Source organism: Lagopus leucura, unplaced genomic scaffold (assembly GCF_019238085.1).
Source record: "Lagopus leucura isolate 7727_CA_CO unplaced genomic scaffold, USGS_WTPT01 Super-Scaffold_100004, whole genome shotgun sequence".
NCBI lineage: Eukaryota > Metazoa > Chordata > Aves > Galliformes > Phasianidae > Lagopus > Lagopus leucura.
In genome coordinates this window covers 44,627,289-44,683,618 of record NW_024962264.1, presented here as the reverse complement: position 1 = coordinate 44,683,618, position 56,330 = coordinate 44,627,289, and the positions used below count along the sequence as shown (strand labels likewise).

The 56,330-nt window shown below is 42.0% G+C and overlaps 1 protein-coding gene across 1 annotated transcript; it reads right to left on the bottom strand.

Annotated features, from left to right (window-relative positions):
• Nucleotides 1-7,617: 7,617 nt before the first annotated feature.
• KDR (kinase insert domain receptor) lies at nucleotides 7,618-34,869 on the bottom strand. The gene is made up of 30 exons (XM_042871369.1): nucleotides 34,755-34,869; nucleotides 33,613-33,712; nucleotides 32,995-33,191; nucleotides 32,447-32,571; nucleotides 31,962-32,130; nucleotides 30,814-30,953; nucleotides 30,475-30,643; nucleotides 28,939-29,050; nucleotides 28,681-28,844; nucleotides 27,732-27,888; nucleotides 26,414-26,534; nucleotides 25,763-25,871; nucleotides 24,689-25,033; nucleotides 23,586-23,732; nucleotides 23,296-23,427; nucleotides 21,936-22,042; nucleotides 21,403-21,538; nucleotides 21,036-21,140; nucleotides 20,154-20,267; nucleotides 19,093-19,181; nucleotides 17,396-17,552; nucleotides 15,897-15,997; nucleotides 14,443-14,565; nucleotides 14,201-14,312; nucleotides 13,715-13,814; nucleotides 13,495-13,600; nucleotides 12,378-12,529; nucleotides 9,947-10,043; nucleotides 9,749-9,837; nucleotides 7,618-8,959 (listed from the first exon to the last, which is right to left on the bottom strand). The coding sequence occupies exons 1-30, from the start codon at nucleotides 34,804-34,806 to the stop codon at nucleotides 8,740-8,742; spliced, it is 4,047 nt and encodes a 1,348-aa protein (XP_042727303.1). The 5' UTR covers nucleotides 34,807-34,869; the 3' UTR covers nucleotides 7,618-8,739.
• Between the last annotated feature and the right edge of the window lie 21,461 nt (nucleotides 34,870-56,330).

Genomic DNA, 56,330 nt, shown 5'->3' with positions numbered 1-56,330 from the left:
TTTTTTTTTTTTTTTTTTTTTTTTTTTTTTTTTTTTTTTTTGCTATCTTTAAAAGAGAGTAAACATGTCAGCTTGTTTGCCAAGATTGTGTGGAAACGCAGGATATATATATTTAGCACTAGTCACTCCGTTCAGAATGAGTAGGAAACCCATCAGTTCCTGAGGCTGTAGAAGATTTCCTCTGCACAACCTGTCATCAGCCTGCCAGAGCTGAGGATATTCTGTACTTGAAATATCAGGAATGCATTGCTTATTTGCAGCCAAAGGACTGAAAATCTGGGCTTAGAGTCTCTTTTCCAAAGGTTGCACAACCTGTGCACAAGCTGCATAGTCTGTGCCGCTGGTCCTTACTGCACTGAAGAAGCTCTGGGAGCAAACTGCAGGCTGCACTCAATGGAAAAGGCTCAGTGGTTCAGTGTATGAACCAGTGCCTGCTCATTCTCTTTTTGGAGACACAGTATTTTCCAAAGGTTCAAAATCACTTATAGCACTTACAGAATTCCCTTCATTAACCAAAACCGTGCTCATTGCAGAGCATTTTAGCCAAGTGTCACTGCTTTAGTGTATGTTTGAAAGACTCCATTAGAATTTTTCATGTGCAGCTTGAGAGATGTAACTCATGCAGAGAATTACTGTGTAAAGCCAACATTTTGCTTAACTTATCAAGCCCACAGAATACCAGAAACCATCCTGGCAAATTTAGCAGTCAACAGTGGAAGTCCAAGGAAGAGTAAAAGAGCCGGATAAGCACACAGAGGAACTTCTCCCAAACATCCTGTCCCAGTTATCCAAGATTTGTAGCTCAGAGGTTTCTTGATTTTGAATTTATGTTTTTACATTTAGTTCAAGGGAATTGAGTGTACCCTCAGTAAATTTGCAAATGACAGCAAGTTGGGGGGAAGCGTCAATCTACCTGAAGGTAGATTGCAGATCCCTCTGTAGAAAACTCTACAAAAGGATATGGATATGTTGGATTGATGACTTGAAGCCAGTTGTATTAAATTCAAGAAGATCAAGTGTCAAGTCCCACATTTTGGTCAAAGCAATCCCTTGAGGTGCTACAGGCTTGGGGCAGAGTGGCTGGAAAACTACATGGAAGAAAAGAATTTGGGGGTATTAGTCAATAAGCAGCTGAATGTGAGCCAGCAGTGTGTCCAGGTGGCCAAGAAGGCCAATGGCATATGATTTGTCTCAGAAACAGTGTAGTCAACAGGACCAGGGAGGTACTTGTCTTCATCACTGTCTAACTGATGTGTCAGGTTCTTCATCCTGAACAACTCAGCTTCCAGTGATTCTTCCTGTGTTTCCATTGCTCCCATCCTGTCCCCGGTGATTTCTGCCTTTCTGCCTTTCCCAATGTTGTTGCTCTTGCAATATTCCTTCTTCAGAGCCCCATCTCTGCTTTTGCTCCTTCTAAAACACTGATCCCAACTTGGTTTTCTTGCTAGAAAAGTATACCTTTGCCTGTTTAAGTCTGTCTAGCTTCCTGGGATGGGAGATTCTTCCAAATTCTCTGCTGAAGTTTCATAGCTACTAATGAAGATGACATTTATGAATTATTGGTTCATCCAAGTTCATTTTGTTTTTTTTTTTTCAACAGGCAAAAAGTTATGATACTTAAGCTCTGATCATTCTCAAGCCCAGACCTCTAAAAAGCCCTTACAGAAAGAGGAGAAAACACCATGTAATAAAAAAAACACAAGCATTCCATGAAGTCAGATGGTAAATCTTTCCCAAGAGCTAGTGTAGCCAACAGTTCTGCACCTCAGGTCAGTGAATTTGTTTAATGGATGACAAATGTGTTTATGACATATGATATATGAAAGCTTTGCAGTGATCAGGAATATGAATGAATATATCAATTAATCAACAGCAGTCAGAGAGTGGGAAGTATGTTTAAACATACAGCAACAATTTTCTGTAATCTATTTGTAAAACTGTCACTCACATTCAAATATTCAAGATTAAGGGCATGTTTTCCAACCCTTTCCGAGGCATCTCCTCATCATGCAAAGCCCAGTTCTGGCAGAATTATAAAGATTCCTCCTTAAACTTACTTTAAAGCTGATCCCATAACAGACTCAACAAACTGTGTAGTCATTAGGGGACTCTACATTATACAATATTGATTTCTCTAATATCCATATAATTATTTTGAGAAGTAAATTGCTAATAAAACTTAATAATCTTCCTGAAAAATTAGCAACATTAGCCTGAGACCAAGCTTGAAAGCCCTAAAGCTATTGTTTTGATAGCATTCCCAAACCATATGCTAATAATTGTACCTCTTTATCTGTGCTCTCCCTGCTGTTTTAGTACTTAACTAAACTGTAATGTTAAATAGTTATTTTCAGCTGAAGAAGTTTATCAGAAAACATAAAGATGTCTTTGCAATTGTAATCTAAATCTGCATGTAAGTGCACCCAAAAAGTTCCACTTGTGAAGTTATCTCCTCAGGGCTCCATTTATGGGTACTGCCCTGAGTTTAAAGAGAGTTCTTATATCCTCAAGTCTTAACTCCCTAAGTCACTGATAAGATAGGCCATACTTTCACTCCATTCTATTAGCTTGCACCAGTAAGTGTAGCCTCTGCTTGTGCAGTGTTGGAGAAATACAGCCTCTGCTTCTGCACCTTATCCCTCCCTGGAGCCAGACAGAAGCTGCACAAACAGCCTGGGAATGGGTCTGGATGTGCAGGAGATGAGTCCAGCCCAGCCCCTGGAAGTCTTTCATCAGCCCAAAATAGCAAAGTGGAGACAGTACCAGCAAGAAGGGTCTTGATGTTGACTGATGCTGGGAAGGCTGTGGTGTATCCATCATGCAAATTGCTGGGTTGCTCCATTCTTGCTGGCCAGCCCACAGCCTTCTTCCTTCTCTAGGGAGCTGAACATTTCATGGATATGCACTGGGCATCCTGCCAAACCTGGCACTCCTCACCATGAGGCCTTCCTTATAGGTGCTGGAAATACAAAGAGTCTTTACTATTTTTGTAAATATTGAGGCTATTAGGGTGATGATGCAGGGGAATAGATGTTCATCGAATCCTAATGCCATGGAGAAAATGATAAGAGAATAGTTGGCCAGCATACTGGACAACAGCTGACACCACCAAGTTCAAGCAAAATTTGAACATAGAGGACAGAATAATAAGCAATAGGCTGCTTGCAATTTTGCAAGGAAATCACTGTGAAAAAGAGGCCTTGTTTCTGCATGAAATACAAATGAAAAAGCAATTTTCAGATGACATCTATAAGTGTTGCTGGTTTTCCAGTCCAGTGATGCAACCATAGTGAGTAAAATCCCTTTGCTCTTCCTTGGTTCCTGGTGCTAAAGTAAAATTCTCCAGGATAGGGACAGATGTATACTCAAAAGGAATATATGCAATTAACATAACTTCTTTCAGCCTTTTGCTTCTCTCCTGTCTCCTGCCCTATGCCAGCGCAACACTGCTGAGTATGGGCAGGGTCAGACCCAAGGCCACTGCTGCCCATCAGCCCCATTGGCTGCAGCGTGCAGACGGCAGGGATCAGTGCGCAACGAGCAAATGATGGAAAACAAACAGCAATCTTCAGCCTGAAATAAATCTAGTAAGAGTTGCTGAGAATGGTATTATAAAACTCCAAAAAATGGTACATCACATACAGTCTTTGTTGCCATGGTGCATGGCACGGATACAGCCAAAGGTTAGTGCAGTACACCCAGAGGTGCAAGAAGCTCCAGTCATCAAATGCTACTTGCACACCTGTGGTTATTACCAAAAGTGAACACACTGCAGCTGAAGGTGGGACTGTGGCACACATAGAGGTATACAAGGCAGCCAGCTTTCTGCTTATGAGCTTGGTCTGCTGAGCTCCCATTGGAACTGATGCTTAAATTGGCAGGATTTAAACTATTTTAGGTATTTCTATAAAGTGTTGAGTCAGAATTCTAACTGCATTGGGAAAGCAGAACAAGAGAAATAAAACTAATAGTAGCTTCATTTCCACTCACTTTTGTGAAACCATTGCTAGAGCTTGGAAGCCACTTAGCATGATTACACAAGATAGAACAGCATGGAGCCCAGAGAAGCAGCCCTGTGGGATGCTGAACATCTCCAGTTCTCCCTGTGAAAGAGAATTAAGCCTCATGAGCTTCAGTTCACATATTCAACCCCTCAAAAAATCCTTTTTTGATGAAGACTCAGGAAATGACATGACACTGACATTTTTACTGGCACCAGAGCCTGTGTCTGGAGCTGGGCCTAGAAATTATATTAATTTGCATTCCCCCCCCCCCCTTCTTAAATCTACAAAGCATCCATCATTCACCATAACATGTCATTCTAACAAGCTGCAAGGCAGAGATAGTTCGCCTTTGAACCAACTGGTAGCAGTCAGCGAATAACATCTAGGTAACCAGAACACCCTTCATCATGAACCTGATACCTTTAACAGCTAATTAAATCTGTGTAGGGATTAGGCTTTACATTGTATAGTTTTATGGTAACAAAACTCCGGCTTCCTAAGATTACTCTGAGCAGCTCCTTATCTCTGATGCTGAGATGCTTATCAGCAACATATGTTAAGAGCTCCTGCTATGTTTCCCAATGACCTTCGGGGACTTAATCAGCCCAAGTGTCAGGGGTTCAGGAGCTGAAGACATATATTATGACACAAACTGTAGCGTTCAGCCAGGCAGAATAAAAATTCAGGGCTAGAGTCCAAAGAAAAGGTCTCTGTTGCTTAACTTCTGTCCCTAATAAATTTGTCAATTAGTAAGAACAAATGTTAACTTTGTTTTCCTTGCCCTTGCTGTTGCTTTGTTAGGACCCACGCTGCGCAGTAATGCAGGGTGTGTACTCAAGTATCAGTGATGAGGGGAAACCTCAGATGATTCATTATTTGGGAATGTTTCACACAAAAATAGCAAATTCCAGCTTTATATCTGGAGGCTACCCATGATATCCAAGCATGTTTTCCAGACATAGAACCACCAGAGAGAGATCCAAGTAGGGGGAAATTTCCGTCCCTAGTTCCAGTGGCTCTAGGACTGTAGCCTTTTTTACTTACATGCTGCTTTTAGAATCAGTGAGCAGTTGGTCCCAAAAGTCCAGCATGGTATGTGGGGATAATCACATCAGAAGAAGGATCAGCTTAAGACTTGCATGTCTTTATGTGCGTGCAAAATACAATTGCTATGGGTACAAAAAGTTTAAGCAGTGCCAAGATATGTTCATGAAAAGAGTAAGATCCTTTCTACACTACGTGTTGCATGAAGAAGGACCTAGCTATTGTGCTTCAGTGCCCTTGCATTCTCCAGATATGCATGTTTCTGCTGATGAGACCTAACACAGAGCCATCTCCAAGCTCCAAAACTTCCATTTCAGGTGTTACTCTGCTTGATTTCTCACATTCAAATGCAGCAGCAATTCCACTTTGTTCTAGTAGTTCTTCTGAAAAGGAGGAGTCAACCCCATCAAAGCTTTTCCTCACTCCTACTTAGCTGCTTATACCACTATGTTTATCCCTAATCTCACAAATGTCTCTTTAGTTTGCAACTTACAGGGTTCAAATCCATGGAATCTCCCATGCACTTCATGAGTAAGGATAATACTGAACCATGCTGCATAGCTGCAGAATGGAGACAAAGCCAAGAATATGTTTGTGAAGCATTTGCAGATTTGCACTGCGTCTGCTGCTTCACAGAAAATAGCCATTTTGGAATGTGAAACATCCACCAGGAGATATAGCCTGACTGGAGTTTAGCTGAACATGCTGCATTCAGAATACAACAAAAAGTCCAGGTGTTTTCAAGGATGTAAAAGCCATGGTCTATGAAAAGAATTGTGGAACAGGGTGCCAAATACACAAATGTATTTATAGAAGCTCTGCTTGCTCTTGAAGCTATATATATAATTTTTTTTTTATTTTTTTTTTTAAATTTAAGCTAATTTCCTCTTCTAAACCAGGTGTGTGCCTGTTCCCAGATTTCCCAGGCACTGTAAATGAAAGCTCATTAAGCAGAATGGCTCTATTGCAACTTCATCAGTCTGCATTACGGTGGATACATTTTACAGGTACTGCAAACACAGAGGGAAGCATGTGATTATGTACATGTGGCACATATCATGAGTTGCACCATCTTGGAGAGAAACCAAAACTAAAAAATTTAAACATCTAAGCTGAACATTTTAAACTTCGGGGGGGCTTCAGATCTAGAGCAGATGAATATTGATGACTGTCTCCATTTTTGTTCCTGTGCCAGGAATTTCCTTCATGTAGTTATATCAGCGCATAATAACAGACAGAAGAAACAATGTTGAAGAATACTGGGGGGAGAGAGAGAGGATGTTGAGGAATGCAACATTTCCTATCAAGTGTAGTCTACTGGCCAGAATATTGCCTGGCAATGAAAACAAATGTCAAATACGTACACGAAAACTTACATCCTTCCTGGGAGCCGTCACTGCAAAACTGAGAAGCATCTCACTTATTTTACTGTCTGATCTCCCAGCTTTTGTTTTCTCAGCTGTAAAATGCTTTAGCTTCAAGGAGAGTAATGGAGAAACACCTGAATCTGGATGCCCACAACTATGTAGTTGGGGAATTCATCTAGTACAAAGAAGATATTTGCCCTGGATTCAGCTCTGGTAGAGTTTACTGGTGATATCTCCCACTTGCTGGGCAAGTGATCTCATTATGTAGTTTACAAAGATCGTATTCCAAACTGCAATAAAGAGATGGAGAGTTCAAGTCTGATGCTGTGGGTTAATTTCTCTTGCACATTTGTTAACATAAACTGTTATGATTCTTGGAGAACTAGTACTTTAACAGTGGTCAAACTGATAATGCAGGTGTGCACAGAACAGAAGAGAAAGTCAGAAAGTAGAAAACAGAGTGAAAAGATGGCAGGTTTAAGTATGGAATCAAAATAAAATGATGCATGTTTACATAAGAGCAAGGGCCAACATTTCAGCTGTAATGTAAGTGAGATGGAAGAAAGACAAGTGGGGAAAAAAAATAAGGCTTTAAGGAAAACTGCTACTCCTCAGGCAAAAGCTACAATACAATTAGATTAACCACTCCCTAACTGAGCTCTATAAACTCAGAGAAGATTCAGGCTGTGTAAGCAGTCTTCTATGAGCCGTTCTTTAAATGCAATTACTTCCAACCATTAAAAATTACTGAAGTTTCTTTAGTATAGATACCCTCAGAAATGCTCATGGACCTGTACAATGGTAGAAATATGTAGATTTGTTAAGTGGCACTTACAATAACTAGCACTTGATAAGTTTCCCTGTCAGTAGATAGGATATAAGTAAATACAGGAAAGATTTACCTTATCCCTCCCCTCTAAGTTTCCAGTCTCTTATAATAAAATGAAAAGTTTTATCTATTAAAAATGTTGTGACCCTCATAAGGCTACAGAACACTGATATAAAATGTGAATAGTACAATATCCATTATATAATATATATATTTATATTTTAATATATTACATTTATTTCTACATAAGGAGGCTATAAATACTGTATATGCCTTATATTCATGGTTCCCAGCATCTGACTTAATAGTAAGAACAAACAAACAAAACAACCCAACAGTATAAAAATACAAAAAAGAACTCAGTAGAAATAGCTTTACATTTTAAAAGTCTGCATTGTGTCTATCAGTAGAGCTCTGGGACTACAAGAGCACAGTAAGAAGTTGTCCAACATCTACAATCTCACCATTTGGAGAAGATTGGAGCTGCCATGAAACCAGTCACAAATTCCCAAGACTACATAAATCACAATCTCTGCTGGTGTAAACAAACTTTTAGTTTGTCAATGACAGATGTGACTTACACCTGGGGAAGAGGGATGAGAAGAGAAGGCAGAGTGCCTTTTGGATAACCCATCAAGACCACAGGGCTGTCTATGGTCCCAATGTAAATTAACCCTCCCTCTCTACCTCTGCCCCAGGGACAGTTTAGAGGGGAATTTTCTGCAGCACTCCTGACTAGCTCACAGGTGATCAGGTGCCTGGCAAGGGCTGAGGGTGCTGGGGAGGGTGTGGGCAGAGACATCACCGTGGTAGATGTGCCCCATGCACCCGTGTTCCATCATCACACTGCTCCTCCTCATTAATCTCAACAGGTACATCTTCACCAAGGAAATGGAGATCACGAGGTTTAGTACAGCAACATCTTTCTCCACAAAGGATAGAGATCACCTCCCCCACCTATATTTAGCCCAGCCTATGTTTAGCCTTAGGCTATTGGTGAGTGTCACAGCCTTGAGCTGGAGGTTCCCTTTTTTGTTTGCGGAGGTGCAGGCACGGGATAACTCTGAGAAACAAGAAGCCAGCGCTGTGCTGTTTCCTTCCTGGAGTCCAGCCGGGAAAAACAAGAGAGCAGGGCTGTGTCTTTATTTCGTACAATTACAAACAGTTGAGCTGAACACCATGCCACTGTCCGTGTTGGGCTCAGCCTGTCACCAAGGTCCTAAAAGCCATCACGCTGCTTCTGCCATAGAGTTGGCACTGCACTCACACACCACAACCACAGCTTCGTGTCCTCAGCCACAAGTGTCTCTGGAGGATAGCACCCCACAGCTTGGCACTGCCTTTGGGCTGCAAGATGCTTCTGTATCCTCTTCCTGAAAAAATAAATGTCTTTCCCTAGGCCCACAGCCGCAGTCTCTGTACACACCAAATGTGAATACCACCAGCCAAGGCAAGGAAGGCACATCCCAGGGGATCTGGAGCCACCGGTTTTGGCTTAGAGTGGTGGGGACGCCATAGGTGCAGGGCTGTCATATGCCAGGCCATGCGCACGAGGCAACACGGGGGAGGCCTCCTGGGCACACAAAAGTTCAGTGTCCTCACTGGAACAGACCATGGTGTCCATGTCGTCTGAGTGGTACCCCGACTGGTAGCCACTTGTCTGGTTGGATGCCTCGGACATGACGGACTCATTGCTCTTGCTGGGGGCTAGTGTGCTGCAAAAATACCAGATAGGTCAAGTCAGAGAGAAACAGATTTGTCTTCCGGAGGACAAGTGGGTGACTCCTGTGGGCAACTGCTTCACATCACAGCAACAATAAAAGCAAAACAGTCAATTCAACAAAACTGGCTTTAAGCCCTTTTAAATGTGTGTTTGATTATAAGGAGAGATCTTTTTATATGTCCTAACTAACCCTAATGAATGGAAAATATTTAATTTTATGATAGTAGGGAGTTGGATTGCAACTGTAGATGAGACAAAACTTTGATATGTTTTGTACAATACAGCCACAGTGCACTTGTAACTGCTATACACCTTTGTTTATACAAAATAATTCCTCTGAGAAGCTCTCAGAAAGCATAAGTCAGATGAATGCCACTGTATTTCCTGTGAACTGCACAATCGAATCCCTGTACAATGCTCTGAAAATACACCCAGGTACATCCTGCAAACTTGAGAGCTGGTTTCAGAAGAAAGAAAGAAAGAATAACAAAAATAAGAGCTCTTTGTCATCCCAGTTGTGTGTACTGGCTCAGTTCCTTCAAGGGGTGGTTGATGCTTTTGCAGCTGGTAAATACAAGTCCCTTCTATGTTGTGCTATCTTCCCTCTCTTGGTACCAAATGCAGATGACCAGACATAGAATAAACAACTTTTATTTGTGTGGTTTTAAAAAAAAACAGTAAGAAAAATTTTGTATTTTAATAAAATCTACAAACCTATCAGTGCTCTGAATTACCGCAAGAAAAATTTCTTATTCAATCCTATTTGCAACCTGAACCTTACCTGAAGGGTATTTTGACTTGTTTATCTTGCTCTTCCAGTGTCTTCAGCTCTTCAGATGCAAGAACCATCCCACTGTCTGTCTGGTTTTCCTGTAAAAATGGTGAAAATGCATTAAATGGAAAGGGGTTTAAAAAAATTTAAAAAATAAACACACTTCTCAATAAAAGGAAAAGACATGCAAAGAGCAGACAGTCTCACCTCCTGAACAACTTTTACAGTGGTTACCAATGGGATATCTTCAAAAGTTTTCACACTCACAGGTCGGCTTTTTCTTTTGCTACCTTGTCGGTACTGACTGAAAAGAAAACAAAAACAATCACTTTGTGTCCACTATCCACAACTTGGCTGAAAACAGCACAGTGATATCAGAATCCTTTTATCTCTCTACAGAGAAATTAATCCTTTTGTCAAAACATGTTTTGCAAACCTCAAAATATCCATTTATTGAAAAGGACAAACTGCCTAACAAGTGACAAGTTTCTGACCTTCTGCTCCTGACAACCTTGATCTCTGAACAAATTCTAAGAAACAGATTTGAGAAAACAGCTCCTTTCCTCAGTTACGCTGGAGGGCTTCACTTCCTGCAAGCTTTGCTCAGAAGTATAATAAACAGAGGAGCCTGGAACAAAGACATGTGTCTCTTTCTTTGGGTTGAACTACTGGGACCCCTGCCTGGACTCAGGACAACAACAGCAGACTCAGCAGACTGACGCCCTTAAACCATGGGGATCGGCTAAGGCAGGGCTGCATCTCTCCTGAAGGCTCTTCTCCAAAAGAAGCCCTCTGGTCAGGATGACGTCCATAAAAAATACGGACCAAAAAATAACAAACAGAAAAACTGGAGTTTCATGGAGGTACTAATAAAGCAAACACAACAGCCTTCTCTCTAAGTGAACCTGGAATAAAATGAATGCTGTCTCAGTTAAATAGCTCCAATTTATGTTCCTAACAGCTTATGGAGAAAAACACACTCTGGGCACTATGGATTTAGAATAGAAATCTGCATATACCTTGCAAAGGTGGAAGCAATACTCATCCCATTTCCCAGCTTTGACTTTAGTTATGCCAACTCCTGCTAGTCTCCTATCGATTTTAATTTGCTTCAAGTATTCTTCAATATTCTCTGTTCTCCCTATGCTTGCCTCTCCTACTCCAGCTTTGATTCAAAGTTTGCTCCTCAAAGCTACTATTTTTTGGAGAGTGAAAGAGACATTATTGAACAGATCAATCTTCTCTTCTATGTGAACAGTAACAGCCACGTCTACAAAATTCTTTTTCAGATAACAGAAGAACAAAGACTCAATACAAGTCTTATGTTCCTCATTTTGCTTCTCCTAGCACAGTTTCCACAAGTGCTTTCTCATTAATTGTGTCACACTGTAGAAAAAGAGATGATAAGTCTCTTCAAAAGTTTGATGGAGAGATTTTACATCTGTTCATAACAAGAAGTAGGCACCAGGAACAGCCATGTAAGAAGTGTCAGAAGTGGAAAATAAGTGTAACATTTTCAGTGTTAAATCACAATTCAGGTATTTTAAAAGTTTGTATTTTGGAGTGCAACACTATTTAAACATAGGACTTAGGGTTCAGCTCTAGGACCCTCAGTTCAGCTGAAGTATGAAATGCATTGTGACTACCTAGTTTTTTCCAGGACCACACAGAAATGTGATTCTGCAGTACCCCAGATTACTGGGAACCCTGTCTGTCTTTGATGAGGGTAACACAGTGAGGAAGAGGGGCTCAGACAGCACCTTGAGGAAACCACATGAAACCTGCCAGCAGAGTCCTTCTCTCCACTGATGGTTGGATCCATGTCCTGCCCTCTTTCTTCCTACACTGCAGCAAGTGCCCCAGGACATTCAGAATCTAAGCTGCTCCATTTGCTCTTAAGCAGCATTTGATGAGAAAATGACATTCTCCCTTACATACTATGGAATGAAACCTCCACAAAGGCCCCATTCCCAAAGCTCTCACAAGATCCAGCATAAGCCCCCACTTAAGTGCTTTTATAATTACTATAAATTCATTACTGGGGGACTAACCCCTGCTATGACATCCAACAACTATCTCTACAGGTCTACTGTGGATGCTCCTGCAGCACAACAGACGTAAGCAGTGACAATTATCCCAGTGACAATACTGTTTGCCTCACGTTCCCCTTAGCTATCAGTTCATGAGCTATTTACCAACATTCCAATTCAGGAGGATTCAGGCCAGGCAGGATTCCAGCCAAGGTTGAAAAAGATCATCCAGTCCAACAAGTCTTAATAGTAGATCTATTACTGTTCATATTTGAGGGTGCTGCAATACCAGAGCTTGAGCACACCTGATTTGGGTCAGTACAACTTTGTTCTATTTCTTAAAAACTAACAATGCTCTTCGATACTCTTGCTTTTTTTTTTTTTTTTTTTTTTTTGAATGAGAATGAAATCTAAAGATCTATCATTAGCATTTGGGGGAAGTAAGAAACAGGTTTGGCCTACTGAAACTCTACAGATTCATTTATATCCCTATGGAGGAGGTTAAATATGGACCAGAGCAGCTGAAGTCTCTTCCTTTCATTTTCCCTGCCCCCAGCATGAACAAAAACTGCCCCGAGGCCCAGTAGGATGTCGATCATATAAAATACCTAATTCCTGCAGTGTTGTCATAGTGGAATTTAGGATCACAGACTTCCTCTTCCTCCTTACAGGAAGCAGGTGAAGTTGGGAGAGAGAGGCCCGAATCCTCTTCCATATTCAGCGATACTGACAAAGGAAGGACAACGTAGTCTTTACCATCCTGTAGAATGCAGCGAAAAAAATACAAAAATGAAAAGTGCTACAGAGAAACACAGTTTCACATACATACATGGAGAATGCATCAGACCAGGAGAGATATGTTGGCTGTTTTATTGAATTGTGAGAATTATATTGCCTCTGTAGGAGCAGATACACTAAAAAAAAAAAAAAAGAAAATGTAAAGATCTACTGCCAAGTTGTTTCTTATTAAAAAAATGAGAAGTTTATATGATGTACTACAAAACATGTGTAAATAGAATTTTTTCTTGATATCTTTGAAATAAAAAACATAATTTTTAGTAATTTTTGAATCCCAATAACATGAAGTGCATGAATCTGAAAAAAAAACCAACCTTAAATTGAAGATGAGATTGGACTGTAGCATATAAGGACTAAATTACGCATAAGAAGTAAATAAAAAAGGAATGAAATACAGATTGCAAAAACAGTAACTTTTCTATATATGTACATATTCAGCATCTCAATTGATATGAATAAGTAGGCTAACATTTTTTAAATTCTCTTCTATTTGCTTAAATTTCCGCTCTTAACTGTGAAGAGAAAATGAGACTATGCATTCTTTGGTACTGTATATCCATTTATAGTCCCGTAAGAAGTCCTTTAATAGATTACAACTCTTTCCTAATTTTTTTTTTCATTCATTTCTTTTGAATTATTACATGACACATACACAACAGCAAAGTAGCAATACCAGTGGCAACATGAGAAACCCATGCTGGCCAGGCAATGTGCATTTCAGTCATCTTGACAAATTTCAGTGATCTTTTCCCTCTACCCAATCATTCTTCTCTGCCAGTTGTTCCAGCTGCTGGCTAGGAGAAGTGGAAGAATGGGTTCTCCCACAGCTCTAGTACTCATCGGTGGCATTTTATGGTAGCTAGTGAGACAGATGGAGTTTGGTTGGTAGTTTTAGTAATTTTAGTAAGTTCAGAAAATTTCACATACCTGACGGACGTTGGCTTGCAGTAAATTCCCCAAGTGCTCCACCAGCTCTGAAAAAGTTGGTCTCTGCTTAGGATCTCCGTGCCAGCAATCCAACATAGTTTGGTACCTAGAAGGACAAGCCCAGTGAAATACCAGCATAAAGAAAACAGAACCTACTACTTTCTTAAACACCAGCTATTACTGTGGGATAACTCTGGCAGCTGAAATTATGGTTTCTTACATTTCAGGTGTTGTATAGTCTGGTGCTCTCATTCTTGTTCCTTCCTTCAGTCTTCTGCAAAATTCCTCATCAATTTTCACTCCAGGGTATGGTGATGCACCTAAAATGAGAGCAATGGTAATTTTAATGCATTAGATTCTTAATTTCTGGAATTAATTTTCTAATATATAATTCATTGTGGCCTGAGTTAATAAGGTAGTTCAGTACATTTGGATGTGCAAACAAATTATATTTACAATGGCAGAAGCAAGTGAATGAGTAAATGAGGCACATAATCACATACTGAAATCGCAAGAAGATGCATTTAAGTCCATGTTAACATTTGCATTTTAAAGAAATTTGAGCATTTCACTTTGAAGGAGAAAATAAACAGGAAATCTTCAAAAAGTAAAAAATACTGAAGGGAATCCAAGAACATTTTGACTATTTTCTTCAACAAACTGTTGTGTAGATTTTAAGATGGTCAGTGAAATTAAAGTGACTCACCTAATGAAAATATTTCCCACAGCAGAACTCCAAATGACCATACATCGCTCTGAATGGTATATACTCTGTCAAAAATGGTTTCTGGTGCCATCCATTTTAGTGGTAGCCTAGCCTGAAAACATTTAATTTAAAAACATATATACATCACTGCTCATTAAAAACTGATTTTCTAAACACCTATTTAAGGGTTTGAGTTCTGACTTCACATTAACTCTCTCTCAAATAGAGAGTCTGAAACTTACATCTCCTTTTCTGACGTAATCTGGGTCTTTGTAGATGTCTCGAGCCAAGCCAAAATCACAGATTTTGACCACGTTATTGTCTGACAAGAGGATATTACGAGCAGCCAGGTCCCTGTGGATGCACTGCAAAGAGAAGTAAACAACTTCAAGCGCTGCCTGTTGTCACTGCTCTGACCGTGGGGCTGATCTCTTTCACATATGTGCTCTCCTACCCTCAAAGGGCAGATAATTCTTAAAACCTCTCAAGAAAAAGAAACCTCAGCATTAACAGTTACTGATTTAAAGTGCTTTTTTGATGGTCACAACTGATTTGGCTCAGGAATACTTGTGTTTCCAAGTCCAAACATACATCTGTTTATCCACTACGCAAAGAGGTCCTTTGAAGTTATCTAATTATTTATCCCAAGAAGCTGACACAAAGCAGGTTCAGATCTGATTATCTTTAGATTTTCTGAAGTTCACTAAAATCTCTATATTCCATTCTCTCTCTGAAAAACACACTATTCTAAAATGCCAATTTGATTCCAACACAAACTAACATGCTTGGAGAAAGAAAAGTCTGTGCTTTTACCTATGCAGAATGAGAACTTAACCAAGAACCAAGACTTTAAAATTCAAGCCTCGATAGCTAAAAACAAAAAAAGCTATGTTCTGCAAGTGACTGCAGATTTGCTTTTAGAATGGACTAGAAATACAGATTGAGGAAAGGCATCATTTTACATATACGTACCAACCAGGATGTATAAAAGTATATAAAAACCTTTTTGTAGAAAAGGCTCTGATGTCTGCATTGCACACCTAGAGCAGTGTTACATTCCCTTCTTCTATTTCCTTTCCTCATTTCTAAGTAACTTTGTTTCTATAACACTGAAATCAATTCCTCACTCTTACTGGCATTTTTATCCTTTGAAACATGCACTACATATATTTAGGATCAAATCAAAGAGATGGACTTATATAAGGCTAAAGTGCAATTGAGGTGCTATTAGTCCCCAGGGTATTGTTTGCTAAGAGACTCATCAAAGAGACATCCACAAATTTTCATAGATGAGCATCCTCTCTCCTGGCACTGTCCTTCCAATCCTAATGCACAAATCACAGGCAACTTCCTCAGAGCAAGATCTTTACTCTAGCTTAGAGCCGTTTTCCAGGGATTTGTCTTTAATTCCTTCAGTCATCCTCATATGCCAGTTTCCTTCCACCAACTACTTAATCATTCTTCTATGACTCAGTGACCCACAAACCTTACACAGGTCACTAACATTTGTGTCAATAAACATATGGGCTGTTTCACTTTGTAATATTTATGATTTGGATATCTCTTAGGGCAAAAAGAAAATGTTGTGGATGACTGCCAGTCCAAAGATGAACACACTGTTTCCTTCTACAGACCTACAGCACTATTTCCTACAGTCAAATAAATAACATGCCATTCTTCCTGAGAAGTTCCTTACTTTGCGTGAAGCCAAGAACTCCATTCCTCTCGCCACCTGGAAGCTATAACAGATGAGGTCCTCCATGGTCAAAGGGTTCTTGCAAAGGTCTTCAGAACCAGCTGCAAAGAATCAGACAACAGTCAAGCATGCCCTTTGTCACTAATTTACCCATGACTGCTTCATAGGTAAATGTTCATCTTAATTTCATGTCACTGTAAACTGAAAGAGCAAATCAAGCCCTTCTTTTTCGGCTGTATAATCAACACTAGAAACCAAACCAGACCTGTGCAAATTTAACTTTTAGATGATGAGTTTTACCCCGGACTTCCTTGCTTACTTGCAGAGTTCTCACCAGTAGAAAGATTTGTGAAAAAATCACAAAAGAAACACTACCAAAAATTCTAGCTCACTAACTCCTAGGACAGGAAAGGCCTGCTATGGTTTCAGCGGATGACTTTGGAAACCGATGAGAAGCCCCACCTAGTCCTTATGGGGGAGTAATATTCCACAGGGGGAAAGACTCAAGTTTGGCAAAAAGCACTGCTAATTTCAGGTAGAAGAAACCTAACCTCATTTCTAGTGACCCTGAGAAATAACATACTTAAGTATCTAACGAAGATACCTCAGCACTTAGCTCCTGCTGATAGAAATATTTCAAGTTCCTTGCAGAGCTCTAAATTTTTAGAAGAAACCTGCCACAAACTACAACTTGCTGGCTAAAACCCTCATCTCAAGGCCTTCTTTAGGCCTAGACACTTCTACAACACTTCAGCTCATAAAGTTAGTGTTCACTCCAGAGATGTCTGAAAAGGTCCAAAATGGTGCAGAAATGCATAATGAAGTGCAGACTTTGCATTACATGATTTTCAGTATCAGTTGAGACACAAACAGTTGAGCTATGGCTTCCCTTCTGAGCGGTCTGATCCCACTACTTGCTGAAGTCAGTGCTCTCTGAAACATTTGGGCAGCACTGAGTGTTCTGTACTATTGCTGCCAAAGGAGAACATGGTAAATGTGAAGCTGTTGCAGAGAGTATGTATAACCAAGGGAGGCTTTGAATGAGCGGAAAATTTAGGTTTCCTGTTCCTGGTGGACCACCTGCACATAGGGAAGGCAAACCAACTTCTCTGTGAATAAGCACCAAAGCAGATGGTTTTTCATGGTATTTAACTTCAGGGTAAACATTGAGGAAATTCATTTAGTTTTCAGGCGCATCCTCTCTATGCTGCCTTTGGAGGTTGTGTCCCTTGATTTTTTCTGAAGACACTGGGATACTAAACAGGCAGATGTTCAGAACGCAGTGCAGTAAAAATGCTTCTTTTCTATCCTGGAATGGGAATGGGCTGAGGGGTCTGAGATGTTGAACTACAATGATCCACAGCTCAACAACTTTGGTCATTCAAGAAATATTTTGCACACAGCTTTGAGGGATTTTTGGAAAACACCCCGTCCCTGATACCCCTTATCAGCCTCTACCAATGAGAGCTGTTCCAAAACTAGAAGAAGACATATCCTACCATCCTCCTCTTCCACATCGCTCAGGGACCGCTCTTCCACAAACCCGGAGCTTGCGGAGCTCTGGCTGCTCGTGATGCTGTCCAACCGTTGCTTCAGGTCCGTGGAGATGTCTCCAATGTAGTTCTCCTTACCTTGCCGAAACCTGGCACTTTTAGTCTAGAAAGGACAGAGAAAGAGTGAGAAATCAGAAACAGAAACTTCACCAGGACAGGCAACAAAGTTCTCTATAGTGCACATCATGAGTAAACCCTCACAGCACCACAGTGGCCTGCTCCCATGGCCTCCCAGCTGCCCCTCACTGCCACGTCTACACTGTTTAGAAAAAACCTGCTCTGACAGGTCTCAGGAATCTGGTTTTCACAGCCTCCTACCAAGTCCTTGGTCCTCACAAATCACAAAGCAAATGTGCTGCTGAATCTCCTCACAAACTGTTGAGCATCTCTATTGCATTAATTTCTGTTGCTGCAAAGGCCCTTTGACTAAGCTTCTACACCCATGCCAAAACCCTAGCTGCCCTCAAAATCTGATTTATTACCTTCTTCCACAGACCCACCATATTACCCTGGATAAGATCCACACCTGCTGTCTTCCTCCACTACAGTTTCGTTTTCTCAGTCTGGTTTGGTCTGGTTACTTTGCTCCCATGGCAGTGTTGCATTTTCCTGTTGCTGATTCCTATCCCCATCACTTTGGTGAGCAAGGGTCATCACTCTTGTGAAACCTTGCCTCTTTCCTCAAGTTCCCTTAGATATTTATCTTTTTTACCTCGCAAAAGGATACAGCAAGCTGCCTTTGCCAATATGAAATAGTAAACAATGACTCCAAGGATGAAGAAAAATAACCCTCTGGAGAACTGACAAACAGATTAAAGGAGCTCTGATCTAAACACAGCAGCTGCAAGAAGGCTGAAGAACAGGTCTATCAGCACTGCAGAGTACTGAGCAGCCTTTCTCTTAGCTGCGGTTGAAAAAGTTTAGAGTCCCAGGCATGCTCTTCAGCACTGGACATCTACAGCCATGCTGTTCAGCTGGCATCTGACCCTCAGAGTGGATGGATCCTGCGTCAGACTTCCTTACAAAGGTGTCCAGAAATGACCTTGAAAATGCCAACCTCCGTCCTCCCTCTCCTTTAAAGCAGGACGCAAATATGAAGTGTTGTGATGAGAGTTCTCCTTTCCAAATGATTTGGGAGGTGAAAACCTCAGTAAAAACTCAAGGGATATATCATTTATACAACATGATTAACAGCACAAAATACGGGTAATCTGGCTCAGCAATGAGGCAAGGGGAAAGTGGAAAGGATTACGCGATAAAAGATATCTATGGATATGATGGATATATATACTAAGCAGGGAGTGCAGTTATTTAAGGTGGTCTGGAGCCTAACTAAGAAAGGAAAAAATTCAGGCTGATAATCAGAAAAAAACTTCCTGACAGATACAGCCAAGTGTAGAACAATCTGCCAAGGGAAATACTGGAAGCCCAGTTCCTTTGCACATTTCAAGCTAACAATAACAAAATAGCAACATTTCAGGGGCCAGGGGAAAGACCAGATGACCTCTGATGTCTTTGTCATCTCTCATTCCCATGAGAAGCACTGAATAGCCAGCATCCACAAGAACTGCCATGACATTCTCCCCAAGAAACAGAAAAATTGTGTATGGAGAAAAAACACCAAATAGACCATTATACTGCACCTTGTATGGGACAAATTCACCCCTCTTGCTCCGTAGATATGCTGAGAGGTTTCCAAACTTGCAGTATTCCACAATCACCATGAGTGGACCTGCATAACATACAAAGCAATTACTTGGAATTATATATTATATATTATAGAATCATATAATCACAGAATCATAGCAGGGTTTAGGTAGGAAGAGGCATTTATGATCATCTAGTTTTTGTCTAGGTAGTTTAAGTTCTAACAACTTAAATCAGAAACTCAATTTCAAATATAGATGCTTTAATCTACAATCAAAATGTGGTAATTTACGGTCATATAAGCATTTATTTCAATGACAGATTTTCACCCTAAGTTCCAAATATTGCACATATCAATTTTGTTATTTGATAAACAAAGAAAGAAATATTTATGTATTATGTTTCCTTCAACTACTGCACTTTTTCACAGAACTTTGCAAATTAAATTCTAATCACACAGTAAGTCAACAGTTCAGCTTTCCTGAAAAATTATTACCGACCTACTCCACACTGAATTTCTTCCAAATTAGCATTCACTGCTGAATTTGCTAAATGAAACATCTGTCCTAGATTATAAAGTCAAATAGGTTCATCCACCCAGAGCTGGACTTCAAAATGCAATCTCCGCTCCCACTCACACACAGATGCACCCACTCCCTATCCAAAGCCAAGCAGGGAAGCCATTACTTGCAGTTGCACTGTAGCCAGTGGAAAGAATAAGACCAACTTGTGAAATCTTCTACTAGACTTAGATCCAGAGCCCATTATATGCAAAGCATCCACTGTGAAAGTGGATATGAGGTACTGAAAAGTGAAGTGAGAGAACAGGGGTGTTGAAGGCTTTGCAAAAATGAACAAGGGATGGAGCTGTACATACTACAGAAGGCTTTGAGCTCTTATCCCGTCTCTGGATCTGCTACATTTACCAGGAATTTAAAAAAAAAAAAAAAAGGTAATTTCTTCAAACCTTAATTTTGAAACTCAACATTCTCGGCAGTAGAAATGACAGAAATAGGGGTTTTGTTAGTACTTTCCCACTCACTGAGAAGTTACTCACCTCCTGGCTTTGTGCAGGCTCCAAGTAAATTGACGACATTGAGATGATGACCAATGTGAATGAGGATCTTCAGCTCAGACATAAGTGCTCTGTGCTCACTGTGGGTTGCACCCTCTGCAGAGGTAAAACAATGCAAGTCAGGAGCATAACAGAAAGGCTGTCCTCTCCTCTATCTTCTCCATCATTATTTTTCTAGTCCATTTAGTGAGAAATCTTGTTGGCTGGCATCCTGGATCAGCTCTGCTGTAGGACACTGATGGAAACTAGCCATATGCATTACAAGGTTGGTTTTGCTTTGCTTTTGAACAAAATTTGCCAAGGACAGCATATTCGACCAGAGACACAAACATATATTGTCAAACACCTTTTTTTCCCCACATAGCTTTTGAACAACCTGTACTCTGCCATTTGACCCCAGCAGCCAGCCCATACAGCTGACTAGAGCTAGAAACTGTGCAACTGCTCACACTGTACTGTCAGAAGCCTGTAAGCTTTCCCATCTACCTCTATCACAGCAGAGGGTGGGATACAGCCCCTGAATTCCCTGCATCCTATTTTGTTGTCCCAGCTTTCCCAAAACTTCTCCCAATTTTGGAACATGTCTGAAGTCTGCAGAAAGCCACCCAGTCAAATTGCTTGCTGGTGCAAGTTTATCATATTAATGTGGGTAAGTCTAAAAAGCAATGGCTAGAAAACCACAGTTGCATTACTCCAATTATTGATAAAGTAAAGGTATTTTACACCAACTGATAAGATAAATTTTAATACATTATTGATATGAATGCTTTGATTGTTTTTGGTTCATTTTCATCCCTGCTGTTACAGGATTGGCAATACCCATATATTCAGCATTCAAGGTGAAGTCTTAGTCATCTTTTTTACCTTTAAGCATTTTGACTGCCACAGTTCTGCAGGTAGCAGTTTTGTCAATCCCAAAGGCATCAGCTTCTATGACTTGGCCAAAAGCTCCACGCCCAAGAGGTTTACCTTGAAGTGAGAAGAACAGACTGATTCATTTGCCTGGTCCAGTGGTCAAAAGATACAGAATAAATGGCAAACTGAACTTGTAAATGAGAAATTAACAGAGGACTGACAGTGGGGAGAGGCTGTATTATATCCTATGGGACTCTGGAGTGCTCCCTGCTCCTGCTGGCTGTGCATCAGGGCAGTCCCACCACCCACCCTGAAGCCATTCCTGGAGCAGGGCTGGCTGCAGGGTCACATAATGGCCAGTGCAGGGAAAACACACCTAGTTTCAGTCGGTCTCTGGGAAACTCCCACTTGCTGGCATCATATGGAAGCCGCTCGCAGTGCTCATCTATGGGGACTTCATCAGGATCCATGATGATTGACAAGTACCCAGTCTTCATGTCACCTCCATTGGCCTGGAAAATGGCATTAGTTGTTAAATGCATAGGTTTTTTGGTGGAGATGTGCAAAGTACCAGTTTGTCCCTCTGAAGCGTTCTGCTGTTTCCCAGAAATGCCTGGCTACCATTCCCCTACACAATGTCATTGGGAGTTTGATCATCATTAATTACTGCACTTTTTTTTTTAATAAACAAAAACAGCTGAAGAACTTTTTTTCTCATGAAGGCCTGTTCAATTAAAAACAAATTTCTGTGCCCTCAGTTCCAGGCAAGAATGTTACAGCATGGAGAGAAAAAAATGTGTCTGTTGATTTAAGAACAATGGAAAGAAACAACACAAAAGGATTCAAGTCAGCTTTCATTTGTCATGCAAGACCAGTGCTGATAGGACAGTACAAGAATTTTTTCATTACCCGCTTAACGGTCCGAAGGATGATTACAAGAAGCAACCAGAAGAACATGGCAATGACTGCAGTGCCAACAAGAATAATGAGCTCCAGATTTGTTTTCTCTTCAGCGCCTGGGAAGAAATAAATGAATATCTGAGTGATAGCTGGAAGTGTATTGGTTTTGTTCATTCATTAAATCACAGAATGGAGGTTCTTGTTCTAAAGGTTCATTTTAAAAGCACAACATGGAGCAAGGGAACGAAAGCAAAATGAAACAAAAAGCTTGGGTTTAATGTTAGAATATTATGCTTATTTCAGTGTGGTTTTAAACGCCACACGATTTCTTAGCACCAGCTTTGTTCCATGGACAGAATCTGGATATTTAGCAACAAATATAAAGCGAAACTTCATATTTTAAAAATAAATGGTTGTTTCAGAATACCCTGAATGAAAAATTATGTGTTAAGAAAAAGTAAATAAAGTACTGAGAATGACCTAGGGAGCACTCTCTCTCTTGTCTCTAGACATGCTTCAGCTGGGTCATAAAAAATGAGGTTCTACAGCAACACATGAAAATGAGGACTTATAAGAATACTTGAATATCTGATTATGTACAGCAGTAGCTCTCTTTTCTCCAGCACTCATTCCACACATCATGGTCTTGTGTGTCACGCCTTGCACCACACTCATTTTCCTACACAGTAGCACACTTCACCTCATGATCCCATACGTTACTTGAAGAGAAACAGTATGCAATACTGCAATACGCAGATTTCCAACTTTTACAGACCTTTAAATCATGCCCCAGCTACATTTACCAATTCAGCTGAAATTAACATCTGCAGATAACATCCCACATAAATGTTATTGCCCTTAATTCATCTTAATATCTTAACGAGAGCTATGAAAATACAGAATAGTGCTTTAATTACCTTAACGTAATAGGAAGACAATCATCCTAACTTATAAGACAGAGATCAGTGAATTATTCAGTAACTACTTTTCATAAATATACCAGTATCAAAAACAATGAGTTTTTTACTTGAAGGTTTCTACTTGCAGAATCCTAACCCTTGGTGCAAAGTCCATCATAGTTCCAGTTACTCAAACTGGAGACTAACCTCTTGTTAGGTTTTATTATTTCCTATTGCAAGCTGCATTTTGGTGGGCTACAGTAGGACTGATGCAAATGAGAAATGGGCCTCACAAACACTTTCAGATCTTGGTGGACGAAGCCTGGAGTTTCCTAACCCAAAAACACTACCTGTTCCTATCAGTGAAATGGGACAGCAGACACAATAGAGTGCACAAAGACTTCACCCTTTTTCCTATTTCAGTGATCATAACAAGTTCATGCACAAACTGAAAATAAACAGATACTGACCTTGCACTGAAAAAAAAGCCTCTGCTTTTTTGCATCCAAGAACATTGCAGGCAAGGCAGGTGTACAGCCCACCATCTTCTTTCCTCACTCTACGTATTGTTAGTGTTTTGTTCCCATCTTTCAAAACAATACCTAGAAAAAAAAAAAGATCATACTTAATTTGGTTGTTTTTATGTTGGTTTGTGATAACAACGCAAAATGAAGCTTTCTAAAATGAAAATTAAAAGTTAACCCTAGGAATCAAAGCTCCCGAGTGACAGAAAATCTGTAACAAAAGAAAAGTTCCTCACCTGAATCTTCAAAAAGCATTTCACTATTTTTAAACCATGTGATGTTTGGAGGAGGAATGCCATTTACTGTGCATGACACTTCTATGGTTTCACCAATGTTTGTTGTTTGATTTTCCAAATTTCCCACAAGTGTGGGTGCCATGGGCTCTGTTGGTATGGAAACAAGATTAGATCAGTGAAAGTTTAAAAAAGCATCTATTTTTGCAGAAACAGCTGTTGATGATGCTCTACACATTTGACTTAGAAATGAAGTCTCAATTTTTTCAATAAAATCAATAGCTGCAGAGTTCAAATTAAAATCATAGTTAAGCTTCCACATGATGCAAAACGATCATAGTATCTAAAAAAATTTTAGCAGCTTTAGATCATTTAATTTGTAACTACTTGGGCTGCAATGCAAAGAGGGATAGGTGAGAAATTGCTTCCCTCCCACTTCTGTGTCTGGCTCATTATGAGAATGCTGACATTGTCTGTCCATCAGGCATTCATTTAAGACAGCCAATAAACATATGTAGGTATTTTCCTGAATCAACGCCACAGTTGCTTAATGAGACCAGACATCTAGGCCCTGAAACAAAGTCATCATTATTTGTGTGAAAAGCTAATTGATTACTAGCTTTTATTGCTTGCACCTGAATTCCAGTGTTATTTCATGACAGTTTTAAATTATAGACGCTACTTCCGACCCAAGATTCAGTGACAAAATGCAGTAGCACTAATGCCATAAATACACACAGGCACTTATAACTGTAGAGAAAAAAGTGTTGGGAAAAGTAAAACTGAGAAGTTATTAATCTAAATACATGTCATCATTTGTGCAAAAGCAAAATTTATCACCTTGCAAGAGTTCAGTGCTACAGTCAGTGTTTTCCTCACTTGTACAGATGAAGTGGTCAGTCCTTTCTATCTGGATAAGACTCAGACCTGCATGCAGCAGATGTCAGCATCTCCAACTAACATGCCCTTTGTTTACAACAGATAGTCTAAATCTACTTAATAAATTGAACGCACATATACAAGGCAGGCAGACACCAAAACCTTGTGCTCTTGGAGTTGTTTTCTTCTGCAGCCCCTCATCATAGCTCACAGCAAGAGATCCATACCTTGAACAGTGAGGTGCTTCACCAGGCAGTGCTGTGTTTTAGCCTTTTTGTCCTGAGCAATGCAAACATAGTCGCCTCCATCCTGGAGGGAGATGTTACGGAGGATGAGTTCTAAGGTGACATTTTCACCGTTGGTATTTGAAATAGTTGCATTCAGCTTCTGAAGAGCATCAAGGTTCTTGCAAACGGGCATGGGCAGCCCTCCAAAGGGTGTCTGTGAGGCGTGAGCACTGAGTTTGTACCACGATAGCTTCTCAAATGTGAATTTATCAGCTGTGCACTGTAAGGACGTGTTATCCTTCTCTGTCAGTTGATTCCGAGGCTGGAGATTAATTTCAAGACCTCCTGCACATTAAGAAAAATAAAAAGGAAATAAATTCCTATCGGGTTGTATATTTTGTTGTCAAATGAACCTGAAAAGCCTTTTTACAAACATAGCATTATCCTCATCTTGTCTATTATTAAATAAATGAACAATCACTGAAAAATCAATTAATCACTTAGGTAAGGAGCACAATCTCATTAAAAGCAATGTATTTATATGGATTAAAGACAGGCTTGTCTAATTAATATAATTCCTCTTCCTACAGAAACTTCCGGCAAGCAATGATGATTCTTAGCATTATCTTATAGCTTCTTTTTTGATATGGATTTAAATATTATTTCACACGAATATGGGAACAAATTTTCAAAAAGACAGAAGCTCTTTGCCATCAGTTTTGAAAATTTTAGCCTTAGCTTTTGTAATATGATATTATATTACTCCTTTTGTGAAACTACACAAATTTCTCTCTAACTTTTCCAAAAGACTGCAAAAAGCCAGCAGCAATCACTCTCTGGATATTAGTGCCCACTTTGTATTATTTTCATGGGACCCAGTCCACTGACGCCAGCAGAACTAATGTCTTGGTTGAAGTTAGTTGGTGACTTTAAAAACCGCTTTAGGAAAACCTTCAGTAAGATTAAAGGATTTATGAAAGACAGGAATCAGATAATAGTGCAGAAGCACATCTAAGTAGTGAGAAATACAAAACAACATTAATTCAACATGACTCCTCAGAAAGGTATACTTACTGGTCACGTGAAAGGAGATAACTCTTTCACTTGATCCAGCTCTGTTAGTAGCCATACATCTGTACAAAGCAGATACATTTGCTGCTTGAATCACAAGGGTGCTCACAGTCTACAAGAGAACAAACAAGAAATTTCATACCACATCAATGTTAAGGTTCCTGCATGAGTCTGACCACCACAACAGCTCAGCAAATTGCTATGCAAACTGAAACACCCTCCACAGCATAGTGGCTATTCAGTCCCTTACTGATTTCACATGCATAAGTGCATGACAATCAGATAAAAGAAAACAACAAAAAGCAGGCTACGGTGTTCATGCCCATAAATACCAGACCCGCTGCTTTTCTGCTCTTCAGTTTTCCTAGCTTTTCTTTGTTAACTGACAAAATTAACTCACCTAATTCATACCCCTAAAAGAGAAGTAATGAAATGTAAGCAAGCTTCACAATGAAGATTCACTTTGGGGAGATTGTCTAAAGACACAAGTGTCCATCTCTACCTATTAGCTTCAATAGGAGTTTATATGACAAGAGACCAGATCCTCCAGTTTAACACTAGGTTAAGACTCTCATCTCTAGTGATATACTTCTGATATGTGGACTGCTGAGCAGGGCTAGTCATTCCCAACCAACAGAAAAAAAATCTGCTCACCTTTGTTTTCCCAGCAATAGTAACAACTCGCTGTTTGATTTCAACCTGATTCCCACCCTTTCTCTCTGAGATCACTTTCCATTTTCTGCATGCATATGGACTGGCTCCCAGGCGAACTTTTCTGAAACAAGAAGAAAAGAGATGTATTAGCCCACAGGAAACATTAGCCCCTTCCTAGTGTGTTTTTCTGTTTTCTCTGTAACATGAAGATGCCAATCAACAAACCACATGGATCACTGGCTACAGCCTACATTTTGGAGGGAAAAAGTATGTTTCTTGAAATATTTCTATTAAATTGAACCCCATAACCTTCTGAAACCTTTGTGCTTTGTAAAATAACAAGCCCCCAAGCTGAAAGGTGAATTCCCTAATTAATCTGCCTGTGTCAGCTCCATCAGGATGCTTGGAGGGAAGTGGCTATTCTGGGAACAAACCTCCATTCATAAATGCAAGATTCGAGTTAATTTAGTTCAAAGGAAGACAGAGAGACATAGAAATCACTGAACTCCCTACAAGAATTTCTTGAGGACAGTGGCCATTGTGTAGGAAGCAACCAGGCACCAAAGGAAGAAACTTGTGGAAATCACTTTAAAAACAACAACAGGAAAGAAGAATGCTTTTTTTTTTTCCTTGACTTTTTTTTTTTTTTTAAAGGAAATCTGGGCTTGTGGCAGGCCCAGATAAGGGAAGCTGCGTGAATCTCAGTCAGGCACTCTCTCTATCTTTCCCCAACATCAATCAGTGCACTTCCTTTGAGATACACTTTCACACAGATAAAGTGCACTGTCACACTCAGCACTTGAGCACAAGGAGAAAAAAACAACAACCACAAAGGTCTGCAATTAGCATAAACAGCAAGTTTCCTGTGTTTGGGACTGAGCCCAATGGGAGAGCTGACAGGGGTGGAGGGCACAAAAATAGCTGTATTTGAAACCCATCATGGGTCAAGATGCCCTTGAGGAAGGCTTGAAGGTAACAAGCCACCACTGACAGCTCCTCACCACAGGTGGCCCTTGTCTCTCAACTCCCTGCCCATGAGTCAGCAGAGCCTGAGTGCCTACTGAGTACAACAATCTTCTTTGTTGGCAACTGAAGTCATTTTGAGGCCTACAGGTGCCATCAGCAGAAGCTCTCTCATGACTTAAGAGGAAGCAAAACCAAATCCTAGAGTGGAACCCTTCAGTGTCCACCACTCTCTGTCCAGCACGCATAGCATAGTGAGGCCTCAAACCACCAGCCCAGCTCAGCTGAGCTCACCTCAAAGCCCAGACACAAAGCAACACCACGATGAGCATCCAGCCCCACCACTGCTACTCACTGGGGGCTGAAGGTGCACTCTTCCTCCAGCTGCCAGTACCACAGGACAGCGGCAGGCGGTGGGACGGCATAGATGGTGCAGGTGAGTGCCTGCGTTGAGCCATACTTGTAAGAGTCAACAGGGGCCATCAGCGCGTTCTCACCAATCTGGGGGGGTACTGGAGGAGAGAGCAAGATATTACACCTCCCTCAAGGCTTCCCAATGGCACTCTGTACACACACCCCATGTCACTTTGTCCCTATAGAAGCTGGGGACATCTGAGTGCAGAGCAGAACATCTCCAAGGAACAATATGCACTGGAAAGTGTTGAACCTGCCCAATGCCTTGAGGATCAGGATCTCAAGATGCAATGCTCATTATCTCCATTGAGATCTCCCTTCACTGCACTCATGTTTAGAAGGTAGCCCTTGAGGTCTTGCCCCTATCCCCAGCTATTAAATGTTTGTTACACTCCAGAATTTAACCTCGCTGCCCTTTCCAAGACCTGCTGTTTTCAAAGCACAGGAGAAAGGCTGTTTCCTGGGAAGCAGAGGGGAGGAAGAGGAGGAGGGCGGCTGTGCAGGGCAGGGCAGAAGATGAGGGACAGCTGGCATAGAGGAGGAAGGATGGGCGAGGCAGACCAGGGTCAGGATGGAACGGAGTGGGGGAGGCACCGGGGAGCAAGGAGGACAGGAAAAGGACAGGACACACAGGCAAAGAAATAATACGCAGAAAACAAAAACACACCCACCATGTAGCGCCACAACAACAGGAGCCTCTACCAGAACATCCTGGGGCAGGGCCCAAGAGAGACAGCCCAGCCTTGCATCACCCCAGCTAAGCATAAAGTGCTCTGATCTAAGCCCCCACCCCTGTTTAAGGCTTCATAGCTCAGATGTGAAATTAATCTGAACAACAGTAACACGTGATGTCTACACATGGCAGGGTGGAATCCCTGCACATCACTTACCATTCACAAGCAGGGTGAATGTATGCCTCCTCTGCATCTTGTTGGTAGGGTTCGTAAGGACAACAGTGTAATTCCCAGCATCCTTCTCAGTTGCTTCAGTGATTACTAATGTGTAGCCAAGCTTAATTGTATGATTTGCATTCATGACTTTTCCATTTTTGTACCTACAGAAAAAAACACAGTGCTCTGAATACTTTAGAGATTTGCCTCAACCAACCATAGCTCAGCTTTTCAAACTCATTTTGTCCAGATTCTTACCATTTTGCCTCAGGAGAAGGATATCCTTTAAACTTCACAGGAATACTGACTGTATCACCTAACTTCATCTCAACCACATTCTCCATTTTCTCTAGATGAATAAAAGGACTTTCTGCAAAAAAAAAAAAAAAAAAAAAAAAAAAAAAAGATAAAAAATACAGAGGTTTTTCTGCAGAGGCAAAAGTTCAGTGGTCTCTGCTTGGGTTAACATCTAACTCCAGATGACCAGAGGCTGGTGACAGGAAGGCACTGTAAAAGCACAGTAATCTCTAAATTCTGAAGAAGCACAAAAAACAAGTCCTTTCCCTTGCACAGAGGAATTGACCAGTTTCCTCCCAGGGAGCTTGGAGAAGCAGAGACCAAAGGGACCTCAGCATGCCAACGTTCAGACCCCGTGGTCTATTGAGCCACTGTGATGTTGCAAAAGGAGCAATTCTGGGCAGTGCTCAGCTGCATAGCATCCCCTTTTTAGCCTTCTCAGTATTTCTATATATATAGTGTAAAACTGGCTTGACGGACTCATTCTAGGAAAAAAGAGTGTTTAAAACTACAGTGTCATTACACACTTGAGAAGAAGCTGAATTTATCTACTTGAAACTCTGCAGCTGCAGAATACTATGAAATGCTTTACTACTTTAAATTTGCATTCAAACTAAAACAGCAACAAGCTTCTTGGCTAAGACTTTATCAGTTTGGTATCTACTGTGCTCAGAATAACAAATGATCTGGTTTTGGCTCCTCAAGAGAAATAGAAAAAATCTAAGAGAAAGTTAAGAGTATCTTGAAGCACTATGCTACAGAGTAATTTTGAATGTTTATATATTTGTATGGCCTCTGAAAACAGAATACAGGAAAACCAGCCTCCTTTGAGATACAAAGTCCTTTGTTTGACTGAGTGATAAAAAAGGGCCATTCTCATGCTGACAATTTCTTTTTTTTCTAGAAGTAAGCCAGTGGAGTCACTATGGCTGTGCTCAAGAGGGGCTTGAAAAAAAGGCTGTAAGAATGTGGCCTCATACTTATCTATACAGGTAGTCAAAGTTGTTTCATTTGCATTGTATCTGTATGACCAGACCAGTTTGATTCAGTTCCTCGTAACTTGGAAGCCAAAAGTTTTCTTTGTCTAGCTTCATTTAAGCTGACCTAGAATCTTGTCCTACAGAGCCACCAGAACCTCACTTACATTCACCTGGCATGAGAACAGGTAGCTCTTACACAACGTCATCTGTGCAAAGCCAGCTTTGTAGGACCTCGAGGTCCTACACAGAAGAGCACAAGGGGTTTACCTTAGTTAAGTATCCATTTTCCTATGGGATTTTACAGCTTTCAGTAACAATTAATTATTCTTTAAAAACATACTAGATAAGCGTGTGGTACAAAACTACTCAAGAACATGGTAATGGGTGCAAGAGAGCAGCTGCAGCTGCACTTTGGTTCATTTCCATCATTCAGTTCATTACCATGATGCCTCCTGTGTCCCATTTACCCACCCCAAAGCCAGAACAACCAACAGAACTGAAGTGGAAGACGCTGTACCATGGATTATGAAGTAGCTGCTGTTCTTCATGTTCATGCGACCACTGGATGCTGCACACGTGTATCGACCTTTGTCACTTAAGTTCACACTGTCAATGGTAAGAGTGCTTACAAACGTCTTTATTTCTCCTGCAGTGGTTTTTAAATCTCTTATGGTTGCACGCTTTTCCTGCAATAGAAGAGACAAGTGTTTGGGAAATTGAATTTATTCTTCCTCACACCCATAAATACTAGCATTTTCTTTCTGTATTATCAGCTGTCTTGTGAACATTCCTAAATGCAGAGTAACACTGTAACAAAACTAAATTCTGCTGCACCTTTCAGTTAATGTGATTTTACCTTGATGGAAGGGTAGTCCCACTTAAAATCAATTCCCACGTTCAGCTCTGTCCTTACAGTACAATTGAGAACTAGTTTTTCTCCTACTGCCAGCTCAACTTGGTAGTGTGGGTTCATTGTTAGATCATAAATCCGATAACCTGGAGGAAGAAAAAGGCACACATTGGGTTACAGCACTCGGTACCAACTTTCCCAGCTGAATTCATGAAAACTCCCACCAAACCCACTGCTACAAAGAGGCATCTCAATGCTCCAGCATAGCATGATGACTAGCGTGCAAAGGAGCCTAGAGGGAAGGGGATCTGCTAGTCCCAAGCATTTCCCACATGTGACGTGAGAACCATGTAAGACGGTGTCACAACAGGATGTATGTGCTTGTTCAGATCCTCCCGGGTGTTGGGTGCAGGCAGGAGATGGTGACCTATGTGGTCTTTTCCAGGGAGTGGCAAGTGAGGTCCACTCACCCCCAGGTGGCTAGAAGCCAGGCAGCCCCCACAAACGCAGCACTGAATCTGAGCACATATGTCCTGCATCTCAGCACAGAAAGGGAACGGCTCCAAATGAGGAGAGAAGAAATTCGATGAGCAGCCATCACATTGTAACAGCACAAGGGCAAATCCTGCTGCCCAACACAGCGCTACAGCATTTCTGGACTTTGCTGAACAACTGACAGCATAGACCAAGAGAGCACAAATTCCCTTGTGAGGATGTCAGTCTGAAGTGAGACAAGACAACCCAACTCCTCATACGACCTTCCGATCCCCCATTCCCTCAGTACACCTCAGAGCAATTTCTTTCCATCTGCTGCTGATGGGTGCCTGCCTCTAGTTCCCTTCAACAATGACTTGGATCCTAGATAAGAAAATTAAGTACAGAAGGGAGTGATTTGGGGAAGAAAGGCTTGCATTGTTGGGAAGAAAAATGCCTGGCATCTATATTAAACTAAAAATAGAAGCCTTTAACCCAGTGATCAACTGGAAAGAACACTATACATTGTATTTAACAGAAAAGTAATGCTTATCACAACATCCATTTTGCATTAGCTACATCGTCAGTATTGAGTAACCTATGGCCCAATCAAATATAATTGTGTCAGCATGCTGTAGAAGCAAAATAACATCAGCTATACAGAAAAAACTTGGGCTTACCTACAACTGCAACTATGTATATCACAGACTGGTAGCTCTCATTATCTATTTTAGCTTCGCAGAAGACCATGCCTGCGTAGTTGATTAGATGACTGGGTATAGTGAAGCCTTTTTTATTATCCCACGAAATTGATTTACCATCAGGAACAAATACCTTTTCTGGATATTTCTGTTTGAAATAGTGACAAAATGCATCATCAGGTTTCAAAAGCAAACAACTTTGAATTTTCAAGTGCAACATCTTCCATATCAGCCAGAAGCCAGTTTTAGCATCTCAGCTCAGGCACTTCTCCCTTTGTGGGCAATCACCCCACACTTTCGAAGCACAGGACCATGGTGACACACAGTCACAGCACTCACCACAGGCTGCAAAGTTCCCAACAAGGGAAAGATGTTTTCAAGAAACACATTTATACCTCATGCAAAATATTTACATCACAGTGATTTCAATTAACTCTCAAAATAATAACAAGCTTTTTCCTTACCGCATGCAGAGATACATTGAGATTTGACACAGTTCCAAGGCATGGTACTACCACAGTTTTATTCTTAGTGATATACACTATGCCAAGCTGATCACCAACTGAAGTCACAAATGGAGATCGGTAATCTAGAAGAATATTCAGTTGGTAAGTGGATACAATTAGTTGTGTGATTACCAAGGAAACATTTTTAAATTATCTTTCCCTATTTATTTCTTCTCAGGTCAGTTTTGTTCTTTTCTACTTGGTTAAACACTTAAGCAATGAGACTAAAAAGGAAGAACATGTTTTGACAGCCCCCCAGGTTGACAGTATCATTATTCTCAAAACATTTATCGACAGCAGTACACACTTTGGAGAACAGCTTCCTGCCACCACAGTCTGCGTGCCGACACAAATCTGATTTACCCCAGTGTGACTTTTCTTGCATAAGTATTACAGGAAATACCAGTTGAAAGCAGTGACATGCAACACTAGCTCCCCCAATGGCAGCACCCTTTTTGGAATCAGTCAAAAAATGAGCTTATAAAACAAGCCACGTGAGAACTTACCTTGAACGTAGACATAAATGGTTGTAGCTGCCTGGCTGTCTCCATAAAGGCACCTGTAGTCCCCGGTGTCATTGCCTATGACTCTGAGGAGGGTGAGGGTCTTGCAGAAAGGGCCATCATTGCAGCCCGTCACAGCAAGGCGCTTCTCAGCACTGCTCTGGTTATTGGGCCACGACCAGAACACGGCTCTCTGACCACTGGAAGGCAAACATTCAAAAGGGGTAAGTGTTAATCTCTGCAGGATCCCTAGAGAACTGCTTTCCTTATGAAGCATCAGGATAAATTCACATAAATTGACATGTTGCTCATATCCCAAAGGAAGCTACTTGAGAACAAAGTTGCACCAAATCTGTCACAGAGCACCCAGCTCCCTCCCACGCCATCCTACGCCTGCTTTGCTTTGGCTGCCCTGCTGATGTGCTTTTCTTCAGCAGTCTTTCCTTGCTGCAAGTTTAGAGATTGTTTCAAAACTTTGCCAGGGAAAAATCAGATGACGGGTGCAAAGGAAAGGGGGGAAATGAGCACTACTGGGAGAGAGACAGAACTACCTGAAACTCTGTCCAAAAACTCACTGCATAAATCACCCCTATCAAAATGAATGTACAGATTGGCCCTTACCTGCAAGTAATGTTCAGAGTGTCATTTGTGGTTATGGTGAGAACACTTTTTTGGATGCTAAGGGTTGGCTGATCCATAGAAATAAACAAACCTGCAAAAACTGATATAAAAAAACAGCCCTCAGACAAATACAATAACAAAAAGAAATGCTACTTGACCAGAACAGCATTGTAGGAAAGAATACGTGCTATGCTTTAAGCAGACACCTTCACATCATCTACTTAACAGTGAAAGGTAAATAATGACTTTTCACACATCACAGAAAGGTCAAAAACTCTGTCATAACAGGAAAGCCAGGCAGATGGTCAGGAGCTGGCTGCAGAGCACGACAATTCAGCCGGCCAGGGTGGAGTTCCTGTTTCCTTGTGCTGCCAACTTCAAGGTCTAACAAGAGGATGTGGAACATTGAAATAAAGTGAACCTACATCTGATGACCTCACTCCCTGGGGAAAGGGATTACAAGCTTCTCTCATAATAAACTGAATACACTCGTACTCTTTGATAGTGTTGATCAATGAATTATGTGAAAAACTACTTTACACATTTTGGCACAAATCTCAGATCCCAGGAGCTCAGCATCACTTTTCTTTATACTGCTTTCCCCTTTCTTCCCAAGCAGTGTGACACAAACCCGCTGCTAGCAGCTCGCCCCGGACCACCTGTCCGAGGGACACATGCCGGTGCCAGCGCTGCTCTTAGGCAGGTGAAGGGCATGGGCAGAACCTTCCCATCTGCCAAGCACTCCGTCGTGCCGCGAGCAGCTCCGCATCACGGCGAGCACCCAGCCCGGCCGGCACAGAGCAGTTAGATGGGGCGAGTAACGAGACAGCAAGACCGGAGTGGAGCTTTCCCCCTTTATCCCGCTATTTCCCGGGGAACCCCGGGGTATCCCGTGCTGCAGCCGCCGGCATCCTCACGGGCTGACTGATGACGGCTTTTCTTCAGCTAAGCTCTGCTCAGCTCTGGGAAGCGGCAGGATCCCAGCGAGCAGAAGGTGATGCCGCACCGAGCCGCTCTGCCTGCCCCGACAGCCCTCAGGAAACCGGGGACCGCCACCCGCTCACCGGGACTGCGCCGGTGGCGCGTCCGGACCCGAGCACAGCCCTGCCCGACGGCTGCCCGACGGCTTCCCGACGGCTTACCGGGAGTAAGGCACAGCAGCACCGTCAGCACCCGCAGCGACCCCAGCTCCATCCCGGAGCGCGAAGCCGAGCCGAGCCGCGCCACACGGTACCGAACGCAGGGATGCGGGATTCCTGGGGCAGCACCGCCCTCTTGTTCCTGGGGCGGGACCCGCCGCTATGCCCCGCCCAGCCGACCGAAGCCCCGTCCCGCGCCCCGCCCTACTCGCAGCGAGGGCTGGATTTGTCCCCAAACAACTCCGACCCAACCCCCCACTATAATGCATTTTCAGGTAAAATTGTCGACCAGGCAAGGGAAGCAAACATAGGTTAACGTTTTGTCCGTGCACATGATGCCCCTGTTGGAAATAAATAGACGTGCATGGACAGAGGTATGCACAGGCAGGTGGATGATATCAGGGATGGAGCAACACGCTGTACTCAGAGCTGTGCCTGTGTGTGCATACATGTGCTGCTCTGTGCTTCCTTCCCCCGCACGTGTCCACTGATGACTTCAGTTAATGAAGCAGCAATTTTATTTTCTGCACTGTGCAATTCTGGCTGTTTTGCTGGGCTGGGGATGAGTGTAATTCCGTTTGAAATGACAGTCCTGTTTCATGTGGAAAGATAAAGGAGTGGAAGAAGCCACATTTCTCTGATTATTTTTCCCAGAGATCCAATAAATCCCACGATATCTCACAGAGGACTTATGTGGTTGAACAGTTGTGAGTTGGCACGATGCAAACAACACGTACTCTTGTTATTCTTATGAGCTCCACAACCAGAAAATCAGCATTTTCCCACCTCCGCTGTGCTGTATGTTGGCCCAGTGGTGTTTCTAAATGAATTGGCTGTGATCGCTCAGCTGACTCTGTCTGAGATGGCTGCATGAGAGGTTTGTGTGCCTGTGGCTCTGAGAAGCATCAAACCTACCTGTTGCTAAAGAGTGGCTTTTGATAACTGTATGGTGAAGCCGGTCTTATTGTTTTCTTGGTATCTTTTTTTCTAACTACAAAGAACAAATTCTATTAGGGAAAGGCATGCGTGCAAGAACGTTGCCCTCCAGAGCAGTTCAGCTGGCCAACAAAGCTAAAAAAGTGCCATTTGAAAGCACCATAGGACCCCAAAAACACAGTGCAGTCACTAGTAGCTCACTTCAGTGCTTTCTGCGCTCCAACCACAGCTTCCACAATTGCTATCTGCAGATAATATACCACTATATTGGCCTTAACAAATAGCTTTTCCAAAATTCCATCAGATGATGCACAACAATAGCTTGCTGTAATTTTATTTACACCTTGTTTTCATGTAGAGTTATTGCTCTTAAGTTAGGAGAGGGAAGTTGGTTTTGTCACTAAAAATTGTTTTGGTTCCTAAGCTTTGTAGGAACAAATACCCACAGCTTGACTTAAGCAGATCTGAGCAAAGATATACGAATTCTTCTTCACATAGTGCTACATCTGCTTTTCCAAACCTCATATTGTTAAGTCACACACCCAAAGGGGCACAAAGGTGAAAAAAATGTGCCTTTCCTCCAAGACTCAGAGAGAGAAGGAGCCCTCAGACACAGTCAACATCAGGAGAATGCAGACTGAGTGCAAGGCATCCTCTGGAAAGGACACAGCTCAGAGCCACACAGCACTTTTGCTTCCCCCAGTGATCCTATTGAGATCTCAATCTTTAAACTATGCTTCCCAATTGGGACACAATCTTTCAGTCCTTTGCTGCCAGTGTAATCTTGTTAACCAGAATAATGCTGCAGGCAGTGCTGCTTCGCTGCACAAATCCCTGTCCCCATTGCTCTCTCCCCATTGATGGTTGAGACACCAATGAGAAAATGAGAAGATAGGTTTTTTACACTCCAGATACTTGAATGAGGCCCTATCAACATCAAAGCACAAGAACAACTTCGCTTTGGAGTCATTCCATGTATGTGGGGCTGAATCAAAGTACCTATGGGCATAGTGGTCGTGGGATGAGTCTTCTGTTAAGGTCGAGTAAAATCACTGGAATTGTTGGTATATGTGAAACCTGGAAAGTATGCAAAGTTTTTACTGACACAAAGGATATGTGCTTTGCTACACTGATTTTTCTGGTTTGAGCCTTGTTGTGGCTGCCTCAAGTGGTTCGTAACCGGAAGGTGCTGTGGGAAACATCTGGAAGGAAAACCAACCTGAGCACAGAAGACAATCACCCGAACTTCAGATGAAAGACTCATCTAAATGTACTGCTGCTGTGATGGCTACAGGGCATTGAACCACAGATGTCTGTGAGGCTAAGGAGCAAAGGGATAGAAGTTACAAAGCCCAAACTGCAGAGATTTGAGTGGTGGTAGCTTTCTTATCCTGTTTTAGGCTACCATCTCTGCACAGCCGTGGTGCTTTTCCTTAGACCTGCAGCACACCTTGCACAGCACAGATCTCATTGGGTTTGTTTTCCTTCCTCCCTGCACCTTTCTCTGCCTCAGCCTCTGTGCAGGGAAACAACCACTGTGGATAGAGTGGGCACTCAATCCCGCCTTAGCCAAACTTTTATTTAGACATTCGTGTCTCCGACTTGCTGAAGCTCATTGAAAACAAGGCACAAAGAAAAGCAGCCCCCTTCCCTCTCCATCCTGACTTGTCACGACTCCCCCGGGCCCTCCGGCTCCGTCAGCACCTCCGGGCAGCGGCCAGGAGCCCAGCCAGAACAACGCGGCCACCTTTTGTTTGCTCAATTATTCAATTAACAGCCAGGGCAGATAAGGACAGCACTACGTGCTCTCTTGCTCACAGAGCTGAGCAAGCCTGTGAGTGGTCCTTTGCAGCCTCAAGTGTGCAGCTGCTCAGGGAAATGCCTTCATTCAGATTAGAGCACTGAGAACACCTTTAAGATAATTCCAATCCCCAAATTCTCTCTCTATATGTATACACAAATGTACATAACTAATAATGCACAAGGAATTGCTTACCATCCCCTGACCAATGCCCAGCTAGCCCCCTGAGCATCAGAAGAGAGAAAGATGAATTCCCACTCCCTTCAAAACTCCTTTTACTTGATGTCATATGGTATGGAATATCCCTTTGGCCAGTTTAACTCAGCTGTCCTAATTCTGTTCTCTCCCAGCTCTTTAGGCCCTTCACTGGGGATGGCTTTTGTTCTGTACAACACTGCATAGCAGCAATTATAAACATTGGTGTGTTATCAACGTTGTTTTTCTCCTAGAACCAAACATAGCATCATACCAGACACTCTGAAGAAAAGAATTCCATCCCAGCTGAAACTAAGACAGCATGTCACTTGTGTTTGGCTGTGTCCAGGGAAGATGTGAGTGTGGTGTGTATGGAAACTCGATTCAAGGCTGGCTGGATGCTGATTCCAACAAACCTGGAGGATTGGGTTTATTGCTCCAAGTCCCATATGAGGCTAACTCACTTTGACTACGTGTCACTACTCCTTGGCACCTTGTTATGGCTGGAGGCCTGTGGCATTTTCGGACACAACTTTCAAAAATTCCATTTTTTCAGTTCTTGCTTGTTTGCTCCATCATGTCCTAAATCTTCATTCTGTGTATCAGTAGCTGCTTATGCCAGGACAGCAGCCCTTCATTTGCCCAGGTGCCATTCAATGCACAGATTATACTGGCCTCCTACAGGGCAATTTACTTAGAGATGAAGGTCCAGCAGCTTGAAAAACTGCCTGCCAAAAAGATCTGTTGCTGGCTTGTTAGGAAATAAAGATTATGAACATATCTCACTGGGAGCCAGCCTGTTCATCACAGTCTTACAATAAATGGTTGCATTAGGAATAGCAGCAACATGCCTCAGCTTCCAGTGGATTTGAGTCCCACATATCCCACACAGAACAATCTCCAGGGTTTTGTTATGGATGAGGCATCTGTAGCTTCTTTCTGCAACAGGGGTTCCTCAGTGTCTAGTAAGGATTTTATTGGGCTGTAGCCTTTCCCTGGTGACAGCTTTAATAAAACATCTCTCCTATATCCAACCACTTTTAAAATTACATGTACATGGACTGCTGTCATATTTGCTGGAAGAAGTTAAAAATGAATAGGCAGGCATAAAACATAGTTAGGCAAGTCTCACTTCCTTAGGAAATCAGCCTAAAAGTTACAGATTGTATCCACAGGAAAAATGTGGCAGCACTTCATACAGAAGGATTAGAACCTAAAATTATTCTAACAGAGATAAGAATTGTCCCAAACAAGTAAGACAACATCGGCTAAAAACAACTGAAGAACAACAGAATGCTTTTGAGTATCAAATCCATTAAATAAGTATTTAGCAAGCAAGTAAACGCAAACCAAGGAAGAGCTGATCAGTCACTGCAGAAAGGGTCCATGCGCTGCAAGGGGAAGATGCTAAAGGCACCACTTTGCAATGCCATTAACTGTAAATGTAAACTCAAGATGATTATTTGACACTGATGAGGATGAAGACATCAGTGAGCATCATGTTTTTGGAGAGAACAAGACAAACTGGAGGCAACACAAAGGAGAGCAAAGCACTGTCAGAAATAAAAATCCAGCCTGTGAGGAAAAGCTGAAAGAATTGAGCCTGCTCAATCCTGACAAAGAGATCATGCAGAATGGTTTGGAATCAAGGGAATCCCTGGCAGTCATCTGTTCCAAACAGACAGATGGGTATGATAACAGCCTTCCAGTGTTATTACCTGATCAATTACCTTTCTAATCACCAAGGGTAAGAAAGGAAACAATCAGTCTAACTTTCTGAACAGGAGATTTATCTCAGAAAATGTGGAACATTTTCTGACCTTTCTGGCAGTCCAGCATTGAAAAATGTTTGAAGAGCCTGGGACTGTCATCAGCTGAGGACTTTAAGTCTGACAGATCTCTGTTAGGGTGAAATGCAATTCTGGTTTACAACAGAAGTAGGGATTATGTAGTCTTCTTAGATTTACTCAAGTCCATGAATTCATGACTGATTGGAATATAATTTGTGGTTTCCTGGGCTTTAATAAAACAGCCTGAAAATGAAGCACTTTGTTGGGTCAAGACATATTTCATCCAGCATATTTCGTATTTGGCACAATATTTGTGCCATCATATTTCATCACTCTGAGCTGATACCTGTTCTGCTTCTTTCTGGGGAGAGGCATCTCAGAGCAAGTGCTTTTGTTGTTTTTTGTTGTCATTTGGTGAGTGTGTGTCCAGCAACTAAACTGTCAAAAAACACAGCAATGTCCAAACAATTGTTCACACAGCCCTAGCACCAGGCAGGAGCTCCTGAGATAGGAAAAATGCAGAAGTTGATGGGGAACATGTTCTTCTGCAACATCAGTAGCTGCCAAAATACAAGCGCTGATGATTTGAAGTGATATAGAACATCTTCCCCAGATGAGCACAAATGGCTGTGCATAGTACACATGTCAAAGGCACGTGATGACTTCTTTCTCAGCTAATACTTGCTGGTCCGTCTAGGCAGCTCTTGGGGAAAAGTCTAAACTGCCTTCTTCCAGGTAATTAATTTTCTTTGCAAATATTTTCACAGCCAGTAGAAGTGGAACTGAATAGCTTTTCCCAGACAGAGGAGCTGTTGCTCTTATGGGACATTATGTAGGGTTCCCCAATGTAAGAATACATGAAGAAAAGGGCACAACAAGGACTCCCTCCTAAAGACAGAGGAGGCATCTCCATCACTCTACCACCGTCCTGAAGTCTTTTCAGGGTATGGGCATACTTGGCTACCACAGTTCCTCCAAAGAGCTATTTTTACTCCAGAACTGAGGAAGCCTTATCTAAAATATCCTACAATCAATATTTGTTTGCACAGCAGATACCTGAAAAGTGATGAATCACTTTAAAATTGTAAAGCATAAATTAGTTTTTAAAACCTTTTTTTTAAAGTCTTTTTCTTACAAAGTACAAAAGTTCATAAAAAAGAATTCCCTACTTTCCGGTTAATATTTTTTCTCATTTTACTTCGTAACCAAATCTATCAGATATTTTTCACCATTTGTCCCAAAGTAGAGAACTGTTCCACTAGTGACGTGTTCTGCTTCTGTCCAGACTCCCTTTCAAGGCAGCAAATCAATCAGTTTTGGAGAAGAGCTAAATCCTCATTTCAGGGTGAATATCTCAGTTCAATTGCTGATCAAAATTCTCCATTTCTCTAGCCAAAAATCAGCTTTCTGCAGTTTGGGGAAGCAGAGTACCTCTGTTCTAACAACCAGACAAAAAACCCAGAAAGTCTAACCCCAAAGCTTGTTCTCTACATACTTTTGCCTTTGTGAACAAGTTGACTGATTGTTAGATTACATGGTTTTTTTTTGGTAAATATCTGACTATTTTCTCACACTTCTCACCCGAGCAGAAGTGTCATAAAAAATACAGTATCAATATTTCACTGCTTTCTGAACTTTTAGCACCTGATGAGTGGCAGTGTGGCTTCTAGAAGGAAAGCACTGAAAGGAAAGGAAGTGAGTACATATTGTACATTGAGTTTGACTCATCTACCAGACAAAGAGAAGGTTAAAAATACATATCAGTTTGTTTTCTGGAGGGGGATGCCAGGATGAAATGTGCAAAATTCAGAAAATCAGAAAATTAAGGTCAAAAGAAAATATCAGATGTAGTTTGACCCTTAAATATAGGGAGCCTGTTGGCGCCTGCTGTTAGTTATGTACAGATTCTGCTAGAAGAGGAGTAGCAGGAGCCTAACTAAAGTTAGAGACAGACAGGGTATAGTTTGGGAAGGGGTCAGGGCCTGCATGTTATCCAGGAGTATTTAGGGATCATATATAGTAACAACCTTAGCACTCTACTGAATTAGCTGTAAAAAGACAACAGTAACTGTACAGTAACAGACTTATATATGGGGAAGTATTTTATATATATATGTACACTTGTGTATATATACACGCATATATACATGTATACCTGTACTCCATGGGAGTTCAGGAATAGTTCTGGAATTCCACTAGTGTAACATTTGCTAATAACATAGTTGATGTATAAACATTTTGAAATTATTTCATTTCACTGAATTGCTGTCAGTGTTTGCAAGAAGTGCATCACCACCCCGGCCCTTTCAGCTGGAGGGAATAACCAAGAGGACCCTTCTCAGAAGCACTGTCAGCAAGCAACAAGGAGGGAGAACTGGCATTACTTTTCTCCTGCCCAGACTCAGAGGCTGATGATGAAGGTTGACACCACCAAGGAAGCTCTCAGAAAAGCCCGGACCTTGGGAGGGGCTGGAGGTTTCCTAGAGACCCATCCTGCAGCCAAGGGAGAACGCCCAGCTCTGTTCCTTTCTATCATCAGGATCACATTTTCCGGAGAAGCCCTGGATGCAAAGCACCAGGACAACTGATACATGGGAGGCACATGATGAGAGCTGCCAGGCTGCCAGGGGTGTTGCTCTCTCTGCAGAGACTGTGTTTTGCTAGTTCTTTCCACTGGATCCAGGCAGAGTAGTGTTGGGTAACAAGAGAGGTGAGATGGGGAACTGGGTGTCCAAGAATTACAGGCAGACAGAGAGAGAGCAAACTGAACATGTGCAAAAGCAGGCAGGGATGCCAAATCCGCAAGGCTGAGTTGGTAGGAAGAATTTTCTCCTGAAGCCACAGCTATCACCACTAAAAAATGAGTGTTGCAATCAGCTGCATAGAGTGAAAATTTTGTACGATTGTCACTACCTCAGATTCTCCATTTTTTGGACTTTTATCCATAAAATGCCACAGAACAAAAGTCAGCAGGAATTCTCTATATAACTGAAATTAGAGTCTTTATTGCAGAAAACAGTATGCCAGCACTGAACCGTTGGCACCAAACTTCTCCTTATTCTTTGACATCTGCTGACTGTCGTGTGCCAAGAAAAAGGTAACTGAGCAGCTTAAGGAAGGAAGACATTGAGCTCAGGGTCACTGCTACCTGCCAACAAGACTTATTTTATTGCCGATGACTGAGAAATACAGGAAGACTTGTTTTAGAAGGAGAGAGAATCCAAGCATAGTATTTAAGATTTTCTAAATTCTTAAAAATCACAATCACTTTCTTCCTTTTTACTCCAAAAATGTAGCAACTAGAACCAGTGAAGAAGGAATCTCTCTAACCTGCACATGTGAACATTCACCACATTAACAATGCTCTGTCTGCTCACGGCTTTCCCTCTGACTCATTCATAATGTCATTTACCATATGCATGGAGTCTAACTGTGGATTTTTCTATGCTCTTATCACCATTTCAGTCACTAGGTGTTTTTCTCATGTAAACCTGTGAAAATATTTTGATTGAAGTGGTGCAAAAATATATCAGGCAAGCCCAAGGTATGGATGTCAAAATATACTAAGAGAATAATACACCTAAAGATATATAATAATATTACCCAGTTATTAAAGGAAGTGAGTGGGAAAATGTAGGTATACGGTCTCTAGCCAATAGGAAAAAAGAAGAAAGAAAAGGAGGTCCTGATTAAAAGCTGTTAAAAGACTTTACATTCTGCCTCCCTGCCTCAGCCCATTTGACCCACTGAGCATGGGCCCAGCCAGCACAGCACAGCCATGCTCTGGGACACGTTGACGCACAGGGAGGTTTGCCATACTGTCCTGGTGCAGATAGTGAAAGTTGCTTGCCGAAGCCTCTAGCCTTCCTCTTGGACATGCATGTCATCAGGAAAGCTGAGTCTGGGCTCACTACTTTCTCTTCCGCCCCTGGGGTTCCACATGTTTCCTGACCCCTGGTTCCTCTTCCAAGAGGGCTTGCCACCTGCACACCAGCTCTGGGATCACAGTGACATCCTGTACCTTCTCTGTGTCCAGGATTCATTATTTTCACCAGCCCACAGGGATGGTTGTGTGGTGGGGATGTGTTTGGTTTCAAATTGCTTTTGCAATGGGAAAACAAAACAGTGTTTCATCATGATGCGTGCCACATCAGCTGGATGGTAGAGAAGGGACCAAAAACCACCTTGCATTGTGCTGGCTGCCTTTTTGGGTAGGCCAATAAGTGCTTCATGGGAAAAAGGACCTTGGCCTTTGCAAAATGCCTCACAGAGGTGATGGTATGTGTGAAAAAACAGAGCAGTGTTCCTCCAAATACTTCTGTCCTCACCTTCCAACAGATGCACTGTTGTGAGTGAAGAAAAAAGTAATTTGCACTTTCTCCTATATTCTCATTCCAAGCCTCTCCTCCCAAGATGAGTCTCTTCTGAGGTGCTTCTCCTAAGAAAACAGAAGAAAATAGCCCCAGCTGAAAGGGCCAAGGAGGCAGTTGGACAGAGCCTAAAAAAAGCCTAAAAAGCAGAGGTAGGTGGAAAAATGTATCTGTACTCAAAAGTTCAGTCTTGGAAGAAAAAGTAGCCTGTTTATCCCCTCAGAATTCAACATGCTTTTTTTTTTTTTATTACCTTGATTGATTTAACTCATGGAACAGAGTCTGTACTGGTGCTACCACAAATCATGTTGTTCTGTCCTCACCATGCAGTGATGGTGACCAAGCAGATGAGTGCTTCAAGGGGAGCTCCCACTGCTACATTCCTCAAGAGAAAAGAACAGAGCAACACAACGGCATCTGACTGCATGGTGGCTTTGGAAAGCCACAGGAGCTCAGAACATATTGATGAGTGATTCACACAAAACACTCCTTTGTTGAGAAATATGTGGTCTACTCGGAAAATAATGCTTCCTATTTTATTATGTTAGCCCACAGCATCAGAGGCGGGTGGTGGTGGTATGGCAGAAGAGGCTGAACCTTCCCACCAATCGTTACATTTTGTTGCTGTGTGACAGATGGTAGCAGAGGGGCAGTCTGTATGTGTCATCAGAAAGGTTTTTGAAGCAAATATATTTCTGCGTCTCTTCTGGGCCAGATAAGAACAGGGAACTTTTAGCCAAGTCTCTCCGTTCTGATTGTGAAATCCTACTGCCCACAGCTGGATCTGTCTCCAGAACAGGACTCATAATGATCTAGTATATGCTGGCTTGCTGTTTCTTCCGTACCCAGATGAAAAGGGAAACAATTAAAATAGCTCAGCCTCTTGGGAGAAATTTCCACCCTTATGGATTCTGTTGTCCAAAGGAAATAAACTGTGCCATGGCATTGTTTGTCCATGTGTAAGCCCCACTCTCTTTACGAGCTTTTAAATTCAGTGGCCAAATTCTGTTTAAGTTGAAAGAGGGTTAGAAATAGCACAGATAATTATGTTTGTGGAAACTGGCAGCTAAGCAGAGAAGAAAGACTCAGTTCACTCTCCATAGGGGAGCAGGTAATCTCTTTGACAGCGGCCAGATAGATAGTAAAGGGTACACAGACATCATCCTGCCTGCCAGTTTGTTCCTAGCTCAGACTTCCCCCAGCTCAAGTACAGCTTCAGCCTAGGGGTAGAGAGCTGGTTTACATATTCCTGAAATGACACAATCTATGGGAAATAAGCTTTGCTAGTTCTACTGCTCAAAAGCCCAATGTGTTTATGCATTGATATGTTTAGATGTAATCCAGGTGCCAAGTGCCAGAGCATTTATCTCACATCATAACCAGATGAAAGGCCAGTGCCTTCCAAACAGAAATAACTATATATTCAAAGGAACTATGGGTATGTGAATCCAGTTCTGCTCTCCTTTGCACTGATAGAGACTGGAAAACTCCATATGGAAATACTTCAATGGTTACTGTTAGCATGTCTTAAAATGTCACTTAAAACTATGTCCTCCTGACAGCGCCAAAGAAAAAATCCTGTACTTTTCTCATAGGCTCATTCTGCTGTATCATTCTTTGGACAGTAACCCAAATTCAGTAATCCTTAATTTCTCTGTTTCAGCATGATGAAAGAAACACCAAGTAATAATTCATCTGAAATATGAGCTTTCGGTTGCAATATTTGGAGTCCTTTCTTGGCTACTTTCACCAACTAGTAGAAAGAATTTCACCTGTGAGCTGGTATCAGACATGTTTCCTTAAAAAGCAATCCTGAATATTATGTGTGAGAAAGGATCTATGTAAAGAGGGGCACTGACTTTCATCTGTCATGAGATGTTTGCAGAGCAGGTAGAAATCTACTGTTTTTATAAAAAGAGGAACCAGAATTTGTTGGGTTCTCAGCACAGGGACAATACTTGGAATTCAGAGCAGGTTAGACAGTATTCTTCTTGACTGGCTTCATCAAGTACCCTCTTAAAATCAGTACTTTTATCAACCAAAGCAGAGAAAACTTATACCTTTACTGTAAATATGGGAGTACTTTTATATACTAAGAGGAGAGAGACCAATTTCTTCCACATGACTCTCAATCTGCAGAGATAGACAGATGAATTTCTGATGCAGGAAAATCCTTGTCTCACATTTTGCATTTCCAGCAAGGGATGTGGCATGGCATGACTGCAAGTCAGGCAGCTCCACACTTTACCCATCCAACTGAAGGTTTGGCACATACTCTACTTCCAGGGGTAGATTAAAACTTTAGCTCCACCACTGCAATCATCATTAATGGTAGCCATAACAGCACTTGAAAAATGTACCCTTTAGGCCTCAGAGGAATTGTAATGGACTGTACGAGGAAGAGCTTTCCATTTAATGTCAGGCATCAAGAAGGGCTCTGCAAAGTGAACTGAGATGAACACTGGAAATCTCTGGGTTTGGTACATTGGTGGTAGAAGAAAACTAGTTGTGAGGAAAGAAAATTATGGTGGGAAAATAACCCCATATCTGAACAGTTGAACTACCTTCTGGACACATCAGTGGGAAAAATATCTCATGAGCTCTCACCGTATTGACAAAAGTCATAGAGGCATGGAAATTTTTCCTTCCATGAAATTCTTCTCAAAATGCTACTTGTCAATCAAGAGGTCACATTCTCTAAATATTTAGGTTTTTTGAAGGTTCAGTTCATTCCTGACAGCTATAATCCAGTGTTAGGAGCTGCAGTTTTGAATTGTCATTGATGAGAAACGGCATAAAACCCAAGCCTCCCACTTACTGGATATGTGAATTTACTCCTGTGTACCCAAAATATATACTCCTGCATATATAAAACAGGCTGTCATGGGCAGATGTTTCAATAACAAAGGTTCTCTGATGATGTTTTATAATTGTCCAGTGCAATGGGAATGGGTTAAGAACAGAGGCACCTTGCCTAGCTTCTGAATTGTGCTGAAGGTGATGAATGTGGAGCTGCTGAAGCCTTCAACGTAGAGACAATGCTGTGCAGTAGAAGTTTTTTTAGATCTCAGCCTTGGATAGAGAGTCCACATAAATCCCATTGGAGGTGAATAAATCCTTTTTAGGGTTCTGTTCCTTTGATGCACAAGGGATGTAAAGAGCAGCTGTGTATTTATTTTACAACGCATTCAGCGTGTATACTACTGAATGATAAGATGGTTTATCTGTAGTTTGCTTAATCTTTTCCTGTCATTCCTGGAGATTAAGCACCATTTTCACTGTAAACATTCTCTCTGCTCCCCTCAGGATTCCCTAAGGACACACCAGTTCAAATATCCTTTCAAATAACAAACAGGCGAAGACTAATATATATTCCACAAATAAAAGGAATATTGTAGAAAAGGCTCTGATAGACCCTTTCCTTTGAGGGGATATGCAGCCTATCAATACCTGAAGGGAACCTACACCCAGGAGGGGAGTAAACTCTTCAAAAGGGCTGATAACAGCAGGACTAGGGGAAATGGTTTTAAGTTGAAGGAGGGAAGATTTAGGTTGGATGTTAGGGGGAAGTTCTTTACTAGGAGAGTGGTTAGGCCCTGGAACGGGCTGCCCAGGGAGGTTGTGGATGTCCCGTCCTTGGACGTGTTTAAGGCCAGGTTGGACGGGGTCCTGGGCAACCTGATCTGAATGTGTATGTTTGGTGGCCCTGCTAGGCAGGGGGGTTGGAACTACATGATCCTTGGGGTCCCTTCCAACCCAGGTGATTCTGTGATTCTGTGATTCTGTGATATTTCCAATTGATTTTTATTTCTTGAATCCTTTCTGAAAATTCAGAGTGAATATGAATTTCCAGTAAAAGTGGCAAATATACCCAGAACCAGGTGGACTAAAACAATAGAAAAACATACTGCCAGAGAGCAGAGCTCTTGTTTTGTACTCACAGTTCCACTTCATCCCACTTCCCTCAGTGTATTTTAGAGAAGGAGCTGCTTTATACCCCAGCTCCATGAAAATTACTGTAAACTTGTCCTTTATCATCCAAAGCACACTGCACTTCCAAGTCTGAAGATTATGGGGAAAGTGAAAACACAATTTATAGCTAAGTTTCTTTATTTATCAACATTGGATAAGAGGGCTCATATAGTTTTCTCTTAGCTGAACTTACATTAAGAGTTGCCAGCAATTAATTAATAAGGCACAATGGAAGCGAAAGCATCTTAGGGCTCTAATACAGAACCAGACTTATAGAAAACACCAGGCTCTTTACATATAATCCAGCACCAATAATCCAGTACATGATAAATTTTGTCAACCACTTACAGATAGGCTCAGTTCTGCTCGTGCTGAAAGAAGATGAAAGCCCGCCTTTGATTTCACTGGTTTTGATACTTTCCTAATGCTGAGTCCAAGCAGCTCTGCTATTTTTAAGCTACAATTTGAAGTTACTGCTTCCTTTATTTTGTCTGTGAGGGGAAAAAGAAAGATAAAGTTCTATATATATTAACATTTGATTCCTCCTTAACAAATTTCTTTCAGTACCTTTGTCTGGAGGATGCTAGACCACAAATGTCTACAAATTTTAGGTCTCTTATTTTAAAAGAAATTTGAATCGTTAAGAAAACAGGAAAGCAGTAGTTTTATTTTGATAGAAGGTCTGATTCATGACCTGGAAAAAAATCACGGTGATTTCTGTCACCTTTTCCTTCAAAGTTGCTGCTGTTGCTGTAGGAAATCTCGTCAGCTTCTGAATCACTGCCATTTACGATCCAGCAAAATAAGAGAATTCAAAATGAATGCCTATTTTATGGATACAAATACAAATGGCAGTGGATTCAGTAACAGTAAAGGCAAGACCCTATGTGAAAGAGAAGACTGGGTACAGACCTGGGCACTTAAACGTCCTGATTCCATGGCTTGATCCTTAATCTTGCTTGTATTTAATATACAAGGTCTTGAATATACATTTCATATCATTCATCTTATCTGGGTACAGAAGCTTTCACCTGCATTGCTCACAAATGTATGTTCAAGCTCTAAAGTGTATCCTGACCAATGGGATGAGGTAGAGTTTCTTAGAAGGATGGCCCCAGCCTCAGCCATGCATCCCTATGGCTTTCTTTGGGCCAACATTAGTGCTGCAGCTCTATGGGAAACACAGTTTTCTCCAACCCCCAAATCTGGTAGTGGTTTTAAGGCAGATCTGATCACTGCTGGTCTACCTGATGGCTCATATATAGCCCCTGAAAGTGAAGCTGAGTATGTCTCCTGTTCCAGCATGATCTGAAAGGGATGAACCCTATACCGTGTTCACAGCCATGGGTTGTCATTGATCCACCTTATGGCCATAACTTGTTGCAGTGAGTCATTCCACAGAGCTGGTCTGGCAAAAAATGAACACACTTTCAGGCAACAGATCAGCCCAATACACCAATTCCTTCATAACTATGTCATTGCTAGAGGGTAGGGAATGTACGACAAAAAGTGCAAAAGAAGAGTACCTCCTCTTGTTGGCAGCAAGCAGTTATGTCTAGATCATCTAAAGCATGAAATCGTACCGTAATTCTGCTGTCCCAACCAAGGCTGGTGTTTGATGTACACTGCACCAGCTTCCTGTTTTGCAAAAATTCATCTCCAGAACTTGCATCAGCAGCACTGTCACTTTCCTTAGGGGATTCAGATCCATTTATTTACTGTTCCTTCTCTGCACTTTCCTTTGCCTTCCTGAGGGCACAGAGTCTGGAGGACCATCCTGCATACTCACAAGCTGTTGATTAAAATGGGTTCACATGGAACTAAAAAGCAAAGTCCTGACTGAAGGAATTGTTCTTATTTTGACTGCTTGCAAGCACCTCACTCCAGTGACCTGACTGAGTGCAGTCAGGCTTTGAAACAAAGAGCTCTCAGCAAGGTGTGTGGGTGGGAAGGGCAGATGGGGAAAGAGACAGCTCTGGGGCTCCTGGCCTGTTCTCTGGAAATGAAGTAACATCAGCAAATTTGTAAGAGCTGACTGAGACCTTTTTCAGAGAAGTACAACAGCTGCAGGGCTGACTTTGAGGCTGTCATCCTGTGCTGTGCAGTGCACTTTGACCACACTCTCACAGACATTGAGTCCTGATTAGGGGCAGGCTCAGGCACTGTATTGGAGAAAATACCAGGTGAAGTGATACCTACATGAGCACGGCTAAACACCCAGTCAGCATTTAACAACAAGAGAGCACCCATAGTAAAAGTGCTAATGATGGAATGACTGAAACAACTAACAAAAATAGCAGCACCGCAGTGCAGGAGGAATTATAGAATCACTAAGGTTGGAAAAGACTACTAGGATCATTTAGTCCAACTGCCAACTCATCACTCCATGCCCACTAACTATGTCCCTCAGTGCCACATCTTCATGTTCCCTGAATACCTCCCGGGGTGATGACTGCACTGCTTCTCTGGTCAACCTCAACGCTATTTTAGAGGAGAAATGTTTCTTAATATCCAACTTGAACCTCCTCTGGTGCAACTTGAGGCAGTCTTGCAATCTTTGAGCTGCTTTTCTTACCCTGAAGTACTGAGAAAGGTCATAAAATGCAACAGGGTTCATCAACAAAAATCCCTAAAGAAGGGAACTGAGTAACAGGAGCCATATTCTGACTGCAGGGCCAGTTGCTAATGGCTTGGCTCACCTTGGTCCTGCTACTCCGAAGAGAAGTACTCAGTATAAAGCACAACTGTCTGCTGTGCCTTGCACAAATGGAGAAGAGCTTTGGAGCTGAGGAAGATGCTGGCAGACACTGTGGGACTGGGGCTGGGACACTTAGAAGAGGAACACTGTGAGATTGAGCCTCACTCTGTTAAAAGCTGTTGTCCTCTCAGAGGGTCTCACTGACTCATGGAGTTAACACCAGGCTGCATGTCATTTGGAGAAGCATATCTCAAGGAGTGATTTATTTTGCTGCATTCTACAGCTTCCATTACAGTGCTTTAGTTCAAGTACTGCTCCTTGCCTCAGGGAATATTTTCCCACTCTGCAGTTGTTTATAATAATGAAAAAGCTGGTCTTGATTTGGAAAGAGCAGTGTGTGCAGATAAGATAAAATTCGTACTAAGGAACTAAGAGCAGCTCTTTCTTTGCCTTACCGCCTGTGCAGTGCCTGCACTCCAGTACCAGCCTCCCTCTATCTCACAGTCCACAGCAGAGCCTTGCGCTGTCGATGCCGCTCCATCAGCTTCCCAGACATCAGGAAATGAGTACTTTGACAACTTAGCCAAAATAACAAAATAGCTAAAGCGAACAGGATAGCAGCTGTGAGAACATATTTCTCACATGGGGCTTGACCACAACTGTTGTTGCATGCTGAGGTGGACTGGTGGGACCTCACTCAAGCTGTCACTTAATTTTATGTATTTATTAATAGAAATAGCTTTAGCAGAAGGGGGTGAGATGACAATTGTGAAGTTTAGAATCTGAAGCCCTCTGATTCCTAACAGAAAAAGGGCAGCTTTTCTGTACTGCAGTGCCAGTGTTTCCAGACATCATCCCAGGGACCACTTCCAGAAAGGGAAGACTCAGTTCTCTTGCAAGATTAGCTCAGTGCTAAGGCTCAAGTCCTAAGCTCTAAGGTTTAAGATCTTTACAGAGAGAGTGGTGAGGTGCTGGAACAGGCTGCCCAGAGACGTTGAGGACACCCCGTCCCTAGAGGTGTCCAAGGCCAGATTGGATGGGGCCCTGGGCAACCTGGTCTAGTATTAAGTGGAGAGGTTGGTGGCCCTGCATGTGACAGGAGGGTTGGAGATTCATGATCCTTGAGGTCCATTCCAACCCTGGCCATTCTGTGATTCTGTGATTCTGGGATTCTGAGGATTCAAGGTCCTACTGAGAAGTTTTTTTTAAATAAAAATTTCATAAATGCTTTCCTGCAAAATGTACAAAAATTGCTTAGGTTATCCAAAATCTCTCCTGCGAGAGGGAAGAAGGTGAGTGTACCTGCTGTTTGATTAGTTTATTTTGAAAAGGGGACAAAAAGGAAATGGGGATGTCTCCTACACAAGCTGTGGTCCTGCTGCATTGTTCCAACCCACCGCGGGAGGCAGGAGCCTTCCTGCGACAGGAAGAAGATCCATACATACACAGCACCACCAGGTGTGACTGCTGTTCCTACAGAACAAATGGAGGATGAATCAGGGCAGCAGGGAGTTCTGCCCCCGAGTAGAACATTAGGTTGCAGGAGGTCAGCCTACAGTTCTGGTATTACAAGTCACATGTAGCAGTCAGGGAGCATTTGGCATCTTGGAGCTGTGCGATGGGTGAAATAAGGTGCAAAATGCTCCAGACTGCCTTCTGATGAGCAGATCCTTAAAGGGAAACATGGACCCTTCAAAATCAGTTGTTGCTTTGATATTTTTCTTCCACCAATTCCAGGAAAATAAGGTTGTGTTTTGTGTTATGAACATCAGTTACAGTGTGGTGGCCTATGATAGGTCTACCATAAACAGAGTTCTTTTACCACCCTTGTGTGCCTTTTTCTTTGCCTTGGTATGAGAACGAAGTTCTTCTCAAATGTTGCAAAATTCTATCAGTGCCCATTTGGTCTCCTGGTTTCTCCTTTCCTTGGACCACCACACCTCAGAGTTTTAGTCTTAAAGTCACAGACTCCCCTCTAAGGGCAGACTGCTAAAGGATGCTTTGCTAGAAGTAAAATGAAGCCAGCATTTTCAAACATGCATCCAATATGAGGCTTTTTATGAGGACTTGAGAAGCATCTTTCTGCAGCCTGTAGTAGTTATCTATTTTAATAAAAAATGAAAGTCTGTTACATTTTCAGGACAAAGAAAGGACACACATATTTTCATGATCATATAATCCTAAACCAACTTTATTGCTTTTTCTCTTACACGTGCTCCAATTACATTTAGCCTGACTTCTGGGTACTAATCTTGTCCTTAAAGTTAAGCACAGGTATAAGTGGCCTTTTGGAGAAGGGACAGTCCACTAAGATCCTGGCAGGATCATCTGTACACTATAAACTATCTCAGAAAGCAAATACATATTTTTGTACGCAATAATTTTCTCAAGAAACCTAATTCTAGTAGTTACATTCATTTAGCCAAGGAATTTCTCATGCACCCTACAGCAAATCTCCAATATTAAATAAAAACTTAAAAAATTATCTGCCAAAATCACTCAACTAAGAATTTATGACAAATAAATTTGCTTACTACTCCTTTCTCCTGGAAATATGAGGCCAAGTTCAACAAGTTTTTCCTATGAATTTGCCTAGCTTTATTTCTGAGCAAAAGCTGTTTGCTGTCATCGTGGGCATTCGAGGTGGGAATGCCTGCAGCACACATCAGTGGAGCACACCTCTGCACAGATGCAGGATGAGCCAGAAGTGTGGTGGGCCTGAAGGAGAATTTTCACTTAAACCATTGGAAATGGAAGAAAGTCATGATGAGAAGGACGGACTTGGAGCAATGCAATAAGTTGGGGTTTTCCTTACTCACTCACTGTGACACAAGAACAGCATTTTATTGAGCTGACTGTAACCGAACAAACTGCAGTGATTCCAACTAGGCTATGACCCTAACACATATTCTACCTAAAGACTCCCAGCTATGCAGAGGCACAGGCTTGCCCACAGGCACCTTATGTCACTACTGCAAAACACCATTTATACAGCAGCCCAGAGATCCTGCCTTCCTCCCCATGGAGTCCTAGCTTCCTCTTCACCACATCTCTGAGTCTTGCTTTCTTCCTGGAGCTACTTCCGTCTCACGGCGACAGCCAGTCCATATCTGCTCCTGTCTGCAGGAAAAGAGGCCCCCAGGATTCAGTGTGGGCCCATTAAGCACTTAGCAAGATGATATTCTCAAGGCGTAGTTCTCATAATCTTAATTTTATTTTACTAAGTGAGAGCAACCGATGCTTCCATGCTCAACCCATAGTGAGGTGACTGGTGCTGGGTCTCTCACACCCGGGGTAAGGGAGCAGCCAGAGGCCGTGCAACAGTCTGATGCACATTGACACATGCAAGTCCCATGTGAGGCATGAACTGGAACAGCCACTAAGAGCCTGGGTCAAACACAAAACTGCTATCTCCAGCAGGTCGCAAGGCCAGAGCAGAAAGCAGTGATTGTTTTTTTCAGACCATAATTCGAAATGCAGCTGTGGCACAGCTGCATGGGAGGCATGTGGAGCTGTAATTGAATACCAAACAGCCTCACTGCACTTCACCAGCACTCACTGTATGTTGTTGCCCTCATGATCATTTACCCCTTCTTGCAACATGACAGGAGATATTAGTAAATCTGTATAATTTCATTTCTCAGCAGCCATCCTTACCTTCAGTGCATGCCCAGTGCAGGTAGATTTGCTATTGAGCGCTTGTTTAGTCCATCACTTTAATGATAGTGACAGGAAAGAGCTATTGTTCCTGTGCTTCCTCGTTGATAACAGGAGTTCCTGAGTTTATACTTATTGCAAATTTAAAAAAAAAAAAAAAAAAAAAAGCACCTCTGAAGAAAACATTTGATTCTAATTTGCAACTGTCAGTGTTTTCTGACTTTATCCTATGTGGATTGGATTGATTTTTGAATTCATAGCCCCTGAAGCAGATAGAGGAATTTAAGTGCACCTCTTTGGGCAGAGCTATGGTGCACCTCACAAAAAGAAAAAATGCCCCAACAGCAGCAACCAGCACAACCCACTGCTGCCTGGAGCGCCATGTGGTTCCCAGAGGTGCAGCTTCATAAACACAATAGCTGCCTGCTTCAACACAGTATGGAGCACAAACCATTCAATCACTTGTCAGTACCCTTTCAGTACATTAGTATGGTTTATGATGCTAATATATCTAGCATTATTTAACATCATATCTGTATCTATAATGCTACATATAGCATTATATAGCATTTGCTAGCAAAGAAAGGGGTTGCATCTTCGGGAAATGAGTACCGAGCAACAAACTCTAGATAGAATGCTGGGGAGGCATAACTAAAAAACTCTAAAAAAATGATTAGATTTGATGGGATTCTGAAAAGGATGTTAGAGAACGAGTCATTTTTAATAAAGCAGAGTTTCACGTGATACTATATTTTATTAAGAATTTTTCTGCAGGCTATGTCCTAAATATACAGTAGCTTTCTTTATCTGGATGACCCTAGGTACATGGAATTTCACTAGTTAAATATGCTCAGATAACAAGAGTTTTGCACATAAGTGCTGCTCCCTAATAGATATGACCTTCACTGACATAATGAGAGATTTTGGATAAAAGATGTGTGTGCTACTGACTTTGAAGACTTAAACTTCATTAAACAATTCTGCCGACTGAAACTAATCTACTCTTCTAATAATTGCGTGTCTCCAGGAGCGTTTCAATAGGTAACTGCAACTGTAATGGCTGAAAGTTGTTTGGCTGATAAAAATAAGATCTACATGACAGCTGCAGAAAACTACTGATTCACAAACGTTCATGTCAAGCAAAACGCTACAGTAATGTCGTAAACAAGCAGCATTGCCTTGTGTATTTTCACTGATACAGGTTAGCAATTCCCTCCAGGATTGAGGATAGTACTATTGCCTGGGTTTGTTGTGTTAAGTCTTTTAGAGCCCCAGATAATGGTTCTAACTGTATTTTGTCCCAGACAGATAACTGAGCATCTGTACAGCACTGCATATACCAATGAACAGCACAGCACAACAGTTCTGGCTCACGCAGCACAATCCATCCGTACGTGTGCAATGGCCATTCTCTCAGACAACAATCAGCCTGGACTCCCAAGCATCCGGAAGCGTGGCAGATCACTGCAAAAATACAGGAAAAGACATATCCCATATGCTTGTCCTACAGCACATGGGATTTGACCATGCAGAACAGGAAATCCTATGCAATATAAGCAGTCCAGCACTGCTGGCACTGCTCAAGGGGCTGGGGAGTGTGCATGGTGGCTCTGGTCTGCTACCCTGTGTGCTCACATTTGGAGAGGGCCACCTGGAATCCGGTCACAGCAGAGCCCAGCATCCTGCTGCCTGAGCCTGCAGCTTACCACACCACTCCCTCTGGCTTGCAAGAAGCTACTCACATGCTTAAAATTAGTCCTGGACCTGGGCCAGACTTCTCAGCACATTATGGGACAGAGCTGTTGACAGATGATCTTAACTCTCTGGCCTGTGAGAATTTGCTGCATGCATTCTGCCGAGCTGTGAGCCCGAGGTCTTGGCCTCCAGTCCTTGCTGCAGAGCCCATGGTCTTTTCATGAGAATTAAGACATCAGTCTCATCAGTCAGCTCAGCTCGGATGCCATCACAGTTAAAACCCCCCTGAGTTAGGCTTCAGCTTGCATCATACTGCACAGAACTCATCCCACACTCATCCTGCCACTGCCTTCCCTAGTCTCAGCAGCTGGGCTTTGCAACAGGCTGTCAGCCATCTGCTCTTCATACCAAAAAGTGATGGAGAGGAGAGGAGAGGAGAGGAGAGGAGAGGAGAGGAGAGGAGAG

Bases quoted from the DNA above. Each gene is read 5' to 3' on its own strand.
- KDR (XM_042871369.1), bottom strand. From the start codon at position 34,806: ATGGAGCTGGGGTCGCTGCGGGTGCTGACGGTGCTGCTGTGCCTTACT. The intron at 23,428-23,585 runs GTGAGGAACTTT...TTTTTTTTCTAG, and splicing joins AATGCTTTTTGAAGATTCAG to GTATTGTTTTGAAAGATGGG. The intron at 9,838-9,946 runs GTGAGACTGTCT...CCATTTTTACAG, and splicing joins CTGTAAAAGTTGTTCAGGAG to GAAAACCAGACAGACAGTGG.